Genomic DNA, 52,919 nt, shown 5'->3' with positions numbered 1-52,919 from the left:
ATTCATTCATTCATCAGATATTTGTTGTGTTCCTACTATGTGCCTGATACTATGTTAGCTACTGGGAATATGGTGATGAGCAACAGAACTTAGTACTTTGGAATTTATAGTCTAAGTGGGTATATATCGAATAAGAGACATCATAAATGGCAAGTTTGTAGCACATAGTAGGTCATTAATAATAAGCTGCTGACTTTGTTACTCTGGGCTTTGTAGGGTTATGCTTCAGTTGGATAAGGTGGAGATGGCCTTTGTGATTGATTAGTTAATTAATTAATCTGGAAATATTTACTGAGTGCCTACTATGCACCACTCTTGGACTAGGCACTATGAATACAGTGGTCAACAAAATAGTCAAGGTCTTGCTCCTCTGGAATTTATGTGTTGGTGGGAAGAAAGGCAGTAACTATGCACAAATAAAGAAACAAGAAATGACAGACTGTGACAAGTGTATGAAAACAAGCATACTTCAGGACCAAGGACAGCCCCTTGCACACCTGTCCCAGTGATTATTTCATTTTTTTTTTTTAAGATGTATTTACTTATTTGAGAGAGAGAGTGCGAGAGCAAGCACAGGGTGGGGGGGGGTAGGGGGGATGGAGGGGCAGAGGAAGAGGGAGAGAGAATCTTAAGCAGACTCCATACTGAGTGTGGGACCTGATGCAGGGCTTGCTCTCATGACCCTGAGATCAGGACCTGAGCCAAAACCAAGAGTCAGATACTTAACCAACTGTGCCACCCAGGTACCCCTTTATTTGTTTGTTTGTTTGTTTTTAATAAAAGCATTTTTTTATTATGTTATGTTAATCCCCATACATTACATCATTAGTTTTTGATGTAGTGTTCCATGATTCATTGTTTGTGCATAACACCCAGTGCTCCATGCAGAACATGCCCTCTTTAATACCCATCACCAGGCTAACCCATCCCCCCAACCCCTCCCCTCTAGAACCCTCAGTTTGTTTTTCAGAGTCCATCGTCTCTCATGGTTCGTCTCCCCCTCTTATTTCCCCCGCTTCATTCTTCCCCTCCTGCTATCTTCTTCTTCTTCTTTTTTTTTTTTTAACATATAATGTATTATTTTCTTCAGAGGTACAGATCTGTGATTCAACAGTCTTGCACACTTCACAGCGCTCACCATAGCACACACCCTCCCCAATGTCTATCACCCAGCCACCCCATCCCTCCCATTGTATGTTTTTTTTTCAATAAGAGTTTTACTGAGATGTAATTCACATACCGTATGATTCACCCATTTAAAATATACAATCCAATGGTTTCTAGTATATTCACATAGTTGTGCGACCATCACCATAATCAATTTTAAAATATTTTCACCAAAGATAAGCCCTGTACATTTTAGCACTCACCCCCACTTCCCACTTCTCCCAGTGTAAGCAATCACGAACCTTCCTTCTGCTGCCATAGATTTGTCTATTATGGAAATTTCATAATGATGGAATGATACAGACTTCTGTGTCTGGTTTTGTTTGGTCAGCATGTTTTCAAGATTCATCCATGCTGTGGCCTGTGTCAATATTTCATTGTTTAGGTTGCTGAATAATATTCCATTGTTTAGGTTGCTGAATAATATTCCATTTACCACATAATACCACATTTTGTTTATTCATTCATCTACTGATGGACATTTGGGTTGTTTCCACTTTTTGTCTATTATGTAAACATTGGTGTATGAATGTTTGTGTGAACAGATGTTTTTGATTTTTTAAGTCTGTACCTAGGAGTGGAATTGTTGGGTTATGTGATAATCTTTGTTTAGATTTTGAGGAACTGCTAGACATTTTTCCCAAAGTAGATGTGCCATTTTATATTTCTATAATACAGAGTGTGTAAGGGCTCCAATTTCTCCACACCCTTACCAACACTTGTTATTATTTTTTTAAACACTTGCAATTATCTGTCTTTTTGGTTCTAGCCATTCTTAGTTAGGGTGAAGCGGCATCTCATTGTGGTTTTGATTTGCATTTCCCTAGCGACTAGTGCTGTTAAGTATCTTTTCATGTGCTGTTTGGCCATTTGTATATCTTCTTTGGAGAAATGTCTGTTCATATGCTCTGCCCATTTTTAAATTGGGTTATTTGTCTCTTATTGCATTTTAAGAGCTCTTTCTATATTTTAGATACAAGTTCGCCATCAGGAATAGGAGTTCTCCCACTCTGTGGCTTGTAGGCATTTAGTCTTAGTGATGCTATGTCTATTTGGAAGTCTTAATCCTTTGGGCCTATTTTATTTTATTTTATTTATTTAACATATAATGTATTATTTGTTTCAGGGGTACAGGTCTGTGATTCATCAGTCTTACACAATTCACATCACTCACCATAGCACATACCCTCCCCAATGTCCATCACACAGCCACCCCATCCCTCCCACGCCCCTCCACTCCAGCAACCCTCAGTTTGTTTCCTGAGATTAAGAGTCTCTTATAGTTTGTCTCCCTCTCTGGTTTTGTCTTGTTTCATTTTTCCCTCCCTTCCCCCACAGGAAGATGAGCGATTACATCTCAGCCATCATTGAGCTGAGTGCCCTGGTGGTCAGGCGTCAGTATCGCCTGCATCACCACATAGACTTCATCTACTACCTCACGGCAGATGGGCGGCGATTCCGGCAGGCCTGTGACACCGTGCACCGCTTCACCACAGAGGTCATCCAGGAGCGGCGGCGGGCACTCCGCCAGCAGGGGGCTGAGGCCTGGCTGAAGGGCAAGCAGGGCAAGACCTTGGACTTCATCGATGTGCTGCTCCTGGCGCGGGTGAGACTGGGCCCTGGAGGGTGGAGCCCGGCCCCGGACGGCCTCCTCGCGAATTGCACCGACGATGTAAAATGATAAAGGTCCAAAGTAACATAGATCTGGGATGCAGGCAGGTGCAGCACGCGTAAGACTTACTGTTTTAGTTTGCTAGGGTTGCCATAACAAAGTGCTACAGACTGGGGGAGTTAAACCACAGAAATTAATTTTCTCAAGGTTCTGGAGACTGGAAGTCTGAGGTCAGGGTGTTGACCGGGTTGGCTTCTTCTGAGGCCTCTCTCCCTGGCTTGTAGATGGTACCTTCTCACGTGTCTTCACATTGTCTTCCCTCTGCTTGTGACTGTGTAAATTTCCTCTTCTTCTAAGGACACCAGTCATGTGGGGTTAGGGCCCACCCTAAGGACCTCATTATAATTGAATTACCTCTCTAAAGGCCTTGTCTCCAAATACGGTCACATTCTGAGTTCCTGGGGTGTTAGGACTTCACCATATGAGTTCTGGAGGCGGGAGCGGGGGCGCAATGTTGCCCACCAGACTTATGATGATGAAATAACAAGACTTTGAAGAAATGTGGCAGTTGCAGACATTGCTTCTGTGGAATTTCTGAGCAGTGCTTGGGTTCTGGATTCAGACAGTCCTGCGTTCCAGTTCTGGCCCTGCAGCTTAGTGGATGCTTGACCTTAGGCATCTGACTCTCCCCTCCGAGCCTCAGTTTCCCCATTTATGACATCATGGTCACGAGGTGTGATCGCAGATCATGGCTGGGCATCCAGCAGGCTCTCTGGTGTTAGCAGCTGCTCAAGAAACACAAACTCCCTTCTTCCCTTCGCCTTTCACTCTCCCTCCCACTTTCCATCTTTCTTTTTTTTTTTTTTTTAAAGATTTTATTTATTCATTTGAGACACAGAGATACAGAGAGAGAGAGAGAGCATGAGCAGGGAGAGAGGCAGAGGGAGAGGGAGAAGCAGGCTCCTCACTGAGCAGGGAGCCCGATGCGGGGCTCGATCCCAGGACCTGGGATCATGACCTGAGCCGAAGGCAGACACTTAACCATCTGAGCCCCCCAGGCACCCCGCTTTCCATCTTTCTTAGACAAGCTACATACCTCTGTCTGCCTGGAATCCTTCCCCCTACAGCTTGGCTTGAGAGAGGGGCCGATACCTTGACTTCAGAGGAGCCTTGGGATCTGGAGGGTGGGATGAAGTGGGCTGAGTGTCCTCTCCGGCTCATCCCAGGATGAAGATGGGAAGGAACTGTCCGATGAGGACATCCGAGCTGAGGCGGACACCTTTATGTTTGAAGGTGAGGACGTGGGGTGAGGCTGGGAGAGGCCAGGCGGGGCCCTGTTGTCTGAAAATTGCATCTTCGCTGTCTTCAGGCAGCCTCTATTTGAACTCCTCCTCTGCCTCCAGGTCACGACACAACATCCAGTGGGCTCTCGTGGGTGCTCTTCAACTTGGCCAAGTATCCAGAGTACCAGGAGAAGTGCCGGGAAGAGATCCAGGAAGTCATGAAAGGCCGGGAGCTGGAAGAGCTGGAGTGGTCGGTTTGGGGTCGGGGGGATGGTAGCAGCAGGTTGAGTCTAGAGCTCGCATTTATTTCTTGCTCTGGTCTGCACACATTTCTTGCTCTTGCCTGTATATTACTCTTGCTCCTGCAGGGTGTTGTTGAATGGGGTGGCATCCAAACAGATGTGTGGATTCAGGTCTGTTCCACATGTCTCCTCATTCTCCTTGAACCAGCAGCTACCCTGGGCACATTCTTCTCAAGGCAGATTCCCAAAGCACAAAGAGCCACAGTTTAAAACCTCTGCTTGCATTGTAACATTCCATTTAGCTAAAGCAAGTCACAGGGCCAAGTCCAGCATGAATGGGACAGGACATACATTCCACTCACCTGAGCAGAAGACACTGCAGAATCACATACAGAGCGCACGGAGTGTATAATTCAAACACAGGTGTGGGGTGGGGGGGGAGTGAAGAATTGGGAAAAATAATCCAATTTACTTTAGATACGTGCCATGTAGAGCTGATTCTCGGTGTCTCAAAGGAAACACAGGAATACATAGCATCCAACACTGAGAAAGAAAACTCTTTTCTGTTCAGTGTCCACCTTTTAGATTTTGATATTAGAAAGACACTCTCAGTTGGATGCCGTTGTATCTTGAACTCCTTGCGAATCTGCCCCCCCCCCCGCCTTTTTTAAAAGATTTTATTTATTTATCAGAGAAAGAGAGAGCACAAGCAAGGGGAGGGGCAGGCAGAGGGAGAAGCAGGCTCCCTGCTGAGCAAGGAGCCCGATGAGGGATTGGATCCCAGGACCCTGGGATCATGACGTGAGCTGAAGGCAGATGCTTAACCAACTGAGCTACCCAGGCGTCCCCTGAATTGCCTTTTTAATGAAGGGATAAGATGGCTAAGTTTCTGAGGACTAGCTAGAATTTAATAACTCTTCTGTTTTCCCAGTGGTGTCTATGTTATGGGTACTTTTATCCCAGGCATGCTGTTTGCCCTTTAAGGTAGCGACATAAAATTTCTTTGAAAGAGAAAGAAAATGATCCAGATCATGGACCAAGGGTTATAATTAATCCAATTTGGAGCCCTGGAGTCCAATGGAACAAAGGTAATAATAGCATAAGGAGAGGATGTATGGGTTTTTAAATACTGAAATTGATCCATACAGGCAGGTAAACTGCTGCGGCCCCGGGCCCCCCTGCCTATCCTGGCACCCCTCCCAGCTGACATTATTCACCAGTTAAAGGGTTAATGCTGGGCGTGCAGAAGCCTGCTGGTGCTGCTCTGATTGGTTGCGGGTCAGATATTTTGCACGCTGAGGATTAGTGATATGAGCATGCCCCAACTACAAATGCGGGAAGTTGGGGCAAGTCTGAGATCCTGGACTGGTTTCCTGTGTGGTTGCTTCTGAATGCATGTGCATGTGCATGGGCGAGTGTGTGTTTGTGCGTGTGTTTGGGGAAGGGGTTGTTTGTTGCTGTGGCCTGGCCCCAAGTCACCCACCATTCCATGTACCATGCTCCCCAGGGACGACCTGACTCAGCTGCCCTTCACCACCATGTGCATCAAGGAAAGCCTACGCCAGTTCCCGCCAGTGACCTTGGTCTCCCGCCGCTGCACAGAGGACATCAAGCTTCCAGATGGGCGCATCATCCCCAAAGGTGCCCATGATGTCCACCCGGCCGCTGGGCTGCTCTGCTGCCTAGGGGGGCCTGGTCATGCCTGCCCCAGGTGCACCCTCCCTGTAGATGGGGCAACTCTCTGTGAGGCTCTTGCTTCTGGGAGGAGGGAGGAGACCCAGCTGTGTAGGGGGGAGACACAGATGGGTGAGTTCAGGTGGAAAGGCAAGAGTGGGTGTGGCAGCATGGGCCCCGGGAGGGTGCAGGTAGGGGAGGGACGGTTTCATTCAGTTGCCAGATACCCCTTGGAGACTAAGCCCAAGTGATGCTGGAGATCTAGAGAGGCCTCGTTCCCAGACCCAGGCCTTGAATACCACCCAGTCTGAGGGAGACAGCAGGGCACAGACATCCCAGTCACATGGGGTTAAGGATGGGCTAAAGGGAGGAACAGGGGCTGGAACAGCCCAAAATAAGGAGCAATGATTTCATCTGGGGTGAAATGCAGGGAGGGCTGCTTAGAAGAGGCAACATGAGAGATGAGCCTTGGAGGTTGAAAGTGAAAGAGAGAGCATATTTATGGAGCAGAGTCTCAGGGTGCAGGTAGTGAAAGAGCTTGAATGCTAGGTTGAGGCATTTGAACTTGATCTTCAGGATAGTAGGGAGGTATTTGAGCTGAGGAGGAACAACGTCAGATATGTGAGTGAGAAAGATCCCTGTGTGGCCAGCATGGCAGCTAGAAAGGTGATGGGAACCCTTCAGGGAGCAGCAGCGGAGTGGACACAGCAGCAGAATTTTTCAGAGAAGGATGGGCAGGAAAGAATAGCAGATGGCTCATGGGAACAGCATGGCTCCAGGAAGAGCAGGGAAGGAGGAGGTCTTCAGAGAAGGCCCTGGTTCCCCTCAGCTCCAATGGCCTCACTGACCCCACCCTCCCCACAGGAATTATCTGCCTGGTCAGCATCTATGGGACCCACCACAACCCCACCGTGTGGCCTGACTCCAAGGTGAGCCCCTGCCTCAATTCTCCATTCCCTCAGCTTCTTCCTCCTCAAAAGGGGTGGTCCTGGGGTGGTGAGGCCTCCCTACTCTGTTCCCCAGGGACCCAGATGGCCTGGCTGGGTACAGAGCTTGAGTGCCCCTCCCCCACCCATTCACTCATTGTTGATTCATTAGGTCCACAAATATTTATTGAACACCTCCTGTGTGCCAGCCTCTGTGCTGGGCACTGAGGACAGAGGAAGTTACTGCCTTTGCCCTCATGGAGCTCATGGTTTAAGTTCAGGAGAAGAAAATAAGCAAAAACTATCATTGTCGTTATTGATACATGCACAGAGGAAATAAGAACTGGAGTGGGGTGGGGGGCACTTTAGCTTAAGTGGTGAAGAAAGGCGTTGGGGAGGAAGAGATATTTGAGCTGAGACCTGAAAAGTGTGAAGAGCAGGGAGAAGCCTGTTCCGGGCAGAGGAGACAAGAAGTGCAAAGGCCCGGTGGTTGTAATGAGCCTGGCATGCTTGAACAACAGAAAGAAGAGGGTATGGCTGGATTGTAGTGAGGTTCTCTCTGTCCAGCTGAAGGATGGGGGCCCAAGCTGTAATGGCTGAAGGATGGGGGCCCCCAGACTCACCCCCAGGCTAATCCTGCCTAGGTGTACAACCCCTATCGCTTTGACCGGGACAACCCACAGCAGCGCTCCCCACTGGCCTACGTGCCATTCTCCGCAGGACCCAGGTAACTCTTCTATTTCCCTCAGTCCAAGCCAAGCATAGGAGGGTCACCGAGGCCAGTGGAAGGTCAGGGATGTGCCGATCAGGAGCAGAGACCACCTCCCACCCAGATGTGCTTTCTGCCAACCCAGCACCCTCTTCATGCTTTCAGTGTACCAGGATGTCCCCTAATCAGACTCTGTGATAGTATCCCTGGGTATTGAGCAACTACTGTGTGCCAGGCCCTGAGTTCTGGGCTCATATGCTCCCAACGACTCTGATGCCGCTGCCCCCATTTTACAGAGGAGGGAACTGAGGCTCAGAGGGGGAGGTCATTTACCCCGGGACTTCCCCCTTCCTGGCTAACACAGCCGCTGAGCTGAGCCCCACCCCGGTGCCCCTTCCTCTAGGAACTGCATCGGACAGAGCTTTGCCATGGCTGAGATGCGCGTGGCCGTGGCGCTGACGCTGCTGCGCTTCCGCCTGAGCGTGGACCGAACGCGCAAGGTGCGGCGGAAGCCCGAGCTCATCCTGCGCACGGAGAACGGCATCTGGCTCAACGTGGAGCCGCTGCCTCCGCGGGCCTGAGCGCTGGCGCTTCCCTGCGGAACTCCGGGGGCCCAAGCCCCGCCCGGAGAGGCCCAGGCCCCGCCCCCGAGGGAACAGGCCCCGCCCCCAAGATCCTGAGGGCAGAAACCACGCCCCTCGAAGTTCACGTTCGGTTCCCAGAGGACCAGGCTCCTCCGTGGAGAAGCCTGACGGTGCAAGCCACGCCCCTCACGACAAGGCTCCGCCTCCTGGCGGTCTGGTCCCGCCCCTTGAGGTCCAGGTCCTGTCCCCTGAGGGCCCGTTCCGGCTCTCCTGCTTGAGGGATCAGGCTTGGCCAAATCTTGGGCCCAGACCCCTCCCAGGATCCAGAGCATTCAGGGCCTCAGGCCCCACCCAGCCAGCCACCCAAGGACTTAAGACCCAACACCTAAGGCCTCTGGGATTCAGGACCAGTACCCCCGTGGATTCCGGCTGCCTTCCAAGTTGAGGACTTGGGAGCTAGAGCCCGAATTTAGAGCCCTGAGCCCGGACATCACCTTCTTGAGGCTCCTAGCTCATTTGGGCAAACTCCTCTGGCATCTGGCTGCATCCCAGGGCTCAGGATGTGTGCTTCTGCTGTTTGTAAATCGAGACCCTCCCTCACAAGCCCCTTCCTTCCTCCCTTGCTGAAAGGCCCTTCGCTGAGTGTCCTGATTTTTGTAGAATAAAAGCAAGGGATGCAGACGTCCCCCATCGTTCACCCCCTAGCTCAGCCAGACACTTCCGTTGGGGCCCAGGAAGGAAATGAAGGTCCCTGGGCTGTTGGGAGGTACGTGAAGGAAGCTATGGGCTAGGAGGCTGGGAAGCCATTTGCCCTCAGACATAAACTCAGGCTTTTTGGGACAGTTTGTGCATTCATTTACCTCATCAACAGACCACATATTAATTAAGTGTTCATTGGCACTGGGCCAAGAGCACAGCTGGGCCCAATTCCTGCCCTCGGGAGAACAGGGGACAGATGTTGTACAAATAATTCCACATGTAAGTTTATAAAATCCACGACAAGTGCTCCAAATGAGAAGCCCTGGTGCTCTGCGAACACAACAGGGGGTGGCTCAGGGAGAGCTTCTCCGATGCTGAAGTGAGGGTACAAGCTGAGTGGTGACAAGGGAGAGAAGAGCATGTCAGGCGGGAGGAACAGCATCTGCAAAAGTCCCCAGGTGAGGGAGAGCGTGGTGTTCTCGAGGAACAACACTCCAGGGTGGCTGGATCTGGGGGAGGGGGGCAGAATGGAGGAAAGTTGGTCAGGGGCCAACTGCCAGGAACTGCGGGCCACATCTCACTTATTCTGAGGGCAATAGGGAGCTATAAAGGGTATGTGAGTAGGGGGCAGAACAGGACATGGTCAGATGTGGGCTGGCAGGGAGGTGGCTCGGAAGGGGGGGCACTGGGAACTGGAAATCTGGGGAAGAGGGAGACTGAGGTCTGCAGGACAGGAGGGGTGACCATCTAGCTGTGGGGGCTGAGGTGAGGGAGGAGGTAAGGGTGATTCCCAGGCCTCTGACTGGGGGAACTGATGACAGCATAGTCCCTGACATGATGATACAGAAGATGGGGTGGTGATGGTATCTATAATAATTGTATTAATTCATCAAATATTTATTGAGCATCTACTGTGAGCGAGGCCATATTTGAGCCCTTACATAATTGACATTTGCTGCAGGGGTGGGGGGGTGTTAACAGATGACGAATAAAAAATAAGCGAAGAAAGTAAATTCACACAGGGCCTTGGAGGATTTTGACTTTTATTGTGACAGAAATGGGGAGCCACGGGAGGGTTCTGAGCAGAGCAAAAGATTTGTCATTTGGTCTTTATAGTATTCTTTTGGCTGCTAAGTGGAAAAGCAAGGGTCAGATTAGGGAGACCAGATGGGGTGACTTCATTGGCCCGTGTGAGAGAAGTGATAAGGGCTATGAAAAAATTGAACTGGGTAAGTGTTGGGGGGTGTTCAGTAATGCTGGTGGGGAGAGAAGTTGTTCAATCGTCAGTGAAACCCTCACTGAGAAGGGGTCATTTCAACAAAGACTTTAGATAGGAGAGGGCAGGAGCCATGTGGATATTTGGGAGAAGAATGTTTGAGGTAGAGAGAAACAGTGCAAAGGCCCTGAGGTGGGAACAAGCTTGGGGTGTTTAGGGGGCATTGAGGAGATCAGTGTGGCTGCAGGAGGAGCATGGAAAGAGATGAGGGCAGGCAGGGGATAGGAGCAGGTTACACAGAGCCTTGGAGTCCACTGATTTTACTGTGACAGAAATAGGGAGCCATGGAGGGTTCTGGGCAGAGGAGGGACAAAATTTGTCATACAGTCTTTGGTTGCTATGTTGAATAGAGGCTGTGAAGTGAAGATGGGACTAGGGAGATCAGATGGGGTGACCAGATTTGTCCAGGTGAGAGATGACAATGGCTCCAAGCAAGCTGGGGGCTGTAGAGCAAAGACAGGTGCTTGGATTCTGATGACAGGGAGCTTTATGAAAGTAGAGCTGGCAGGTTTGCTGATACTTTGAATGAGGGATTCAGGAGAAAGGGAGGACCCTGGGTTTGGGTCTGAGCCCCTGGAAAGATAGAAGTGACACCTTGAGATGGAGAATGCTTAATAGAGTAAAGGTTTTTTTTTTGGGGGGGGGGTGAGGGACTGAGATCAGCATGTCAGTTTAGGCCAGGAGGAGTTGGAGATGTCAAGTGGGCTGTTGGACAGGCAGCTCTTGAATTCGGGAGGGAGTTCCGGGCTGGTGATATACATTTGAAATACCTCAGCACTTAGGTGATTGGTTAAAAAGCCCCAAGACTAGTGCAATCCCTGTGTGTGTGTGTGTGTGTGTGTGTGCGCGCGCGCGCGCGCGCACGCGCTCTCCCATGTACACCCGTGTGCGTCCAAGATGGAGGGGTTTCAGGACCAAGCCTTCCGGGTCTCCAGGTCTCCAAAGCGGATATAACCATAATGAGATTTAAAGTTGGTTGAGAGCTTCCTTTGTGCCCTCCAAATATTCGCACGTAATTCTCACGGGTACTGTTATTATGAGATGGGTACTGTCATTATCTCGTTTAATGGAGGTGGAAACGAAGTTCCCTAGAGTGAGATGATTCACCCAAGGTCCAACAACAGTGTCCTCATAGCGTGGCCTCAGAGGGGTGGCTTACCCCCCCAGGCTTCTAGTGCTGGTCTGGGACCCTCGCCTCGCTTTGCCTATAAGGGGGTGTCGGCAGGCGTGGGTGGAGCGGGGTGGGTGCGGGGGCGTGGAGAGAAGTCAAAGCCAGGAGGAGTGGTGCTGGAGGCCACAGCGGTGTGTGTCCTGCGGCGCTCCCGGGTGGCATGTGCTGGGATCGTCGGCCGCGGAATCTCCCGTCTGAGGCCACTCATCCTCCAACAAAACAAACTTGGTCTTGGGAGGCGACATATGTGGGTTCAAACCCCAGCTCTGCCCCCTTTCTAGCGGTGGCCTTGGGCACGTGACTGGCCCTTTCTGCACCTCGGTTCTCCTTTGCCAGGTGGATTTTTCATCATGCTTCTCATGCATATTAACTTTCCGCTAAGGTCGGTGATGGTGAGCGAATGACGGAGGGAGGAGGGGAGGCATGGGGCCCGTGGATCCCCGGGACCTGCTGCATCTGCGTGTCCGATTCTTCAGACACAGGCAGGCCTGGGCCAGTCACTGGTTGCTGTGGATCTCCTTCCTCTCCTGAGTGTGTCGGAGGCTCCCTCTGCTGGACGGTTGAGGGACAACAAGCTCTACGGCGTCTGGTCTCCATTAGTCCAATGTGTGTATGAGGGTGTGTGCGTGTGACTGTATGTTTGGGTATGTGCACATGTGTGTGAGTAAGTGTGTGGATGTATGCACGTGAGTGACCATACGTGCATGTGAGTGTGTGTACGTGTGCAATTGTGGAGTGTGGGTGCACTGTGTGAGTACATGTGTGCATGAGATTGTGTGTGTGCACGCATGTGTGCGTTTGTGAGTATACATGTATCTATGAGTGTGAGTGTGTGGGTGAGACTGTGTGTGGGTGTATTGGGAAGACAGGAGGGAGAACCTCACTCACTGAACAACTGTAAGTGTCCACATCAGGCCACTGTCCAAACTGCACCCTGTTGCAGCCGGCAGGACATTCTGGAGAAATAATGCCCTTGGCAGTGGCCCTGAGTAACGACTGGTGGGTGCCTGTTCTCTGCTGTCTCCCAGAGATCCCCAGAGGGACTAAGCCCCAGCTGCCCCAAGTGGGAACTTCCTTGACAAAGCCCCGTTTCCCTGCTGCCTTCTCTTCTCTCTCTCACTCCGTCACACTGCCCTACTGGTATCTCCTGGGGTCACTTCCCAAAGGAACAATTTGCAGGTGAATTCCTGTCTCAGAATACAGTTTTTGTTTTTGTACTTGAAGCCTTGCATTAGAGTCTACTTCTGGGAAAAACAAAACCAAGACACACAAGTCACTCCTCCAATCCCCACAAGCCTATTACTATGCCATTTTTTACGAAGAAGGAACCTGAGGCTCAGAGAGGGCAAATCACTTGCCAAGGTCACACAGCTGGAGAGTGGCAAAGATGAGCTTTGACCATGGGCCATCTGACCCTGGCACTTGCTCCCCCCGAGAGCTTCCTCCTTGCTAAGGACCAAGGGAATGAATTGCGGGGGGGTGGCATTCACAACCAGTAAAGTCCCTGATATGTGCACCAGAGACACCCAAGGCTCCTGGCTGGTGCTCATGTCCTTGTTCTGTTATAAAATAATGGAAATAATGGCAAACACATTCCTGGTACTGACTGTGAGCCAGGGTGGGTTGTTATAAGTACTTTATTCATTTAAATCCTCTCTTTCCAAATATTACATTGGCTTGAGGTAAAAAAAAAAAATGCAAGTGTAGAAATGGAATCATGCTTTTGTTTATGCAAGTATAGACATTTAAAAAGGAAATTTTCCCATGGTGGCTTCTGCTCTCTACCCCCAGCCCAGCAGTTTGGTGTGATTTTTTTTTTCAGTTTGAAAAAAATTGCGTATGTGAACATTTTTCAATGTACATACAAACATTTTTGCACATATGACCATTTTTAAAAAGGACTTCCAATGTTAGGAAATGTATTTGTTCTAGTTAGTCGTTATTGTATAACGAACAGCCAGGAAGTTTAGTAGCTTAAACTGGCAAACTTTAGTTTGCTCGCTATGATTTGGGCAGAAAACTGGGGCAGTTTTCTCTACTCAATGAGGTGTCAGCTGGGGCAGCTCTTCTGAGGCTAGAAGATCCACATCCAAGGTGGCTCACTCTCATGGCTGGCAATTTGGTGCTGGCTGTTGGCTGGGGTCCTTAGTTACTCTCAATGTGGGGCCTCTCCAGGGAGTTGCCTGGGCTTCCTCTTAACATGGCAGCTAAATCTAAGCAGGTGTGTTCCAAGGGGCTAGAATAAAGTCACAAGTCTTCTTACAACCTAGATTTGCAAGTCCCCGGAGTCATAGAGGACAGCCCAGGGTTCAAGGAGAAAGGAATGATACTTTACCTCTGTATCAGTCAGGGTTCTCCAGGGAAACAGAACTAACAGCATCGAGCTCTATCACCTATTCATTATCTATCATCTATCTATCTATTTATCTATCTATCTATCTATCTATCTCTCATCTATCCATCCATCCATCCATCCATCTACAACTATCATCTATCTATATACTGTGTATTTATCTTAAGATTTATATGTGATATAAAGATTATATATAAATTTCTATCTTAAGATTTATTTATTTCTTTTAAGATATATATATCTTAAGATAAAAATATACACACATATATGTACATATGAAGATTTATCTTAAGCCATTGGCTCATGCGACTGGGGAGGTGGCCAGTCTGAAATCTGTAGGCCAGCAGGCCAGCAGGCTGAAAACTCAGGCAGGAGTAGATGTTGTGGTCTCAGGGCAGAATTTCTTCTCTGGGAAACCTCAATTTTTGCTCTTAAGACCTTTCAACTGGCTGCATGAGGCCCATTTACATTGACGTGGTGTGATTTACTCCTTTACTTAAAGTCAACTGATTGTAGGTGTTAACTCCATGTACAAAACACCTCACCGAAACACCTAATAAGTGTTTAAGTAAACAGTGGGTACCGTAGCCTAGTCCATCTGACAGAAAAAACTAATCATCACAACCTCTCAAGGGAAGGGCTAGCAAAGAGTTCACTGCCGCCATCTGTAATCTACTACTTGAGGACAAATGGTCTCTTTTTAGGACACTACACTTCCCCAGGGTCCCTTCTCCAAGTCTCCCTTCTGTGGCTTGGGGTGTTGGTGGTGGTCAGGCTAGTTTCTGTGAGCAAGCATCACCCAATAATCAGAGAGGGAGAGAGAAGAGAAGGAAGAGGAGTAGGAGAAGGACTGGGGAAGGAGGAAGAGGAAGGGGAGGAGAAGGAGGAGGTAGGAGGGGGAGGAGGAGGGGCAGGAGAGGGAGGAGGGGGAAGAAGGGGAGGAGGGGGAGGAGAGGAGAAGGAGGGGGAGGGGCAGGAGGGGCAAGAGGGGAAGGAGGGGGAGGAGAGGAGAAGGAGGGGAAGGGGCAGGAGGGGCAGGAGGGGGAGGGGCAAGAGGGGGAGGAGGGAGGGTATCAATGAGTACAGCGCCTACGAAAATACCCTTGTGGTTGTTCCTAGCTGTTTCGTGCCCTCTGAACTTTCCTTGAGTTTTCCTCTAGGCTTTCTGCCTCCTCAGCCAGTTCATTTGGTCTTCTATTGCCCTGGCCGGGAATCTGGCAGCTCTGCCACCTGGTCCTGCCCTCAACAGGCCCTCATCAGGAGCCTCTTGGTTTTGACTTCTTGATTATGTGCCACCTTCTGGGCTGAATGTCTGGTCAGATTTCCCCAACGGGGCTGCTTCCCGCTGCTCCCACTGCCCTGATTGCAGGGGCCCCACCAGCCCTGGTTGTCTCAGCACGTTTGAGGACAGAAGCAAGAATGAACATGCGTAAGACAAACATGGGTGCCCCACCCTGGGCTAGATCTTTCCAGTCCTGGCATGGCTTCAAGGGGTGGTGTTTATTCACGGCCCACTCCTCCCCATCATTCACGTTTCTGCTCAAAGGTAGCCCTTCCTGATTGCCCTGTCTGAATATTCCCCCTTGGTCACTTGCTAGCATGTCTCACTGTGTTAATTTCCTTCATTACCACCACCATCTGACTCGGTCTTATTTCCTGTTGGCTTCTCCCATCAGACCTGAGCACCACTATCCAGAGACCTCATTTGTCTTGTTCATCCCAGGTCCAGGGTCCTAGCACCGTGCCTGGTACAGAGTGGGTGCTCAAGTGCAGTTTGTTGTTGAAGAATGAACCACCTGGGAGGTATAAGTCCCCCTCTCCATTTTACTGAGGAGGGCATGAAGCTCAGAGAGGGCAAGTGACTTGACTAAGGTCACACAGCCAGTGAGGAGCAGGGCTGGGATCGGAACTCTGTGGTGCTGAATCCAGAAGTGTTCCTTCCCAGTGGCCAAGGAAAGGAAAAGAGGGAGTTCAGCCACCAGGCAGCCTGCATGCTTGCTCTACAGAGACCCCAGTCTGACTCCTGGGAGGTGTGTCTTCATGGTGACACAAAAGAAAAACTGCTCTTCTGTTTTATGCACCAACTACGTGCCACCCCTCCCCCATCCTGTGCCAAATCCTTTTAGTATTTTCGTGATAAAAGTGATAGCAGCTCAGTGAGGGAGAGAGAAAGAATCGGAGACAAGTAGCAAGTTAGAAGGGTAAACACTCCAATTCTACTTTCTCCAGTTCCACTTGGATGTGTGGATGCTTCTGGAATTTTTTTTTTTTTTTTTAAAGACTTTATTTATTTATTCATTAGAGACAGAGAGAGAGAGGCAGAGGGAGAAGCAGGCTCCCAAAGAGCAGGGAGCCCGATGCGGGACTCGATCCCAGGACCCTGAGATCATGACCTGAGCCGAAGGCAGACGCTTAACCATCTGAGCCACCCAGGCGCCCGCTTCTGGAATTTTTTCAATGCATATGCAAACATGTGCACACACAGAGCCCTATGCACATCCGTAAGTTGTATATATAGATGAAACCATTATTCACATATCACTTAGAGTTGTACTTTCTCCTGTCCTCTCTGCCTGTGTCTGACAGAAGGCTTGCAGTCCTCTGTGAGGTTTTATCAAGCCCATTTTATAGACATGAAGACTGAGGCTCAGGGTGTGACGGGCCGTACCTGAGGCTGGTGACTCACAGAGTGACTGCCACCTCTGGTCTGACACATGCTTGTCCACTGCCTGGCTCTGGAGAAGGATCAGCCTCTGCCTCTCAGTGTGTGGCCGTCCTCCCTCCAGCCCTGGCTAGGGGACATTCCATAAGCCAAATTGTGTGATTTGGCAGCTGGGACATTCCTTGTTGGATGAGAAATGGATGCTCCAGCCTCCTCTAACTCAGCGAAGAAGGTCCCAATTGAGGCTTCCTGCCTCCCAGACTGGGTCTCTTACTCCCTTTCTGCCTCCTGTCTCCTGATCCAGGGAGTGTGGAGTCCCTGATGGATGGATTTTGTCCTCCCATGGCCACAGAGGCTTTGGGGGTCTGGGTTCTCGGATGTGGTGAAGCAGTCTTCAATACCTGTTTCTGGATTGAATATCGGACCAAATTTTGCCACCTTGGCTGGTTCATTGAAGGACACGTTGGCTGTGATCAGGGTGCGGGTATCAAAGAAATAAGGACACACTCACTTGTGCCCAGGGCTGGGCATATTACCCCATGACTGTGGGGCCCTTTCAACAACACTTCCCACTGACCCTGGCACTTCATTCAGGACCCACTCAAAGGCTACTTCCTCCTGGAAGCCCTCATATTGTAATCACTGTCCGATACATTCTTCATCATTTATTCAATCGATCATTGACTGTCTCCCCACTAGATGTAAACCCCTTGACAGCAGGGACGGTGTCCACCATGCTCATTGCTGCATCCCAACCATCTAGAATACTCCCAGCACATGGTAGGTGTTCAATAAACACTCAGCCCTGGCAAGGATAGATTTTTTTCTCCTCATTTGACAAATAAAAAAACTGAGGGACAGACAGGGTAAGTTTCCTAAGGTACGTTGCAGAGCCTGACTCAGGTCTCTTTTTTCTTTTTTTAAAAACATTTTATTTACTTATTTTAGATATAGAGAGAGAGAGCACGACAGGGGGTGGAAGGGAAGGGCAGAGGGAGAGGGAGAAGCAGGACTCGATCCCAGGACCCTGAGATCATGACCTGAGCCAAAGGCAGGTGCTTAACAGACTGAGTCACCCAGGTGCCTGACCCAGGTCACTTAAAGCAGTACGTCTCAAACTTTGATATGCACACGAATCTCTGGCGATCTGGCGAAAACATGAATTCTGATTCACTTGGTATACCAATGATCTATCACTGTTTAACAGCCCCCCAAACTTAGTGGATTAAAGCAATGACCGTTTTATTTTCTCTTATGACTCTGCACGTCAACTGGGCTCAGGCAGATGGTTCCGCACCATGAGATATCATCTGGGGCTGTGGTTGTCTGGAGGCTCACCTGGGCTGGAATGTCCAGATGGCTCCTTCACATGGCTGGCAGTTGATACGCATGGTTTGCTGGGAAATCAGCTGGGGCTGTTGATCAGAGCTGCACAAGAGTGAGGCCCTTCCGCAGGGCTCGGGCTTCCTCACAGCATGGCAGCTGGAGATGTGTTCCAAGGGCCTATGTCAGCCTAGGCTGCCGGCCCTCTCTCGCCCATAACTGGCACGGCACAACCTCTCCTGCACACTATTGGGTACGTAGTCCCAGACCAGTCCCCCTTGCTGGGGACAATGGCAGAAAAAAATTATCGCCACCCCCTTTGCGGGTCTGGGTTAGAGCCCGAGATTCGGCATTTCTAAGAAGCTGCTGGGAATGCCAATGCTCATGGGCTGAGGACCCCATTTTGAATGGTCAGTTCTTAGAGCTCATGGCTATGAAAGTCCCTTTCTTCCCCGAATAGTTAATGAGCACCCAGTATGTGCCAGGATTCACCTCTGCTGTCAAGTTGAATGACTTCGCTGTATGGCTCAAGGAGTTAGTGCACCTCCCTGGACCTTTCTTTCCTCCTCTTTCTTCCTGCTCTTCCTCAGACCCATCTGGCCGCAGAGGAGGAGTATCTAGGGCAGTGTCCCTCAACTTGCTGAGGGCTTCAAGCAGCCACCTGCGGCTGGATCAGGCGGGGCTAGAAGGAACGTGTGGGTCCGGGAGAGGAAATGCATTTCCCCAGCATCCTGTCATTGCAGGAAAAATGTCTGTTCCAGTTCTCTTGCTCAGCGGGTCCATCCTTCAAACTCACCCTCATCTTAGAGACTGACATGGGAAGACCTTATGAGGGGCTGAGATCACATCACAGGGAAATTCAGGACAGGATCTGGACAAGATGTGCCCCCTCTCAGGTCCTCATCTGGCATCCCATTTCTCAGATGGCAAGACTGAGCCCACAGGGGCCTGTCACAGCCCATAGTCACAGCCAGGGTGGGGCAGAACTCCATGCAGGGTCTCCCAGCTCTGCTTCCTCTGTCTGGGCCCCGCCCTCTCCTGGCCCCTGTTTCCTGCAGGCTTACCTCCTCACCCCCCAGGTGCCCTCTTCAGACTGGACCCCTTACTCCCTGAATCTGATGCAGGTAATCCCCAGCCAGGCCCGTTTCTTTGCTCCTGCCCCCAGCAGTCAGGTCTCAACCGAGTCCCTGGGCTGCTTGGAGGCAGGACTTGAACTCCTGCCAAAGTGTGCAGTCCAGAGGCCAGATGCTTCCTGATTCTCTGCTGAGAAATAGTACAAACCACCCTCCTGACTCACACATCGAGGGGAAACCCAGAGATGTATTGGGAGGAGGCTGGCCTGATCCTGTTCCCATGGCACCTGAACTCTCAAGTGCAAGTTTTTACCTGCCACAACCCCAGCTTTGAAAGGGCAGGGAGGCTGTTAACTTAGGGGCCCGGAATCATCTTTGCCCATCCCTCAACTAACCCCCCCCACCCCACGTGGGAGGTGTTGAGTTCTGTGTGACCCTGGACTGGTTTCTTTGTGTATCCCGCTGGCTCCGTTCTCAGGTCTTGGGCGGCTGCCAGGTGGGGAGGTGGCAGACAGACATGCTGCCATTGGCCGACCCAGCCAAGCCCAGCCTCCCCCAGTTCAAAGGTCAGGGGCCGGGGACAAAGACCAGCCGGAGGAGGTGTGTAGAGCTCATGTGGAAGGTGACCGGCTGGGGCTGGCAGGGCTGAGAGTGTTCCTGTCTGGAGCGGGGGTGGGGGGAGAGCACTGTCTTGGGGGGGAGGGAGGGAGCACTGGACCAGGCAGAAGTGGCTCCAGGAATCCGGCTGGCTGGGGGTTGGTTCTTTCCTTGTAACCGGATCTCCTGGCAACCTCCCACTGACTGAGTTTGGTGTTTTTTCATAAGTTTCTCTCTCTCTGTCTTTCTTCTCCCTCCTCCACCTCTGTCTCTCCCTCTTCCTCTTCCTCTGGAATTCCCCGTGTTCACCCACCCCCTCGGAGCCCCCATTTGCCCAGTGCCCCCCACTCACCTTCCCTGCCCCTCCCTGTCCCTGTCCCTCCCATCCTGGGCCCCCCCCCCACCTCTGTTTGTGAGCAGTCCAAGGAGCTCACTTTCTGCCCCACAGCTGGGTCTCAGGAGCTTCCCCTCTGTCCCCTGTGCCCCAGGATGTCACAGTGGAGCCTGTCCTGGCTGGGCCTGGGGCAGCTGGCTGCCTCCCCGTGGCTGCTCCTGTTGCTGGCCGGGGCCACCTGGCTGCTGGCCCGCGTCCTGGCCTGGAGCCACCGCTTGCATGACATATGCTGCCGCCTCCGGTGTTTCCCGCAGCCCCCAAAACAGAGCTGGTTTGGGGGTCACGTGGGCCTGGTGAGTGTGGGTGGGACATGGTCTGGGGTATCAGTGTGGATGGACTTCCTGAGGGGCCGGGAGTGGGGATCAGGGGTTGGGCTGGAGTCTGGGATGCAGTGAAGGGCTGCATGAGACGGGTCCCCCGGTGCCCCCACAGTCTCCCCAGGGCCACTGTCTAGGGTTCACTCCCTGCCTGGCCCATTTTTGTTGGCCTCAGGCCAGCAGGTGCTCCTGTCTGGGCTTTGGCTTCCCCACAGGAATCAACTATGGCTTCTGCCCTCCCCTCCCGCCATGGGGGCACAGCTGGGCTGGAGGAGAGGTGTGGGCTGTCTGTCCATTTCCTCCCCTTCCTCCTTATGTAATCTTGCCTTCCACCCCCAAGGTATATCAATGGGCCCCATTGCTCAACTTGGATAAAAGTTGACCACTTCCCCTTTCAGAAGGAATCACTCTGGCCTTGACCTTAATGGCCAAACATTTCATTTATTGCCCCCATTTGGCCAGTCTTCACCTGCTGCAGCCTGGTTCCCACCCCCGTCGTGCTTCCACGAGATGACCAGGACCTCATCCCCACCCAGAAGCAATCTGGCTTTGCTGACCGCTGACTGGTCCTGAACCTCCTTGTTCTCTGGGTTTTAGCATTCTAGCACACCGCCCTCCACTGGGCTCCACTGGGCTCCTCCTTCACCCCACCTCTCCATGTGGGGAGCCCTCAGGGTTCTAACCCTCCTTCCCTCTTCTCTGGCTCCCAAGGCCATCACCTTACCCCAGGATCTGACTCCCTAGGTGGGCCACATGGACTTCTTCCACAAGTGAATTACAAGTTCAAGTCCCAGCCTCCCCTCCTCAGGTGGGGTCTCCTAAACACCTCATTCCACCAAGTCAAAATCCGAACTCAGGTTCCCTTCCTAGTCCTGCCCCACCCTCCGTCTTGTCCACCCTTCCTTTGCCCACTTCCCACACTTTGGGGCCCCTGACCCCCCTCTTTTCTCTCCTGCAGTCTGGTCCTTCAGCACGATCAGACGTGCTGCTTCCACAGCCTCTCCTCAACCTGTCCCTTCTCTGCAATCTCCTGCCACTTCTCCTGCCACATCCACTGGTATCTTTCTCCAGGAAGCCCTCTCTCCGACTCCTCAGGCTCCTCATTGCCACTCTTGTCCCCTGTCGTCCTTTCTCTCTTGAGCCCTGGAGACATTTTTCTGAAATTTAGCTTTTGTTTACACCTCTATTTGGCTGAAAACCATTCTATAAGACTGCCCATCATTCTGAACATAGAGACTAAGTGTTGTCAGGCCCACTGCATACCCTAGATACTCCAAGCTCCTGCTTCTTTCCTCAAAGAGCCAAACCCTTTCTACCTCAGGGGCTTTGCTCGTGCTGCTCCTTTGCCAGGAAGGGCTTCCCTTCCTGCAGCCACTGGGTTGATCCCTCCTTTTCACCCCATTTTTTAAGCTCAAGTGTAACTTCTCCAAGCCTCCCTTGACTTCCGCCACTAGACCTGGACCTCTGGCTTGGTCCTGCTTAAGCTTAAACAGTTACTTGTCCAATTATTAGTGAATTATCTCTCTCTCCCACTAGACAATAGCACTGGGGAACGGACATATCTATAATGCCCAGCTCAGGAGCTGCATAGAGTTGGCCCTTAATAAATGTTTGATGATGTCATGGTGGAGGCCATGTCCTAGGTTTGGGTGAACTTACCATCACTCTCTTAGTCATCCAATGCCAAAGGGATGGGCATCCAGCTCTTCCCCTCCCCTCCTGCAGACCAGCTCATTACAGAACAGGATGTCCCAAGATCATCCTGAAGGTTGCTGAAAATTCTAGGTCTTGGAAATTTCTCATCAAGCCCTGGAAGTAACAGGAATGTTATCAAGTTACTGCAGTTCTACGCCCCCCTCTAAGGGCTTGGCTATGGAAACTGGTCTGGGTCCTCTTCTCTCTGCTAGTCCCTCTCGCTGTGTGCGTGACCTCAGCTGAGTCACTTTCCCTGTCTGGGCCAAACTCATCAAGTGTCTCAGGGTCCTTGGGGATCAGGGGGCAGTCAAAAAGGTGAAAACGCCTTCTGTTCACCTGTCTGGAACCCCTGGGAGTTTTTGTCAGGCCAGCATGGGGCATCCTGGAGGGATGGAGAGGGACTGGAGAGGATGCGTCCCCAGGAGCTAACCATGCCCCCATTTCTCCTTTTGGGGCACGTGGCCTTGGTTTCTTCATTTGTAAATGGCATGACTGATGGGAGAGTCCATAGGTGCAGGGGAGATAGGTAGAAAGAGATAGATAGATAGATAGATAGATAGATAGATAGATAGATAGACAGACAGGATGTTCTATGCACAGCCTGGCAGGCAGTAGGGGCTCATAGGTGGGAGCTGCCCTCTTGACTGATGAGCAGAGGTCACATCTGTCCCCTGGGGTCTGCCAGGGCTGGAAGGTCTGCAGACCCTTCACCGTGTGAGGAACTGGGGGCTATGTACACTGGCCAAGACATGACAGGGTGTGGGAATGAGCCCCAGTAGAAGTCCTGAGACCACCCTGCTGACCACAAACCTCCCCCATGGGGACCTCGCTGAGTTTGGAACCACTCCCAGGAGAAGAAAAATCTGACTTCTCAAGCCAAGGTTGGCCTCTCTGTGGGCAGAGAGCATGTCTTCTCCCTGTGACCTGGGATGTACCCTTGGGACGTGGAGAGGCCTCCAGGACCCTCCTGTCCCCAGAGGGAAGGAGCAGGAGGAAGCAGAGATTCCCTCCATCCATGCAGAATCTGGACACCCTGTGCACTATAGAGGCTGCAGGGGGATCTGCCGTGGTTCCTTCTGGGGAGGTCACGGGCCCCTTTCTTGCTTGTAGGCCCCCTGCCCCCGGAGCAGGGCTTAAGGGTCATAACTCAGCTGGTGGCCACCTACCCCCAGGGATTTATGTTCTCAATGGGCTCTCACTATTTTTTGCAATCCTGACATTGCCTGATCTGTCACCATGCCACAGGTACCCACCTGGAATACATGGTAGTGGGCCCTGGAGTAGCATCTGGGGGCCGCAAGCCCCTCCTTACCAAGCTTCTGTAGATCCCAAGGCCCTTCCTGCTCTCGGGTGCCCTTGGTCATTTCTTTCTTTCTGCACACTGCTTCAGGATGCTTGGAGAGACTCAGCCCCAGGCTCTGTCCCGGAGGAACCCCAATCTTGGGCATGTAGAACTAGAGACAACCCCAATTCTGTGTGGTCAGAGTGGGTCTGAGGGAGAGATAGGGGCTGGGGGAACCCAGGGGGAAGTAAGGCCTCTGCTGTTAGGACAGGCTGGAAGACTTCTTGGAGGAGGAGTCGTTTGAAGTGGGTTTGGAATGATGGGTAGGAATTTTTTTTTTAAGAAAAAAAGATAAAGTATATGCTGTGGAGAGGAAGAGCCCACTCAAAGGCCTGGAGGGGACAGAGTGAGCACCTGGTTTTTGAGCAACAAGGAGTTCAGTGCAGTGAGAGCAATGTTGATGAGAGGCAGGGGAAAAGGTGGAGGGGACAGCAGAGCCAGCAGGGCCAGGGGATTTATTCTGAGGGCTCTGAGGAGCCATGGAGGGTGTGGAGGTGAGGAGGCACAGACTCAGGGAGTAGGAGAGATGGAGAGAGAAATAGGGCTGAAGAAAGAGGGAGATACAGAGAAAAAGTGAGGGAGAGAGGCCATACAGAGAGTGTAAACAGATGCAAACACATATCATCTGTCTATCATCAATCCATCCATCTCTCATTTCTCTCCATCTGTCCTTTATCCATCCATCCATCCATCCATCCATCCATCCATCCACTCATCCAGCCATCCACCCATCCATCTGTCCACCCATCCACCCATTCACTCATCCATCCATCCATCCATCCATCCATCCATCCATCCATTTTCCATTCATCCATTATCTATCTGCCTATCATCTATCTATCTATCTAGCTAGCTAGCTATCATCTAGCTATCATCGTCTAGCTATCTATCAACTACCTAAAGAAACAGATGAAGAGAGTGAGGGGACAGGGAGAGACTTATAGATAGATATACATCTGAAAGACCAACAGACCAACAGAAGGAAGCTGACTTAGTGAGATATAGAAGTATAGACTAATAATGCGGGCAGAAGGGGGAAGTGGGGGAGGGGGTGTGGTGGGTGGAGGGTTGCAGTGGGCAGTTGTGAGCTTCTTGGTTCTCCTGCTTGACCTGGCCTCATCCCCCCACCCATCCTTTCCCGGCCCTGCCATCCACAGGTGAAGAGCAATGAGGAAGGCTTGCGGATGATAGAGGATCTGGGCCACCACTTCCGTGATGTTCACTTCTGGTGGATCGGGCCCTTCTACCCTGTACTGTGACTCGTCCACCCTACCTTTGTTGCTCCCCTGCTCCAGGCACCGGGTATCTCTCCCAGGAGCCCCAATCTAGCCACTCCCCTGCCCCTGCTCCCAGTCCTTCCCACTCCTGGACAGACCAGGTTGAGTAGGGAAATGGGCAATGTTGATGGAGACCTGCCATTAACCTGCTGGATGACTCTGGGCAGGTCCCTGGCTCTCTCTGGTTGCCAGTCCCTTTCAGTTTTGAGTGGTGAAAGTTCAACACTGTTGGTCTAAGTAAAGAAAGTGAATCTGTTGACTGAAAAATTGAAAGAATGTTGTCTTCAGGCATGGTTGACATGGTTGGATCCAGGTCTTCAAAGAGTGCCATTGGGAATCTGTCTTCATCTTGTAGCTCTGTTCCTCTCTGACAGCTTCACTCTCATGCTGATAAAGATGAGTCCAAGAAGCTCAGCTTCCATGGAAATGTGAGCTCATTCTCTGCAGACCCAGAAAAAGTTGCAGGATTCCTTTACATTGGCCTGGCCTGGGTCACAGGGACCAATTCTTCCTCTAGTCACTGAGACTTGATTGCTGAGGCTTAGGGTCATATGCTCAGCTCTGGAATAGAGGATGGGGTGGCATGGCCACTCTCCTAACTACTTGGATTGAGAGTGGAGGAGGAACAAGATGCTAGTTCCAGAAGGGGATGAATGCTGGGCAAGTAGATACCACAGATGTCCATCCACCAGCATCCCTGCTAGGTTGGCATTTTCTGGGTGAGGAAACTAAGGCTCAGGGGGCATAATAAGTTCTGAAGGCCACATAGTATGCTGAAGCTTCCCTCTTCTGTGTGTTCTTGGCTGCTCTAGCTGCCTCTGCTGGGAGGGACCCTAAGCTGGAAAGGGATTTGGGGTGTGAAGATGGCCAGAGTATTGTGGGGGAAGATCTACCAGACCTCAGGTTGGTCAACTGTGTCTGGATGGCCCTGGGGGGCTGGTCTAGAGGCACAAGGGAGCAGTGGCAGCTCTTTGTGGTGGATGGGGCTCAGCATCTGAGGGTGGCAGCATCCTTTGGTCTCTTTAAGGGCATAGGAACCCCTTACCTAAGTACTTAATGGCCAGGATGGGGTGGAAGGGGATACTGAGGAAGGCTAAGTCACTCCAGGGCCATGTCTGGGACATTAATGGGACCTTTAAGTCCTGTCTGGGACCATCTGTAGGACACACTGAGGTTGTGTCAGATTGTCTTTGGGTCCATGTCAGAGAATGTTGTGTCCTGTCAATGTGTGTTATGCATGTTGTTTCATGTCAGGACCTGTCAAGACATAGCCCCAACACATGGTGTGGCCATGTCAACTGTTGCAGGAAATGTCAGGGGGCTCTGGGACAGATGAGGTGTCCTAGGTCCCTGTAAAGGCATTTTGTAGAGTGCTGATTTGTGTTCGGGTGTTTCGAATGTGTTGGACCAGGTAGGAGCCATGTCAAGGCATGTTGGGGTGTGTTGTGCCATGTTAGGGTGCATCTAAGTACATCTAAGTGTGTCTGCAGGCTCTGCCTTTGCTATGCTCTGTGCCGCAGCCTGGTCTGGTCCCCCTTCATCTACCCACTCCTCTCTGTTTTCTCTGCCCTTGTTCCCATTCCTGCTATGCTGGGCTTAAATGGGGTATGCAGAACCCTGATTGGGATCCTCCACCTCCCAACAAAAAGCCCCTCCCCACCTCTTCTCCATGGCCCCTGATGGTCTGTCTCTTGTGTCAGCCACCATCATACCCAAGGATATGTTTTTCTACAACCTCCTGAAGCCCTGGCTGGGTGAGTAACTGTGGGTGAAGGGGGTTCAGGACAACCTTGGGGTCTCCGGGGAAGGCACTGCCCTTGTCCATTCCTTGTGACTGCCTCTACTAGGGGATGGGCTCCTGCTGAGTGCTGGTGACAAGTGGAGCCACCACCGCTGCTTGCTGACACCTGCCTTCCATTTTGAAATCTTGAAACCCTATGTGAAGATTTTCAACAAAAGCGCAGGCATCATGCATGTGAGTTCCTTAAATCCAGGGTCCCAGCTGGAGCTTTGGGAAAAGGGGAGTAGCCTCAGACACATATGATCTGGAGTCCTGGTTTGGCTGGATGGCTTTAGGGCCATTCCTTTTCCCATTTAAGCCTCAGTTTCCCCATCTGTAAAATGGGAGGGGGATAAGCCCTTCTTAAAGGGTGGTCAAGATGATGTAATGGAATCATGATCCTGGCACATAGTAGGTGCTCAGAAGGTTTTAGTTTCTAGTCTGCCTCACTGAAACTCTGTAAAATTCAAGACACTAATGATAAAGATTGTATAATAGCTCTTTCTGCATAGCATTCCACCTTAAAATTCACTGGTTTGAAAGAATGAGTGTTTGTTGTTGCTCCTAAGATGATGAGTCAGTAGAGTAGTTCTTATCCTGGCTGGAATCACTCACATGTCTGTGGTCATGGGTGGGTTTGGGAGACAGCTCTGCTCGTCCAAGCTCAGCTCTGTGGCACGTTTGGGGCACTGGTCGAGGATGGCTTTGGTGGAACAACTGGATTCCTGCATTTGTCCCTCATCCTCCAGTAGGCTAGCCTGAGCTTGATCACATGGTGGAGGCTCCAAGAGAAAGAAGAGAAACATGCAGTACCTCTTGAATCCTAATTTCAAAACAGGCAACTATGACCTCCACCTACTTCTGTTGGCCAAACAAGTCCCACATCCAGCTCAAGAGCTGGAGAAAGAGGTTCTACCTCCTAATGGAAGACCTGCAAAACCTCATTGCAAAGGGTGAAGGTATAGGGAGGGACAAAGGAATGGGGACATTTTTGCAGCAGTTACCTACCACTATGATAATGATGAAGATGAGGATGATAGCTAACAGTTATTCAGCACTTGCTGTATACCAGAAATAATGCACCAGTTCTATTGCATATGTTGTCTAATTTATTTTCACAACCATATGAGGTAGAAATGATTATTATTGCCTCATTACAGGTGATGAAATTGAGGCTGAGAGAGGTTAGAGAGCTTGCCCATGTTCAGCTACCAAGTGAGCTAATAAGTGGAGCTGGGATTCCAACCTGATTTGTCTGACACCAAAGCAGGTCATCTTAACTCTTACTGAAGCTTTGACAGGTAGATCCCAATGAGCTTTGACAGGAGGAAGACAATGAGTTGACCAAGAGCACACAGAGTATAGGAGGCAGAGCCAGGATTTGAACTCAGGTCTCCTGACTCCTAACCATGGGGTCTTTTTTTTTTTTTTTAAATGGGTTCTTTTTTTTTTTATTAAAGATTTTATTTATTTATTTGAGAGAGAGAGAATGAGAGACAGAGAGCATGAGAGGGAGGAGGGTCAGAGGGAGAAGCAGACTCCCTGCCGAGCAGGGAGCCTGATGCGGGACTCGATCCTGGGACTCCAGGATCATGACCTGAGCTGAAGGCAGTCGCTTAACCAACTGAGCCACCCAGGCACCCCTAAATCGGTTCTTAATAGTAACAGTTTCTACTCCCACCCAAGCCTGGTCCTTCCTGAAGATGGGTACCTGGGGTGGAGGATCAGGAGGCTGGGTCTGGGGGAGTCCATCTTGGTGGTTGGGGCTGAGGAGGAGCTCAGGGGAGGCAGGTCCCAACCCCGGATTTGCCCCTTTCTCTGTCCAGGCCAAGTGGCAGTGCCTGGCCTTGGAAGGCAGCACCCATCTAGACATGTTTGAGCACATCAGCCTCATGATGTGCTCTGCAAAAATGTGTCTGCAAAATGTGTCTTCAGTTTTGACAGCAATTGCCAGGAGTGAGTCTCTGCCCTGGGCATGGGAACATGAGCCATAGACCCAAGGGAGTAGATGGGGAATGGAGGACTGGTCAGCACAATCAGAGGGGACTTCCTGGAGGAGATGGATCAGAGCTAGACATTGAACGACAAGGAAGGGAAAGAGAAAGAGTGATCCTTTCAGGTAGGCAGAAATGTTTGATAAAGGCCAGGGGGCCACAATGAGCAAAGCATGTGCCGCAGTGAGGAGCCACCTTGGGAATGACGTTGGAGGGCTTGGCAGGGGCTTTATCTTAAGGACATTCAAAATCCAGACAAAGGCATATGAACTTTATCCTGAGGTTTCCAGGGAGGCATGGAAGGTGTTTGAATAGATGAGGGTCATGGTCAAAGCTGTTTTTGGACATCTGACTCTAAAGAAGACCAGCTGTCATATAGACACAGAATTCAGGGAGACCATGGAGAGGAGAAGGCTTGGATTTGTTGGAGAGAATGGGGCAGATTTGGGAGAAACTAAGAAAGAATGGGCAGGGTCAGATATTGCGTAGGAAAGAAAGGAGACGAGCATGATGCCCAAGCTCTTCCCTGGGGTCTGGGACATGAGGCTGTTCATAAAGGTGGGATGTAGAGGGAGAAGCATGCCTAGAGAACACTCTGTTGTGAATAAAGTCCAGGGGGCTATGATGAGCAAAGCATGTGCCACAGTGCTTCTGGGTTTCTGGTTGGAAGGTGCTCTTAGGGTTTCATGTGGGTTAAGAAGCTGTTTCTTAAGGTTCTCTCTGGCCTGGCCCTGCAGGAGTCCCAGTGAATATATTGCTGCCATCTTGGAGCTCAGTGCCCTTGTGGTGAAATGGCAGGAGCAGATCTTCCTGCACGTGGACTTCCTGTACAATCTCACCCCCAATGGGTGGCGCTTCCGCAGGGCCTGCAACATGGTGCACAACTTCACAGATGCTGTCATCCAGGAGGGGCGCCGTGCCCTCATTAGTGGGGGTTCCCATGACTTCCTCAAGGCCAAGGCTAAGGCCAAGACTTTGGACTTCATTGATATGCTCCTGCTGGCCAAGGTGGGCTTCCCTGGGATCAGAATTCAAGAGATAGAATGGACCTTGACTTCAAATGTCACATGGAAGAACTTGGACTTGACCTGCAGGGTACTGGGCAACCATGGGAGGTGCTTGAGGAAGGGAGAGATGGGTCAGGGATATATTTTAGACATGACTCTGTAGAAGGCTGCTTGAAAGGGATAAATAAAAGGCTGAAGACCAGGGAGGAGACCTGTGGGGTGGGCTCTAGAGATGATGAGGGACAGATCCTGCTTTGTTGATGGAGCCTGAGGGACTGTTTCAGATTAGACTTAGACACCCTCAGAGCTGGTGTGATTCAAGAGGTCTTGCCCTTTCTCCAGGATGAAGATGGAAAATAATTGTCAGATGAGGACATCTGAGCTGAGGCTGATACCTTCATGTTTGAGGGTGAGCATCCCAGTGTGGGACTATGGGGGGTGGACAGGGGTATGTCCAATCCCAGGAACTTGGTAGGTAGGCCCTGGACCACCCCATCCCACCCCATCCTCCCCATCCACCCTTGAGGGCCTTAAGTAAAGGCGCTGTCCACCCTCTGGTGCTGAACAAGCCCAGAGATGCAAGCCTGTCTGGCTGCCTCTCAGGCCATGACACCACAGCCAGTGGCCTCTCCTGGGTCCTGTACAACCTTGCAAAGCACCCAGAATACCAGGAACGCTGTCAGCAGGAGGTGCAAGAGCTCCTGAGGGACCGTGAGCCTCAAGAGATTGAATGGTGAGTGCAGGTCATCATGGTTTGTTCCTGAACCCCTCATTGGCTCTGCTCCCAAGCTGGGGAGAGGAAATAACTTTTTGTTAATTCTGTCATTATTGTTTCCTGGGAATAGGAGCAGAGCCTAGAGGCAGGCTGCCACACAGCCTGGAGAGCAGGGAAAGCTTGCAGGCTTATGCAACAGAAAGATCTGAGTGTCCACATTTATTGCCCTGCTTACTTGCTATGTGACTTTAATAAAATCAGTTCCCTTTTCTGAATACCACTTTTCTCCTCTGTAAATGGAGGTGGGGCAGGGAATCTCTTCTACAGGGCTGCTTGGTGAACTGTGACAATGTTTTTAGAACAGATGCCATCCAGCATGTGTTCAGTAAATGAACTTCTCCCCACCCTTGCTTTTCTGTCTGAAGTTGCACGCTTTCCCCAAAGATCCTTACTCCCTTTAATTTTTGCTCTTATATCTAATTCCCACCTAAAAATCTATTGCAGGGAGTCACAAGAGGTTTTTGGGGGTGAAAAATTACCCATCTCTTTGTTCAGTAAAGTGTCCACACTGCTTGCCCTCTCCCAACTCCATGTCCAGTCCCATTCGAGTCTTACCTGGGCAAGGCTGGGGCAGTTAGGAAAGAAGGTGGGTGAGGCTGGGTAGTGAAGCAGCAAATATGAATTCACCACTCTGGTTTTGGGTAGTGGACAGTGCTCCAGGCCTTGGGGATACCTTGTGCAAGGGCCAGGATGGAGGCATGGAGGAGTGAGCCTGGCATGTTTGGGAGGAGGTAAAAGTTGGCTGGATCTTCATGAAATTTACAGCGTAAAGAATCAGAGGGGTCCCAGCGAGGCTAGAGCTGGTAATGGAAGTCCTTCTGTGAATGCTTTGAAAACCATATGAAGACCTTCTAAAGGTGTCAGTTCAAGTTCTCTGGGAAGCCAATATTGGATAAAAGATAAAAGTGGGCAAGGATGGGGCGCCTGGGTGGCTCAGTTGGTTAAGCGACTGCCTTCGGCTCAGGTCATGATCCTGGAGTCCCTGGATCGAGTCCCGCATCGGGCTACCTGCTCAGCAGGGAGTCTGCTTCTCCCTCTCCCACTCCCTCCTCTTGTGCTCTTTCTCTCTCTCACTCTCTCTCTCAAATAAATAAATAAAATCTTAAAAAAAAAAGTGGGCAAGGATGCTGCCAGGGAGTCTTACATTGGGCAGAAATGGTCAGGAAGTGGGGGCCCACCCTGCCCTATCATTGGCTAGGAGCTGCCTAAGAAAGCATGGGCTTGGCTTGAATGCTGCCACGGAGCCCAGGGACCCTGACAGCCCAGGGAGCTGTCAGCCAACTGCACTCCTTGCAGCTGGACAGCAAGTTCTTCTTTGAAGGGAGATTCATGACTAACATAGGAGGGCAATGGGGAGCCATGGGAGATGTTTGTGCAGAGGAGAGAAAAGTCAGATATTCTTTTTTTAAAAATTTTATTATGTTATGTTAATCATCATACATTATATCATTAGTTTTTGCTGTAGTGTTCCATGATTCATTGTTTGCGTATAACACCCAGTGCTCCATGCAGAATGTGCCCTCTGTAATACCCATCACCAGGCTAACCCATCCCCTCAACCCCCTCCCCTCTAGAACGCTCAGTTTGTTTCTTAGAGTCCATAGTCTCTCATGGTTCGTCTCTCCCTCCAATTTCCCCCCCTTCCTTTTTCCTTCCTACTATCTTCTTCTTTTTTTAACATATAATGTATTATTTGTTTCAGAGGTACAGGTCTGTGATTCAACAGTCTTACACAATTCACAGCGCTCACCATAGCACATACCCTCCCCAATGTCTATCACCCAGCCACCCATCCCTCCCACTCCCCACCACTCCAGCAACCCTCAGTTTGTTTCCTAAGATTAAGAATTCCTCATATCAGTGAGGTCATATGATACATGTCTTTCTCTGATTGACTTATTTCGCTCAGCATAACACCCTCCAGTTCCATCCACATCATTTCAAATGACAAGATCTCATTCCTTTTGATGGCTGCATGATATTCCATCGTATATATATATACCACATCTTCTTTATCCATTCATCTGTCGATGGACATCTTGGCTCTTTCCACAGTTTGGCTATTGTGGACATTGCTGCTATAAACATTGGGGTGCACATACCCCTTTGGATCCCTACATTTGTATCTTTGGGGTAAATACCCAGTAGTGCAATTGCTGGGTGGTAGGGTAGCTCTATTTTCAATTTTTGAGGAACCTCCATACTGTTTTCCAGAGTGGCTGCACCAGCTTGCATTTCCACCAACAGTGCAGGAGGGTTCCCCTTTCTCCGCATCCCCGCCAACATCTGTCCTTTCCTGACTTGTTAATTTTAGCCATTCTGACTGGTGTGAGGTGGTATCTCATTGAGGTTTTGATTTGGATTTCCCTGATACTGAGTGATGTTGAGCACTTTTTCATGTGTCTGTTGGCCATTTAGGTGTCTTCTTTGGAAAAATGTCTGTTCATATCTTCTGCCCATTTCTTGATTGGATCATTTGTTCTTTGGGTGTTGAGTTTGAGAAGTTCTTTATAGATTTTGGATACTAGCCCTTTATCTGATATGTCATTTGCAAATATCTTCTCCCATTCTGTTGGTTGTCTTTTGGTTTTGTTGACTCTTTCTTTTGCTGTGCAAAACTTTTTATCTTGATGAAGTCCCAATAGTTCATTTTTGCCCTTGCTTCCCTTGCCTTTGGCGATGTTTCTAGGAAGAGGTTGCTGCAGCTGAGGTCGAAGAGGTTGCTGCCTGTGTTCTCCTCTAGGATTTTGATGGACTCCTGTCTCACATTTAGGTCTTTCAACCATTTTGAGTCTATTTTTGTGTGTGGTGTAAGGAAATGGTCCAGTTTCACTCTTCTGCAGGTGGCTGTCCAATTTTTCCAACACCATTTGTTGAAGAGACTTGTCTTTTTTCCATTGGACATTCTTTCCTCCTTTGTCGAAGATTAGTTGATGACAGAGTTGAGGGTCCATTTCTGGGCCCTCTATTCTGTTCCATTGAACGATGTGTCGGTTTTTGTGCCAGTACCATACTGTCTTGATGATTACAACTTTGTAATAGAGCTTGAAGTCCTGACTTGTGATGCCACCAGCTTCGCTTTTCTTTTTCAACATTCCTCTGGCTATTTGGGGTCTTTTCTGGTTCCATACAAATTTTAGGATTATTTGTTCCATTTCTTTGAAAAAAGTGGATGATATTTTGATAGGGATTGCATTAAATGTGTAGATTGCTCTAGGTAGCATCGACATCTTCACAATATTTGTTCTTCCAATCCATGAGCATGGAACGTTTTTCCATTTCTTTGTGTCTTCCTCAATTTCTTTCATGAGTATTTTATAGTTTTCTGAGTACAGATCCTTTGCCTCTTTGGTTAGATTTATTCCTAGGTATCTTATGGTTTTGGGTGCAATTGTAAATGGGATCGACTCCTTAATTTCTCTTTCTTCTGTCTTGTTGTTGGTGTATAGGAATGCCACTGATTTCTGTGTATTGATTTTATATCCTGCCACTTTACTGAATTCCTGTATGAGTTCTAGCAGTTTTGGGGTGGAGTCTTTTGGGGTTTCCACATAAAGTATCATATCATCTGTAAAGAGTGAGAGTTTGACTTCTTCTTTGCTGATTCGGATGCTCTTTATTTCTTTTTGTTGACTGATTGCTGTGGCCAGGACTTCTAATACTATGTTGAATAGCAGTGGTGATAGTGCACATCCCTGCTGTGTTCCTGACCTTAGGGGGAAAGCTCTCAGTTTTTCCCTATTGAGAATGATATTCGCTGTAGGTTTTTCATAGATGGCTTTTATGATATTGAGGTACGTACCCTCTGTCCTTATACTCTGAAGAGTTTTGATCAAGAAAGGATGCTGTACTTTGTCAAATGCTTTTTCTGCATCTATTGAGAGGATCATATGGTTCTTGTTCTTTCTTTTATTAATGTATTGTATCATATTGATTGATTTGCAGATGTTGAACCAACCTTGCAGCCCAGGAATAAATCCCACTTGGTCATGGTGAATAATCCTATTCATGTGTTGGATCCTATTGGCTAGTATTTTGGTGAGAATTTTTGCATCCATGTTCATCAGGGATATTGGTCTGCAGTTCTCCTTTTTGATAGGGTCTTTGTCTGGTTTTGGGATCAAGGTAATGGTGGCCTCATAAAACCAGTTTGGAAGTGTTCTTTCCATTTCTATTTTTTGGAACAGTTTCAGAAGAATAGGTATTAATTTTTCTTTAAATGTTGGTAGAATTCCCCTGGGAAGCCATCTGGCCCTGGGCTCTTGTTTATTGGGAGATTTTTGATTACTGCTTCAATTTCCTTAGTGGTTATAGGTCTGTTCAGGTTTTCTATTTCTTCCTGGTTCAGTTTTGGTAGTTGATACGTCTCTAGGAATGCATCCATTTCTTCTAGATTATCTAATTTGCTGGCATATAGTTGCTCATAATATGTTCTTATAATTGTTTGTATTTCTTTGGTGTTGGTTGTGATCTCTCCTCTTTCATTCATGATTTTATTTATTTGGGTCATTTCTCTTTTTTGATAAGTCTGGCCAGGGGTTTATCAATCTTATTAATTCTTTCAAAGAACCAGCTCCTAGTTTCTTTGATCTGTTCTACTGTTCTTTTGGTTTCTATTTCATTGATTTCTGCTCTGATATTTACTATTTCTCTTCTCCTGCTGGGTTTAGGCTTTATTTGCTCTTCTTTCTCCAGCTCCTTTAGGTGTAGGGTTAAGTTGTGTATTTGAGACCTTTCTTGTTTCTTGAGAAAGGCTTGTATTGCTATATGCTTTCCTCTTAGGACTGCCTTTGCTGCATCCCAAAGATTTCGAACAGTTGTGTTTTCATTTTCATTGGTTTCCATGAATTTTTTAAATTCTTCTTTAATTTCCTGGTTGACCCATTCATTCTTTAGTAGGATGCTCTTTAGCTTCCGTGTATTTGAGTTCTTTCCGATTTTCCTCTTATGATTGAGTTCTAGTTTCAAAGCATTGTGGTCCAAAAATAGGCAGGGAATGATCCCAATCTTTTGGTACTAGTTGAGACCTGATTTGTGACCTAGGATGTGATCTATTCTGGAGAATGTTCCATGGGCACTAGAGAAGAATGTGTATTTTGTTGCTTTGGGATGGAATGTTCTGAATATGTCTGTGAAGTCCATTTGGTCCAGTGTGTCATTTAAAGTCTTTATTTCCTTGTTGATCTTTTGCTTAGATGATCTGTCCATTTCAGTGAGGGGGGCGTTAAAATCCACCACTATTATTGTATTGTTGTTGATGTGTTTCTTTGCTTTTGTTATTAATTGGCTTGTATAATTGGCTGCTTCCATGTTAGGGGCATAGATATTTACAATTGTTAGATCTTCTTGTTGGATAGACCCTTTAAGTATGATATAGTGTCCTTCCTCATCTCTTATTATAGTCTTTGGTTTAAAATCTAATTTGTCTGATATAAGGATTGCCACCCCAGCTTTCTTTTGGTGTCCATTAGCTTGGTAAATGGTTTTCCACCCCCTCACTTTCAATCTGAGGGTGTCTTTGGGTCTAAAATGAGTCTCTTGCAGACAGCATATTGACAGATCTTATTTTTTTATCTAATCTGATACCATGTGTCTTTTGATTGGGGCATTTAGCCCATTTACATTCAGGGTAGCTATTGAAAGATATGAATTTAATGCCATTGTATTGCCTGTGAGGTGACTGTTACCGTATATTGTCTGTGTTCCTTTCTGGTCTATGTTGCTTTTAGGGTCTCTCTTTGCTTAGAGGACCCCTTTCAAGATTTCTTGTAGGGCTGGTTTCGTGTTTGCAAATTCCTTTAGTTTTTGTTTGCCTGGAAGCTTTTTATCTCTCCTTCTATTTTCAGTGACAGCCTAGCTGGATATAGTATTCTTGGCTGCATATTTTTCTCATTTAGTGCTCTGAATATATCATGCCAGTCCTTTGTGGCCTGCCAGGTCTCTGTGGATAGGTCTGTTGCCAATCTAATGTTTCTACCATTGTAGGTTACAGATCTCTTGTCCCGAGCTGCTTTCAGGATTTTTTCTTTGTCTTTGAGACTCGTAAATTTTACTATTAGATGTCGGGGTGTTGACCTATTTTTATTGATTTTGAGAGGGGTTCTCTGTGCCTCCTGGATTTTGATGCCTGTTTTTTTCCCCAAATTAGGGAAGTTCTTTACTATAATTTGCTCCAATATACCTTCTGTCCCTCTCTCTCTTTCTTCTTCTTCTGGGATCCCAATTATTCTAATATTGTTTCATCTTATGGTATCACTTACCTCTTGAATTCTGCCCTCGTGATCCAGTAGTTGTTTATCTCTCTTTTTTTCAGCTTCTTTATTTTCCATCATTTGGTCTTCTATATTACTAATTCTCTCTTCTGCCTCATTTATCCTAGCAGTTAGAGCCTCCATTTAAAAAAAATTTTCTATTGTTATGTTAATCACCATACATTACCTCATTAGTTTTTGATGTAGTGTTCCATGATTCATTGTTTGTGCATAACACCCGGTGCTCCATGCAGAACATGCTCTCTTTAATACCCATCACCAGGCTAACCCATCCTCCCATCCCCCTCCCCTCTAGAACCCTCAGTTTGTATTTCAGAGTCCATCATCTCTCATGGTTCGTCTACCTCTCCGATTTTCCCCCCTTCATTCTTCCCCTCCTGCTATCTTCTTCTTCTTCTTTTTTTTCTTAACATATATTGCATTATTTGTTTCAGAGGTACAGATCTATGATTCAACAGTCTTGCACAATTCACAGCACTCACCGTAGCACATACCCTCCCCAATGTCTATCACCCAGCCACCCCATCCCTCCCACTCCCCCCCCCACTCCAGCAACCCTCAGTTTGTTTTCTGAGATTAAGAATTCCTCATATCAGTGAGGTTATATGATACATGTCTTTCTCTGATTGACTTATTTCGCTCAGCATAACACCCTCCAGTTCCATCCACGTCATTGCAAATGGCAAGATCTCATTCCTTTTGAGGGCTAGAGCCTCCATTTTTTATTGCACCTCATTAATAGCCTTTTTGATTTCGACTTGGTTAGATTTTAGTTCTTTTATTTCTCCAGAAAGGGTTTCTCTAATATTTTCCATGCTTTTTTCAAGCCCAGCTAGTATCTTTAAAATCGTCATTTTGAACTCAAGTTCCGACATCTTACTAATGTCCGTATTGATTAGGTCCCTGGCAGATGGTACTGCCTCTTGTTCATTTTTTTGAGGTGATTTTTTTCTGTCTTGTCATTTTGTCCAGAGGAGAATAGATGAATGAGAGAAGAAAATGCTAACAGGGTAATAACGACCCAGGAAAATATACACTAAACAAATCAGAAGAGACCAGAGCTCCTCCCATTAGCACAACATGGTGATTGAGGGGAAACTCCCAACTCCTGGCTTCTCCCTTCCAGAAAGTGGTCGCTTTTCTGTTCAGAGAGTTGCTGCTATTCTTTTCTTTGATCTCCTGTTGAATTCATAGGTGTTCAGAATGGTTTGATCCCTATATGGCTGAATTCCTGGGACCAGATGAAATTTAGGTCTCCTACTCCTCCACCATCTTGCTCCTCCCCACTCAATTCAAATTCTGAAAAGTCAGATATTCTTATTAAAAATATCTGTAGCTACAGGGGCAAACTGGAGGTGATGAGCTGGAGCCTGGGGGCCAGGGAGCAGATTTGGAGCCAAGGGCTGAAGGATGCAGAGGAGATGTTGGACTGAACACTTTGGAGGTAGTGCCCTCAACTTCAAGGCTTTGCTCAGCAGAGCAGTTCTGTGAAGTGGAGAAGTGTTTTTGTGCTTCTCCCAACTTCAAACAATTACACACTTGGTAAAAATTTCAACAGTATGAATTGGTTTGCAGTGGATATAAGCCTTTGTCTTTTTTTCTTTCTCAGCTCTATTGAGATATAGTTGACATATAATACTGTGTAAGTTTAAGGTGTACAACACAAGGATTTGATATATATTGCAAGATGAGTAAAAGGTTAAACTCTTCTATTATTTCACATAAGCCTCTGTCTTATGCCAGCACCCCAATCCCATCTCCACCTTTGATAGTTTCCTGTGTCCTTCCAATGTTCAGTCTATGCCCACATGTATCTGTCCACCATCTCTTTGCTCATTCAGTTTTCTTTCTACAACTGAGAATATACATAGAACATTCAGGCATGCAGGTTGACAATATAATTTCCAGATCTTTTCATTTTTTTTTCAGGATACAAATTTTGAGAAATTAATTTGAATTACAAAATCAATAATGGGAAGAAGACTTTTTATTTTTTCTTGCACAAAATGAAACACTATGGAGAAGTTACGTTCACCTTTGTTGCCCTCCCCCCAAGCCTCATCAATCCCTGTCTCCCGAGGGGTCTCTAGGGGCATCAATTTGTCATATGTCCTTTCAGACTTTTCTGAAATTCTTAGAGTTATATATTTATGTAATTATTATAGTTTAATAGAAATACATCCCCACACATTTAGTCACTTGTTTTTTTCACTCAATATTATGTCTTAGAGCTCCTTTCTGAGTGCGATATAGGATTGCATAAATTATTCATCTCACCCCTTTTTTGGGGACATTTATGAGAATATTTGTAGTTATGATAGATATTGCTGAACTGCCTTTCAGCATCTCTGTACTGATTTACCTTGCAGCGTGTGTTAGGACTAGTGAGCCCTATTTCCTTCTTTTTGTTAGCTGTATAGTATTGCATCACATGGATGTACCATGATTTATCTAAACATTCCTGTCGATGGACATTTGTAGTTTGGGAGCTTTTGCTATAATAAACATGATGTAGTAAACATCCATGTACACTGATTTTTGCTCACATGTGTGGATGTTCTCTCCAGAACAAATTTCTAGAAGTGGTGTTGCTGAATCAAAGACCATTTTAGTTTTCATAATTTAATTAGCTCTTGGCAAATCAACTCCTACAAATGGATTTTCAGAGTGCCAATTTCCTCGCATCCTCACTGACAGTGTGTGTTATGAAACTTTACAACTTTTGCCAACCTGGTAAGTGAATATAATACTTTGTTATTCTAATGAACATCACTTTAAGTATGGGTAAAACTGAGCACTATTTTCACATGTTTATGAACCATGAATATTTCTTTTTCTGCAAAGCATCATTTTGCATAATTTGTCCTTTTTACTTTGAGTTTTTTGTTTTTTTCTTACTGATTTATAAGGACTCTTTAAAGAGAATTAATTTCTTTTCTTTTTTGCAAAAATTCTTTCCCAGGATGTCTTTTGACTTTATTTTGGTTTTCATTCATTTCTTTGTAATCACATTTATTAGCTTTTTTTTTTTAAGATTTTATTTATTTATTTGACAGAGAGAGACACAGTGAGAGAGGGAACACAAGTAGGGGAGAGGGAAAAGCAGGCTTTCCACTGAGCAGGGAGCCCGATGCGGGACTCCATCCCAGGACCGTGGCATCATGACCTGAGCCGAAGGCAGATGCTTAACTGACTGAGCCACCCAGGCACTCCTAATTGGCTTTTTTTATAGCTTCTGTTTTGTTTTTTTCTTTAATGCTTGGAAAAGCCCTTCACACTCTAATGCTAAACTTTAAAACTTGTTTGTTTTCTTCTAATGGATTTATTTATTGAAAAATGTTATTGAACTTAAATTTTATTTAATATTTTTATTATTATTTCTTACATTTAATCTTTCTTCCATATTAAATCCATACTGGTATAAGTGCTGAAATAGGAATCTATTTTTTTCTCCAAATGGCTAATTATTTCAACAGAATTTGATACATAGTTTGTATTTGTCTTAGGATTTTAAATAATAGCAGCTTTACAATAAACTAAATTTGTTCATATATTAGGGCTTATTTCTGGACTCCATTCTGTTCTATTTATATATTCATACATAAGCACTAAGCAGTCTTCATTATCATATTAAAAAACATTTTCATAATTGATAAAGTTGGTTCTATCTCATTACTTTGCATTTACATTTTTTCTTGCATTTTTATTTTTTTCATTTGAACACTATGATTGGATTGGGTAGTTTGAAAAATACTCTTGACAGTTTTAATCTGTTAGTTATTTGGGCATCAGGTGTCAAGGATGAAGTTAACCATGGCCCTTTACTCATGACTAATTATCATCATTTTTTTGTGCAATACTTACTTATTCCCATTCATTCCAATTCTCTACTTCCAGCACTCCACCAATATGATTCTAGAGCATTCAATCCTTTTATTTGCATAATTTGTTGTTTTGGGTAGATGTATTTTAAAATTCACAGGTATGTGTTATATCACAGATCTCCTACTGGCTCTTACCTTTTTCAGAAACATAGCACTATGACTTTATTAGAAATCCCTGGTTCTGTTATATTTAGGTTACTGCTTTGAACTGTCATATAGAATTTCCCTCTACAATCCCTTAGAGCTGAATATCCAGGAGGCTTCCATCTCATTACTGCAATGAACATCTTGGTGTGCATGTCTTTATCTACCTATCTGAGAATTTCTCTGGGTTCTATGCCCAAGAGCCAGGTTGGTAGGTTGTAAAACACACATTGCCTTTCCTTGATCACACTGATGCCTTTTAGAGTGGTTGCTTATGTTCATACTGTCACCGTCAACGCATGAGGTCTCTCTACCCCATGCCTCAGCTACTTAATCCTCACCATCACCCATCTTGTTAATTCTCCCCTCAAATAGATGTGAGGTAATATCTCATTACTAGATAATTTCCATTTGTCTCATAACCGGCGACTTTGAGCTTCTCTTCATGTTTTAAATCTCTGAGTTTGAGCTCCCATGAATTCTTAGATCATGTCCTTTGTCTGCTTATCTCTTGAGTCCCTGTCATCTCTCTTGTTGATTTGCAGGAAGTCCTTGTATATTCAAGATATTGTTCTAGATCCATATGTTTATTGCAGATAATCTTCTGTAAATCTCTCATCTGAATGTTAATTTGGTCCGGGGTGTCTTTTGTTAAACAGAAATCCTTAATTCTATGCATAGTTTTCCTTTTTTTTTTTTCTTTCTCTTCCATTTTATGTTTTGGGGGTTTTAAAGAATTCCTTCCTACTCATAGGTCACAAAGATGTCTTCTATGTTATATCTTCTTTTAACTTTATGGTTTTACCTTTCAAGTATAAGAGAAGACTCCATCTTCATGTAGAGTGCATGATAATCCAGTACTTTTTATTTCCACATCATCAGTTGTCTGAACCATCCATTTCTGAGGGATTGTGGGGCCTCCTTTACCAGATGCTATGTTTTCAACTATTCATGTGCCTGTCTCTGAGCTCTCTATCCTGTCCCATGGGTCTGTTTTCCTGTTCTTGCAACAGTGCCATGCTGTTATTTTATTTATTTTATTTTAATATTACCATACTTTTATAATAGGTCTTAATATTTGGTAGATGAATTCTCTTTCTTCAATCTTTTATTTTTAAATTGACATAGCTCTCTTTTCTTTATTATGTTATGTTAATCACCATACATTACATCATTAGTTTTTGATGTAGTGTTCCATGATTCATTGTTTGTGTATAACATCCAGTGCTCTATGCAATACGTGCCCTCCTTAATACCTGACATAGCTCTTGAAGTTTATTTTTTTCAAATTGAGTAAGATTACTGAGTTCAAAACAACAACAACAACTAGATTTTTACTGAATTGCCTTGAATATATCAATTAATTTACAAAGAATCTACGCCTTTATAATATTAGGTCATCCCACCTTAGAGTGTGGGTCTTATTTGTTCAAATAACCTGTTAAGTCCAGTATATATTTTTTTCCTTTTCAACTAATTGTATACCTTAAAAAACTTTCTTATGCAAATGTATTAACACTTTTAAGGATACCCTGTGAATGTTGTGCTTTGCTCAGAAATGCTTCTAAAAATACTAGGTTAAATTTCCTTCTAGTGACTTTTGTGATTTTGATTTTCTAATGCTTAAATTTTTGGCCCATCTGGAATTTATTTTGTTATAGAAGTGAGGGTCAGAGCAAGGTGGGGAGAGGGTCTCCAGGGGCAGCAGGAGGGCTGGGGGAGTCTTTGATTCGATCCTTGGATAATTGTTGGGGGGCTTCCTTAGGGACGACCTGGCCCAGCTGCCCTTCCTGACCATGTGCATCAAGGAGAGTCTGAGGCTGCACCCCCCGGTTACAGTCATTGCCCGCCGCTGTACGCAGGACGTCGGGCTCCCTGATGGCCGGGTCATCCCCAAAGGTGTCCACAGCATCAGGGGGAGGAGGGTGGTGGTCCTATCCGCTGAGACCTTATCCTGACTGTTTCTCTTCTCCCCCATAGGGAGCATCTGTGTCATCAGCATCTTTGGGATTCATCACAACCCGTCTATCTGGCCGGACCCTGAGGTGCTTCCCTCCCTCTTCTCCACCCGGCGACCTGACCAGGGGGCGGGGTCCTGACCAGGAAAGTCAGACACTCCCCCTCCACTGTATCCACAGCTGTCTTTTCTAGCATTGTCTGGGTATCTTGAGAAACCCCATCCAGCAGCCCTGCCTCTGTCTGACCCCAGGTATAAATCCCTTCTGCTTGACCCAGAAATCCCCCAGAAGAGGTCTCCCCTGGCTTTTATTCCCTTCTCCACGGGGCCCAGGTGAGCGCAGCGGGCATCCCAGGTGGGAATGTGGTGGTGAGGGCAGGGATCTGGGACTGAGAACCCAGACATGGCTGTGGGGGCAGGAAAGGGGGGAAATTGAGGATGGCTCTCCTTCTCTCCCCTCTTCCAGAGGTTAGAGGTAACGGTCTGGGGAGTGGAGGTTGGGTGGGTCTAACAAGAGCTCCTCAGTGTGGGCAGAGCCCCTTCCCCCTGTCTGCTGGCCTGAGTTCAGGGCTGGGGTCTGGGCGAAGCTCAGGGGATAGGCAAGCCCACATGGGGGTCCCAGGCATGGGTTAGCCCACTTCTGGATCCCTGCAGGCAGGGCTGGGGGTCCCGGGCCAAGTTCTGGGCGCGATGGGACCTGCTGGGTCCCTGGCGAGTCAGAGCCGTCACTTCCGCCCGCAGGAACTGCATTGGGCAGACGTTCGCCATGACCGAGATGAAGGTGGTCCTGGCGCTCACGCTGCTGCGCTTCCGGGTCCTGCCCAACGAGGAGGAGCCGTGCAGGATGCCGGAGCTCATCCTGCGCGCAGAGGGTGGACTTCGGCTGCGCGTGGAGGCACTGAGCGCGGGCTTCCGGTGACCTTGCGAGCTGCTGGCTTGGGATCCACCCAGAACCTACACGCCTCGCTTTGTGGATTCCCAGGAATGAAACTTTGCAGTCTCCTCCGCCAGAGCCTCATCGAGAGCCAGCAGGGGTGGGCGAGGCGGGGTGGAGAGGAGGCCCAAGACCCTGAGAGCCTTTCCAGATGACCACAGGCCCCCCATGTTGATTGCTGGTTCTACCAGAGCCCAATCAAGGAGTTTATCCTGTAGGCAATAGGGAGCCTTGGGAGGTGTTTGAGCGAGAGAGGGACCAGGGTTAAGGACTGACTTAAGGGCATGTTTGAGGCTCTGGGTCACAGAGGAGAACCCGTAGTAGCACTATGCTCTGATCAGCCTGACCTCTGTTCCTATCTAATATACCCAAACTTCTCTTACCTCAGGATCCTTCACTATGTCTATAGTTACTATGTTTACTTCAACAAAGCAAATATACTTTATCCTGTGTGATCATTGCAGTCACTGTATCTGTTATATAGTCTGTTGTTTTTGCTGGTTTTCACTGGCAGGGTCGTCGTTCTTGTGTGCCTGGTTATCTTTGCCTGACTACTGGTTATCATATTTGAAATAAGATTTGTAGAATTTGAAGAAGGTAGCTTTCTCTAAGGAGGAGGTCTTGGAGCCTTGCTGATGGAAGATTATGTTAAATGAAGACTTGTGGTGGCCAAGATCAGAAAGGCAGTTTAAATTCTAGTTGAGATCACACTTACAGGCTCCTCCACTCCTCTCACTCTGAGGGGTGTAGCTTTTTGAGGTTTCCACTTATGTAAGGAGGGTCTTCTCACAATTTCTCTTTCTCGTATCACTATAGGCCTTGATTTTTCTCCCCTGACCATGAAGCCATCAAAACAGCTTCACATTTTCCTGACTTGAGAAATGCCTCCAGGGCAAATGTGTAATTCATGTTCATTTAGCTCTAAGCTTCTAGTTTCATTTGAGTGGTGTCTTCGTAATTCTTTACTATCTTTTCTGGTCATGTATTCATTTAAGAAATTGGGAAAGTATCCAGCTGTGAGAGTTGTTTTTTAAAAATTGAAAGTTTAATCCAAGTAACCTAGCTTGCCATTAGTGGGAACAGGAAGTCTCAGTTGGAATTTTAATGGTCACGATCCAGTTATTACTCCACTCTTGAATGTATTGAGGGTGAAAATTGCCTTTAAGTGTAGAGATTCCTGGACCACAAAAAAGCTCACATCAGGGCTTGAGGGAGAGGACAGCACATCACCCAGAGACCCTGGAACCTGGGCTAAATGGAGGGAGCTGGTGCACTTTGAGGTTGCCTCCCTGGAGGTGTTCCTTGTATAGGAAGAGGAGTACACATTGGATGCTTTGTAGTCAACAGGATGGATGGTGTCAGAGACTGCTGTGTATCCTGACGTTCCTTTTTGCCTTCCTGTAATCCTTAGGTTTTTGTTAGGTGCATGGAAGGCTGAAATACAGATAGTATTTGAAAGCTTTTCTTGAAACTAGATTCGCTGAATGAGTATGCCCTGTCCCATGTGGAAAAGTTAAAGAGTACCTGGTAATTCTGGAAACTCTCCTGGAGAGAAAGCTGGACATTCTTTGTCGAGTTTCCCCTTTCTTCTTTTCTGTTTCTTGGGGTAGTGTGGGTAACTGGAGCTCTCTCTTGGATTAAGAGGACAAGACCACTCTTTAGGAAAGGTGGGGCAGATAACTAAATGCAGTGAGGGTCCGATGACCCTGATCCAGCGCACCTTGGAGTTGTATTACCAAGATCACAATCCCAGTCTGCTATTTCCTAGCTGTGTGGGTTTGGGAAAATTGTTGATCTCTCTGAGCCTCCGTTCCGTTACCATACAGTAATAGCCACCTTATTACACTGATGGGGAGATTGCATAAGCAAGCATGTGCAACATCACTGAGTCAATATCTGGTAAGCATCAGTACTCAGTGAGGGTTAATTTGTTCCCTTCTGTCATCTTTTTGCATCACGTTCTGAAATTTAAAAAGCTTTAGTCACAAAAGTTAAATTTAAGTATTGGTAAATGTGGCAACATTCTGTTGAAGAAAACTAACATTAGAAGACCCAGTTAGTTGTAAATATCCATAGTTACCTAAGAGAAACTCCAAGGGCCTTTGATGGCAAGCTGGTGTTGAAGCTAGGAACTGAAAAAAAAAAAAAAAGATTTTTTTCCCCCTTGAGAGGCATGAAACTGCCTTCATTTTTGCCTAAATGTTTCAAGAGGTGGAGATCATGTGCATCTCAATAGTGAGGTGGGGAGTTGAACCGCTTCCTTCAGCACCTGGAACAGTGGCTGCCCCTGGACTCCTTCCTCTCAGGCTGTAGGAGCACCCCCCTGGGGTACAGTGTCTAGGACCTCAAAACCTTTTTGAGGCCCACAGATTGGGGGCCCTGGAGGCTTACAGACTGCAAAATATGAAGGAAACATTGCAACATGAAATGAATAAATATTTAATATATTGTAAGCTGAAAATCACATGTGTTTTTCTTTGCCGAGTTCTTAACTAAAATATTGTTCGTCTTCCCAAAATGATATGTCTTCATAGGAGAAAACACAAAGAAGAAAAAGTAAGAAATAAAAATCATTTTTATATCCATAATTCACACATGTCAAAATAATCACAGTTCATATTTTCTCACATATACGTCCAGCTCTTATTTATATATATAATCTTTATACAAGTAAAACAATGTTATTTACATCTAAATGTATTATATTTACATGTAATCTTCTGTTTAAAAATGCTGTTTTACTGGCTAATAAGCACATGAAAAAATGCAACATCATTGGTCATCAGGGAAATGCAAAGCAATGCTTCATGTGATACCACTTCATACCCACGAGGATAGCAAGAGTCTGAAAAAGGGAAAATAAAAGGTCTGGTGAAGATGTGGTGTAGTTGGAACACTGACCCATTACCGGTGGGAACGTAAAATGGTGCAGCCCCTGTGCAAAACATTCGGTGTGTCCCCAATAAATTAGACATAGAACTATCATATGAGGCACTGATCCCACGCCTAGGTATATACCCCAAAGAATTGAAAACAGGTGTTCAAACAAAAGCTTGTACACAAGTTCATCGTGGCACTATTCACAACTGTCAAAAGTTGGATATTTGGGAAATAATCCGAATATCCATGATCAGATGAATGGATAAACAAAACGTGGTATATCCATAACAAGGATTTTACTGGATTATAAAAATTACGAAGCACTGATACATGTTACAACATGGATGAACTTTGAAAGCATGATACTGAGTGAAATGTCACATATTGTAAAATTCCATTATATGCAATATATGTCCAGGATAGGAAGATCTATAGCTATGGAAAGCAGATTGGTGGTTGCCAAGGCTGAAGGGTGGGAGGGGGAACTGGAGGGTGACTGTACAGGGTAGGAGGTCTCCTTTTTGGGTGATGAAGTGCTCTGGACCTAGTTAGAGGTGGTGGTTGCACAACACTGTGAACGTACTAAATGCATGAAATTGTACACTTTATAATGGTTTACACGGTGAATTTTATGTTATGTGCATTTTACCTCAACAACAAAGGATTCTATTTTAACATATATATTTTTTGTTAATCTGGGTTTTTCATATAATAATATATTGTGAACATCTTTCCATGACATTGAATCATCTTTCCATGACATAAAATCATCATTTTGGAGTCTTTAAAATCCCTAAGTGTTAAGTTTCAAGCCACTTTTAATTTTTTTAAATGACATTATATTAGAAAATAATTTAAAATTTTGTCTCGGGGCGGCACGTGGGTGGCTCAGTCGGTTGAGTGTCCAACTCTTGATTTTAGCTCAGGTCATGATCTCAGGGTCGTGGGATCAAGCCCCTGATGGGCTCCCTGCTTAGCGGGGAGTCTGCTAGACATTCTCTCTCTCCTTCTTCCTCCACCCCTCCCCCTACTTATGTGCTCTCTCTAAATAAGTAAATAAATAAAATCTTAAAAAAATAAAATTTTGTCTTGCTTTGCACGAATTCTCTTCATGCACATTGATGGCTTGAGCTATCACTATCAATTATAAATTGAGTTACTCTCAAATAACTTTTTTCAAAAAATAATTAATAGACTTTATTGTTAGTACATTTTATTTTTATTTTTTAAAAAATTTATTTATTTTAGAGAGACAGAGTGAGAGAGTGGGGGAGGGGCAAAGGGAAAGAGAAGCTCAAGCAGACTCTGCACTGAGTGCAGAGCCCAATATGGGGCTCGATCTCACCACCCAGAGATCAGACCTGAGTGAAACCAAGAGTCAGATGCTTAACTGATTGTGCCACCCTGTTTTATTTATTTATTTTTTAAAGTAGGCTCCACGCCGGGCATGGAGTCCAGTGCGGGGCTTGAACTCAAGACCCTGAGATCAAGACCTGAGCTGAGATCAAGATTTGGATGCTTAACTGACTGAGCCACCCAGGCACCGCTGTACAGTTTTAGTTTTACAGAATAATTGAGCACAATAATATAGTTCCGTATAGTTGCATATACCCCTCCAACCCCAACACCTGATACATAATTTGCCCTCAATCAAATAACTTTTGATATTGAAATTTTATTTATATATAGTAATAGATACACCTACAGTTGAGTAAGATGTGGGTGTAGTTAAACACCTTTCATAGAAAACAAATGGCCTGGCAACACCACACACACTGATGTTTTTGGTCCTATTAACAGCAGTACACCACCGAGAAGGGAGAAGGTAATACTTCAGCTCCCCAGGTAAACACTGATTTCATCCTCACACCAGTCCTGTGGATTGGAGAGATTAACTCACTTGCTCAAGGTCACTCGGTAAATGATGGAGTGGGGGTGAATTTGATCAGCTTGGCTTCAGAGGGGCATCTTAACCTACAAGGGAAGAAGTGATTTTCAAGGTGTGTCTCAGCCCTTGATGCCTCAGATCACCTGGGAACCACTCCAGCCTCACTACATGAGATTCTTTGACAGTGACTAAATTTTTAAATGGAATATTTTTGGCAGGGAATATATTCACTCATGTAAAAAAATTGCACAGTGAAAAATAATGGTCCTCTGTCCTTCATTTCCCTGGTTTCTTCATCTTTAGGTAAATACGTTTACTTTTCACATCTCTTCATAGTACATTTAAACAAATAATATATGTGCTTAGTTACCCTTTGCCTCATCTTAAAATTATATATAATTTACAAAAGTGAAATTTGTGCTATTTGGTATACAGGTTTAAGTTTTGGCAAATGCCTGAGTTGTGTGGCCACCATTACCCTCGGTCGCTCTTGGGAGTCAGAAATCTCCTTTGACACACACACACCACCACCCACTAATCTATATCCCCCACCTCCAGAGTCTGGCTTCTTTCGCTTAACACAATGCATCTGAGATGCATCCATGTTGCTGTATCAGTATTTTGCTTCTTTTCATTGCTAAGCAATATTCTATCATAGGGATAAGCCAGTTGAAAAACATATGGATTGTTTCTAATTTGGGGCAATTATGAAAAAAACTACTATGAATATTTGCGTGCAAGTGTTCATTGCTCCTGGAGTGGGATGGTTGGGCCATCTTATACGTGTACATTTGACATTAAAAGAAATGATCACGCTGTTTCCAGAGCGTCCGGCATTTTAAACTACAATCAGTAATGCATGAGGGTTCTAATTGTACCACATACTCACTGGCACTTGGTATTGTCAGTTCTTCCCCCAACCATCTTTTTTTTAAATAATTTTTTAAATGTTTTATTTATTTATTCATGAGAGTCAGAGAGAGAGAGAGAGAGAGGCAGAGGCAGAGGCAGAGGGAGAGGCAGGCTTCCCGCCGAGCAGGGAGCCTGATGCGGGACTCGATCCCAGGACCCTGGGATCATGACCTGAGCCGAAGGCAGATGCCCAACCATCTGAGCCACCCAGGCGCCCCTCCCCCAGCCATCCTTATGAGTGTGTGATATTTCACTGTGGTTTTAGTTTGCATTTTTTAAATGATTAATGATGGTTGGACATTTTTTCACGTGCCTATTTACCATCCATTTACTTTCTTTGGTGAAATGCCTGCTTGAATCTTTTGCCTGTTAATTTTCCTTGTGCTGTCTGCCTTCTTGTTTTTGGATTTTGAGATTCTTTATGTATTCTGCATGTAAATTCTTTGTCAGATGTATGATTTGCAAGTCTTTTTTCCTAGGGTGTTGTTGACTTTCTCATTATCTAAATTTCTTTCACAGAGCAAACATTTTTTAAATAAAGTACTAGGTAGCAATATTTTCATTTTATGGATTATGCTTATGGTGTATATAAGAACTATTTTGTCTGACTCAAGATAACAAAGATTCTCTTCTATTTTTCCTTCTAAAAGTTTTAGATTTTACATAATTTAGTTCTATGATCCATATTAAGTTAAATTTTGTGTAAAGTGTGAGGTATGAGTTCACTTTTTTCTTTTCTTTTTCTTTATTTTGCATGTGGATGTCCAGTTGTTCCAGTACCATTTATTGAAGACTATCCTTTGTGCATTGACTTGCTTGCATGTTTTTTAAAAAATCAATTGACCAAATTTGGGTGGGTCTACTTCTGGACTCTATTCTCTTTCACTGATTTTGTCCAATCTTTGGCCAATACCACACTGTCATGGTTATTGCTGTTTTATAGTATGTCTTGAAAGGGATAATGTGAATCCTTCCATTATATTTACCTTTTTAAAAAGTTTTTGGCTATTCTAAGTCTTTTGCATTTTCATGTAAATTTTATAATCAGCTTATCTATTCCTACAAAAAGTCCTGCTGGGATTAGGGTTATGATTTCTTCAAATCTATAAATCAATTTGAAGAGAATTAATATCTTAATAATATTGAGTCTTCTAGTCCATGAATATAGTTTATCTGTCCATTAATTTGGGTCTTCTAGGGTTTCTTTCATCAGTGTTTTAGAGTTTGCATCTCAGACATCTGGAACATATTTTGTTAGATTTATACCTTGAGTATTTCACTTACTCTGGTGTATAATATTTTTAAAAATGGTATATGAAAATAGTTTTTCCAATTGTTTTCCAGTTTTACTGCTACCATAAGCAGATTTGGTATACTTTTTCTGTAAAGGATCATATAGTAAACATTTTAGGCTTTGCACATCCCATTCAGGATCTCTCCCCTCTCTTGCTTCTTCTCCTTTTACAATCCTTTTAAAATATAAAAACACTTCTTGGGGCGCCTGGGTGGCTCAGTCATTAAGCAACTGCCTTCAGCTCAGATGATGATCCCGGAGTCCTGGGGTTGAGCCCCGCATTGGGCTCCCTGCTCAGCGGGGAGTCTGCTTCTCCCTCTCCCTCTGTTGCTCCCCTTGCTTGTGCTTTCTTTCTCTCTATCGCTCTCTCAATAAATAAAAGCTTTAAAAAACAAATTTTAAAATATAAAAACACTTCTTATAGACCATAAAAAAACAGGCCACAGGCCAGATTTGGTCCATGGACCGTGGTTTGCTGACCCTTGGAATACAGAAATAGAACTTCTACGTTCTGTATTCTACGTAGAATATATTCTGTATAGATTTTTGTATATTGATCATGAATCCTGAACCCTATTGGATAATTCCCATTGGAATACAAATAATGCTGTTATTTCATCAATCTTAAAAAGTCCCTTCCCTTGATCCACTTTCTCATCAGCTGATGCACCATTTCTTTCCTCCACACCCTTCAAAGTGTGATCTATCCTTGTAGTGTTAGTATCTCTTCTCCCACTACAAACAGGCTTTGGCTAAGGACCGTGATGGTGAGTGAATGAGAGATGCGGAGGAAAGGCATGAAGCTCATGGGTCCCAGGACTCTGCTGCACCTGTGTGTGTAATTCTAAAGGACACTAGCCTGCTCTCACTAACTACTATGGGTCTCCTTCCTCTCCTGAGTGCGTCGGACGCGCCCTCTGCTGGACAGTTTGGGGACAACAGACTCTAAGGCATCTGGTCTCCATTAGTTCAATAAGCGGGCGTCTGGGTGACTGTGTGTGTGTCTGCTTTAAGTGTATGTGTGACTGTGTATGCGTTCAGCTACTGTGTGTACACATGTGTGAGTGTGTGTGTATGTGAATGTATGCATGTAACTGGGTGTATGAGTGTGAATATGTGTGCATATGTGTTTGTGTGTGCATGTGTATAATTGTGTGTGCACGTGTGGGTGCATAGGCGTTTGTATGTGACTCTGTGTGCTTGTGTAAGGGTGTGACTGCGTGTCTTAAAGTCACTAAACCCTGTAACTGTCAGGGACCTAGATGGCTAAGTAAGCGTAAGGTTTTTTGTTTTTTGTTTTTTTTTTTAAGATTTATTTATTTGAGAGAAAGAAAACGTGCGGTGTGCGGGGCGGGGAGGGAAGGCAGAAAGAGAGAATCCAAGCAGACTCCACTCTGTGCGCAGAGCCCAAGGCGGGCTGGATCCCAGGACCCTGAGACCATGACCTGGGCTGAAACCAAGAGTCAGAAGCTCAACTGACTGTGCCACGCAGGCGCCCCTAAGCGTGAGTGTAAGAAGGAGCCCTTTGCAAAGGTATGGGCAGGGCCAAGGGAAATTTCCCATCAGGGTTAGTTTAGTGTCCTGGGGGTAGCAAGAGCTGAGAGCTGCCATCAGCCCCAGGTCCATGGGGCCAGAAGTAGCTAGCTATTCCTGGAATCCAGAGGGCTTCGCTGTCATGGAAAGCGCTGTCATGCAAAGTCTCTCCTTTGGCAGATAATGGATGTCATTTTTCTAATATCCTCTGATTGCCTGCAGGTGCATGCTGGTGCATGCCACTGACCCAGCACCATTTCCTTATTTGGCCCAGAGAGGCTGCAGGTAGGTGACCAAAGACTCCTATTGTACTGCAGGGTCTTGACCAGGGTGTGTGTCTGCTCCACATGCCTCCCCAGACGGGGGTTCACTCAGCTCCTCTGCACCAGGGTGGCCCCCTTGCCTGCTGGTTAGGCAGACATCAGGATGGGGGGCGAAATCCTGCCTCTTTCCTTGCAAGCTCTACTGCTTTTATTGTGATGTTTTTGGGGTCCCCCTTCCATTGGCTGTTGTATGAGAAATGCCCTTTTACGCTCCACGGGGATGATCTCTGTTGACAGCAACCCACTCGGCCGGAGTGGTGGGGGTGGTCTGACTACTTTTCAGAGCTGGCACCATCCAAAAACTCCTGTCCAGGGGAAGTTGAAGCCAACAATCGTGGGGCCTCAGGACTTTCCTGAAGTTTCCCTTCAGCCTTATTTTTCCAAAGCCAGTTTCTTTGCTCTCCTGGTACTTCTGTCAAGAAGCTGGCAGCTCCAACTTATGGATCTGACCCTTGCCATGCTTCAGGGGCTGGTTGGGTTTCCTGATCTTTATTATGGTAACTGAAATGTAACAACTATTTCCAGCTTGAGTATTGGGCCAGATTTCACCACCATGAATCTCCAGCAGGACTGGTTCTGAGTGAAATTGCCTCACTGTCTTTGTTTATCTCAGCATGTATGAGGAAGGAAGGAAGAATGACATAGTTTTTAGGCCATTGATTACCCCACTCTGTGCTGGGTCTTTACGGTCCTGGTATGGTTTTAGGGGTGGGGAGTGATGTTTATTTGCTGTTCACTCCTCCATGTCATTCAGGTTTCTGCTCAGAGGTCACCTCCACAGGGCAGCCCTTCCTGATTGCCCCTTGGTCACTTGCTAGCATGTCTCACTGTGTTAATTTCCTTCATTACCACCACCATCTGACTCGGTCTTCTTTCCTGTTGGCTTCTCCCATCAGACCTGAGCACCACTATCCAGAGACCTCATTTGTCTTGTTCATCCCAGGTCCAGGGTCTTAGCACTGTGCC

The 52,919-nt window shown here is 46.7% G+C and overlaps 1 protein-coding gene and 1 pseudogene across 4 annotated transcripts in view; both read left to right on the top strand.

The window, feature by feature from the left end:
• LOC110574475 (cytochrome P450 4F22) overlaps positions 1-9,423 on the top strand; it is a 35,488-nt gene extending 26,065 nt beyond the window's left edge. For 2 of the 3 annotated variants that reach the window (XM_021683172.1, XM_021683171.1), the window contains exons 7-13: positions 2,506-2,773; positions 4,006-4,072; positions 4,183-4,345; positions 5,812-5,945; positions 6,843-6,907; positions 7,549-7,631; positions 8,017-9,423. In XM_021683172.1, coding sequence (XP_021538847.1) covers positions 2,506-2,773; positions 4,006-4,072; positions 4,183-4,345; positions 5,812-5,945; positions 6,843-6,907; positions 7,549-7,631; positions 8,017-8,194 — 958 coding nt within the window. In that variant the 3' untranslated portion in view covers positions 8,195-9,423. The remainder of the gene's footprint in view (positions 1-2,505; positions 2,774-4,005; positions 4,073-4,182; positions 4,346-5,811; positions 5,946-6,842; positions 6,908-7,548; positions 7,632-8,016) is intronic. The other variant, XM_021683173.1, reaches the window with a different exon arrangement.
• A 10,043-nt stretch (positions 9,424-19,466) lies between these two features.
• On the top strand, positions 19,467-43,108 carry LOC110574474 (annotated as a pseudogene). Its single transcript, XR_002479967.2, has 12 exons — positions 19,467-20,038; positions 24,257-24,401; positions 26,077-26,130; positions 26,224-26,351; positions 27,983-28,112; positions 28,888-29,158; positions 29,500-29,566; positions 29,761-29,890; positions 41,998-42,131; positions 42,213-42,279; positions 42,442-42,522; positions 42,931-43,108. The product of XR_002479967.2 is annotated as a cytochrome P450 4F3-like (transcript).
• The last annotated feature ends 9,811 nt before the right edge of the window (positions 43,109-52,919 follow it).

The sequence above is a fragment of the Neomonachus schauinslandi genome, chromosome 1 (assembly GCF_002201575.2).
Source record: "Neomonachus schauinslandi chromosome 1, ASM220157v2, whole genome shotgun sequence".
In the NCBI taxonomy this organism is placed as follows: domain Eukaryota; kingdom Metazoa; phylum Chordata; class Mammalia; order Carnivora; family Phocidae; genus Neomonachus; species Neomonachus schauinslandi.
The sequence above is the reverse complement of the archived record's forward strand: the minus strand, read 5'-3'. Positions and strand labels throughout refer to the sequence as shown.